The sequence below is a fragment of the Triticum aestivum genome, chromosome 7B (genome assembly GCF_018294505.1).
Source record: "Triticum aestivum cultivar Chinese Spring chromosome 7B, IWGSC CS RefSeq v2.1, whole genome shotgun sequence".
In the NCBI taxonomy this organism is placed as follows: Eukaryota; Viridiplantae; Streptophyta; class Magnoliopsida; order Poales; family Poaceae; genus Triticum; species Triticum aestivum.
Window position 1 is genome coordinate 105,362,772 of NC_057813.1, and position 72,089 is coordinate 105,434,860.

General features: G+C 47.3%; 1 protein-coding gene and 1 pseudogene across 1 annotated transcript; one reads left to right on the forward strand and one right to left on the reverse strand.

Annotated features, from left to right (window-relative positions):
* Window positions 1-50,017: 50,017 nt before the first annotated feature.
* LOC123162034 (uncharacterized) lies at window positions 50,018-52,655 on the reverse strand (annotated as a pseudogene).
* Window positions 52,656-56,854: 4,199 nt separating this feature from the next.
* Window positions 56,855-57,625, forward strand: LOC123155705 (U1 small nuclear ribonucleoprotein 70 kDa-like). Its single transcript, XM_044573855.1, has 2 exons — window positions 56,855-57,124; window positions 57,201-57,625. The coding sequence occupies exons 1-2, from the start codon at window positions 56,870-56,872 to the stop codon at window positions 57,507-57,509; spliced, it is 564 nt and encodes a 187-aa protein (XP_044429790.1). The 5' UTR covers window positions 56,855-56,869; the 3' UTR covers window positions 57,510-57,625.
* Window positions 57,626-72,089: the final 14,464 nt, after the last annotated feature.

A 72,089-nucleotide genomic window follows, 5' to 3' on the forward strand; every position in this document is an offset into this window, starting at 1 on the left:
CTGACCCCGTGTGGAGTGTACTGCTACACTTGCATGTCGTTTGGGTTGCGCAACGCGGGCGTGGCCTTCCAGCGGCTGATGCACATTGCCTTGGGCCGGCAGCTCGGGAAAAACGTTGAGGCTTACGTCGACAACATTGTAGTGAAATCTTGGGAGGCAAGGACCTTGATCCAGGATTTGGAGGAGACCTTTGTGAGCCTCCGCCAGTTGGACCTGCGACTTAACCCGGAGAAGTGCGTGTTTGGCATCCCTTCCGGTAAGTTACTGGGCATCCTCGTGTCCCACAAGGGGATCGAGGCCAACCCGGAGAAGGTCAAGGCAATCGAAGACATGAGTCCACCGCAAACCCTCAGAGAAATGCAGAAGCTCACCGGTCGCGTGACCGCGTTAGAACGCTTCATCTCCAAGATGGGGGAGCGTGTCCTGCCGTTCTTCAAGCTGATGAAGAAAAAAGCCCCATTTGAGTGGACACAAGAGGCCGACCAAGCATTCCAAGTGTGCTCTACCTTGCTGCCACTCCCTACTCTACCAGTGCAGCCCTGGTGGCGGTTCGGGAGGAATGCCAGGCTAAGGCCGCGTCACGCCCAGCCATGGCTTCAGCCATGGCGACACAAGACCAAGAGGGCCTCGCGAGGACCACGACCACGGCAGCCGGAGACCAACCTCAGCAGGAAGACGCCCCAGGGCTGAAGAGGCAGCACCAAGCAACCATGCGCTGGGGGCTCCATCATCTCAGGAAGCGCCTCACCCTCCGGAGAACACATGCTTCATCAACACACCCACCCTCGTCAAGCATCTGGTGTAGTTCGTTAGCACGGTGTTGCAGGATGCAAGGGCACGATACCCCATGCCTCAGAAGCTCTTACTCACGCTCTTGGTGGCCTCACATAAGTTGCGGCACTACTTTCAAGGTCACCCCATCAAGGTCGTTTTGGCCTACCCATTGGAAAGGGTACTCAGGAGCCCCAACTCCACTGGAAGGGTCGCTGAATGGAACATCGAGCTGCAAGCGTTTCAGTTGGAGTTCAGCACAACCAGGGTCGTCAAGGGAGCCGCACTTGCTGATTTTGTGGCAGAATGGACAGAGGCGCCAGGGCTCAAGGCAGGCGAGGATCAGTCTCTCTCCCCAGGAAGTGAGGCACCAGATGGCTGGGTCATGTACTTCGATGGAGCATTCTCGCGGCAGGGCGCGGGGGCTGGTGCAGTGCTTATATCCCCCACCCAGGACAAGCTCTATTACACCATACATCTCTGTTTCCAGCAGGGCGAGAAGGTCTCCAACAACATAGCAGAATATGAGGGCCTCATAGCAGGCCTGAAAGCTGCAGCGGCACTGGGAGTGAAGCGCCTCATCATCAAGGGCGATTCACAACTCCTTGTCAGCTTCTCCAACAAGGTGTACGAGCCGAAGGACGAGCACATGGAGACATATCTTGCGGAAGTACGCAAGATGGAGAAGCAATTCTGGGGGCTGAAGTTGCAGCATGTGCCGCGCGGTACGAACCAAGAGGCTGATGACATCGCCAAGAGGGCATCGAGGCGACTGCCTCAGGAACCTGGCATTTTCGAGGAGTGACTCTTCAAGCCGTCGGCGGCACAATCACTTTCAAGCATGGCGCAGCCTCGGGAAGAGCTCCCTCAGCCACCTGCCACAGGAGCCCCGGCCTGTGGCCCGATCTCGGGAGTGCGCCTACTCTTGGCGCTGGAGCCTCAGAAGGGATGCTGGAGCATGGAATTCAAGGACTACCTGATGCAAGGGACGCTGCCAGAGAAAGAGGAGGATGTGGAACGCGTGGCCCGGTAGGCCACGACCTGCTGCATCCAAGACGGTGAGTTATACCAGAAGCAGCCAAATGACGTTTCCCTACGTTGCATCTCCAGGGAACAGGGGAAGGAGCTGCTGGCCGACATACATGGTAGAGATTGCGGACACCACTCATCATCACGGACCCTCGTCGGCAAGGCATTTCGCAGTGGGTTCTACTGGCCTACAGCACTCAACGACGCGACCGAGCTGGTGAAGTCCTGCGAAGCCTACCAATTCCACGCCAAGCAGATCCATCAGCCAGCTCAGGGCCTACAGACCATCCCACTCTCGTGGCCGTTTGCGGTCAGGGGGCTGGATATCTTGGGCCCGTTCCCTCGAGTGCCTGGGGGCTACCGCTACCTCTACGTCGCCATCGACAAGTTCACCAAGTGGGTAGAGGTGGAAGCCGTCCGCACCATCCCAGTCGGTTCTGCGGTCAAGTTCATCAAGGGCCTCGTGAGCCGGTTTGGGGTCCCTAACCGCATCATCACCGACAACGGTTCGTAGTTCACTAGCAACCTCTTCAAGACATATTGTGCTAACCTTGGAACGCAGATCTGCTATGCTTCGGTGGCGCACCCCCGGAGCAACGGCCAGGCCGAACGTGCCAACGCGGAGGTCTTGAGGGGACTCAAGGCCAGGACCTTCAAGAAGAAGCTGGAGACCTGCGGCAGGGGCTGGTACGACGAGCTCCAGTCCGTGCAGTGGTCCATCCGCACTACTGTCACCAAGCCAACAGGCGAGACCCCGTTATTCCTCATCTACCGAGCAGAAGCGGTTCTCCCTCACGAGGTCAGGCGTCGCTCTGCGCGGGTCCTGGCGTTTGATGAGACGCAACAGGATGCCATGCATGGGATGGACCTCGTGCTGGGGGAGGAACACCGCCGTGAAGCTACGCTACGGGCAGCAAGATACCAGTAGTTGCTGCAGTGGTATCACTATCGCAACATCCGCCCCTGGACCCCCGAGGTAGGTGACCTCGTACTCAGGCGGGTGCTCTCTAGGGAAGGGCTGCATAAGCTCTCGCCCATGTGGGACCCGTTCAAGGTTGTCCATGTTTCCAGGCCTGGCGCCGTGCGCCTGGAGACCCAGGAAGGGGTGCCCATCCCGAACGCCTGGAACATCCAGCACCTCTGGAAGTTTTACCCCTGAAGAAAGGCCCAGTGCCTATGAAGCTCACAGACCGAAGAAAGGCCCGGTGCCTGTGAAGAAAGCCCAGTGCCTATGAAGCTCGCTGCCCGAAGAAAGGCTCGGTGCTTGTGAAGAAGGCCCAGTGCCTGTGAAGCTCGCCACCCGTGACACTCTCACATAATAATGAGTGGGGTTGTACACGCCCCGGAGTCTCCAGAGTTCCGCCCTTGGGCCTCGAGGGCTCCCTCCCATGCCCAGTGGCAGCACTTAGCTCCGCACTGGTGAGAAGACGTCGAACACTAGACTATGTGTCGGACGTGGCTTTTCATTTGCTTTCCGCAGTTGGCTTGTTCTCCCTTGTTTGAACCTTGCTTAAAGTTGCTTCTGGTGTTCTTTGCCAGTTTCGCCCGTCGTCTTCTGCCCCTGTTTTCTGTTTTCAATTCTTTGTCTGACTCGCTCTCTCTCGCAAGCCTCGCGAGGGGGCTGTGCGGGTGCCCTCGTGAGCCCTCCCTCTTCTTAATTTCGCGAGGCTCTCTCGTTCAATTTTGTAGCGGGAGCACCCCTCCCAGTCCGTGCCCCTCGGGCATCGCGATACGAAGCGGCACACCACGGCCAGCAGCCCTCGCGACCAAGGTTCGGAAACGATTCTCCCAACGAATTTTTCGCAGCTCTTAAGGCGCTCGGCGAGGCCTGAAGCAGGCACCTCGCGAGGCGGAAACTACTTCAAACATGCCAAGCTAAGTCGTTCCTACGCGAAGACGCATAACAACGGCACCATAACACAGCACAGGAACAATAAATGCAGTACCATAGTTAGGGGATCATAGTTTGTTTCATGCCCCCCACGGGGCCCCATACTTCTCTCTTGATGCAGGAAAACAAAACAAAAGCGGCATGTGTGACGCCCCGAGACCGACGCTCCAGATGCCTTCCATGTTCTTCGTTGTCGCTGTGTGTTTTATTGGTTGGTTGCATTCTTCATCGCATTAGCCACATTGCATCTGCATGTTTTCTTAAAACTCGTAGTCGTTCATAGTTGCCTCTTTTCCTCATCTCTGTTGACCTTTCTCACACCAACCCTTCTTTTGTTGTCCGACCGTTTGACCCTCTCTGCACACTGCACATACCCCCTCTTGCGCGTGTCCGAAAACTCCCCCGAACTCGAACCTGGTTGTTGTGACCTTTGGGTCCGGATCATCCCCAAACATCTATAAAACATCTTTGTTCTCTTATTTGGACTCCCTACCTATTTATTTCTCGACCTTCCGATTACGATCGGAGGGACGAGATAGCCCCTAACCTAGTCCACGTGATGTATATATATCATCCAACCCTAGATCCTAGGCGCCTTGTCCCATCCTTCCATTCCCTCCGCCGCCACCCGACCAACTCCCTTCGCTCTCGGGATCCTCCCAGATCCGATCCAGCCAACCACGTGCAGCCATCTTCCTCCTCGTTTTCATCCTCGAGCCAATCCCCTTGCTCGATCCAGCAGCCGTCCAAGCCTTCCCCTTCCTAACCTTGCTGCCGCCTCCCACCTCGTGCCTGAGCCCCACTCGCTGGGCTTGTCCATCTCCCGCAGCACCCATGGTGCCGACGAGCAACAACAGCTACCAGGACCCTCCTCGGTGCCCCTCTCTTTCTTTCTTCTCCTTCCCCTTTCAGCTCTCTTTTCTCTCATGCATGTTTCTCTCTCTGTGCCTCCTCTCCACAGCACCGATGCTATGGGGACCCCGCCGCTTCCGAGCTCCGCGCGCCTGTTGATGCATCTGGAGCCCTCGACGGCGACCTGCCGGACCAGGTCCTTGCCACGCCCCGCCTTCCTCCTTCCTCTTGTTCTTCTTTTCTCTCTGCTTCCTCACCTGTCACCTAATTAGCCGCGCCGCCGCCATTTTGCAGGAGCTCCAAGTTGCTACCTCGCTGCGGTTCCCGCTAGACCTCCTCGTCGCCCACGCGACTGCCGGACCCTGCCTGCTCTGCATCCAGTCGGCAGCGTCAAAGGGATGCCCTGCATTGAACGCCTCCACAACCCTACTTCTTGACTGCGTACAAGTGCACGCACAACAGCTACGTTGACTGCTCCTCTGCTTCCCATGCGTCCTCCTGTCGAGCACTGGGATGGACAGCAGCAGCACCAGCTGTGCCTGCCTGCATTGAACCGACCTCGTGTCGCCAGCCAGCTCTAAGGCCCAGCCTGCTTCCCCTCCAGATCCGGCCTGCTCCAGATCTGCCCAAGCCGCCACCACCGACCTGGGCCTCAGCCCATGGTGAGCGCCTAGAGCCCAGCAGTTTTGGCCCGTGTCTTGTTTTTTTTCTCTGGACGAATTTAGCTTTTATCCGAGGATATACAGTTTTACACAAAAACCCTCAATGTTCATGCATTTAATAACTCATCAACCGTGATCGGATTAAAATGTTGTAAACATGTAAAATGCTTAGTTTTTCATCTAGTTTCATAATCTACTACTTTCACCCATGTTGAAAATGTTAAAAATTGCCGTTTGTATTTAATTGCATATTGCCATGTTAAAATGGTTTATTTTCATAACTAAATAACCGTAGCTCCGAATTAAATAAACTTTATATGTAAATAGGGTGGAAAATGCATAGATTAACTTGGTGCACTTTGTTTTAATGTTTAACAACATTAAAATATGGTTTAGGGCAGAACAGCACCAAACTCAAATTTATGCACATGGGATTTTCCAAAATTGTTGCTTGTTGTTTCCGGTCTCATTTAAACTTGCCTAAATAGTTAGTTTACTTATGTTTCACCTCTTGCCATGTTTACTAACATTTAATATTGTTGAGTAGCTTAAACAAGATGAACTAAAAAATTGTTGTGAAATTTCGTCAATATGCAACCTCGTTGCATATTGAGCTCCACTTAACTTGTAGTGTGGTTTGTTGCACTTTGCCATGCCATGCCTCATTAAAATGGACATGCATCATACTTGTTTGTGAATCATGCCATGTTTATGCTTGTGCATTTACCATGTTGTTTGTTTCTTTCCGGTGTTGCTTCTTAGTTCCGATAATGTTGCGATTGTGAGGATTCGTTCGACTACTCCCGTTCGTCTTCTTTATTGACCTTGTTCTTCTTCCTAGCGGGATTTCAGGCAAGATGACCATTACCCTGGATCTCACTACTATCATTGCTATGCTAGTTGCCTCGTTCTATCGCTATGCTGCGCTACCTATCACTTGTTTACCATGCCTCCCAAATTGCCATGTCAGCCTCTAACCTTTTTCACCCTTCCTAGCAAACTGTTCTTTGGTTAAGTTACCGCTTTGCTCATCCCCTCTTATTGCGTTGTTAGTTGCAGGAAGTTGAAGATTGATCCATGTTGGAACAGGATTATGTAGGGATATCACAATATCTCTTATTTAATTAATGCATCTTTATACTTGGTAAAGGGTGGAAGGCTCGGCCTTATGCCTGGTGTTTTGTTCCACTCTTGCCACCCTTTCCGTCATACCGGTGTTATGTTCCTTGATTTCGCGTCCCTAACACGGTGTGGGTTTATGGGCCCCTCTTGACAGTTCGCTTTCAGTAAAACTCTTCCAGCAAGGCCCAACATTGGTTTTACCATTTGCCCATCATAATAACTAAACTTGATATTAAATTTGACGCATAGGGAGTTAGCTCTACCCGAGGAGTATTTCTACATAAACAGGGGGGCCAGTGCTGATGGTGTTGGTCCCAAACTAGAGTACTGTGCGGGGCCGCCCCGGGGCAACCTGGGTTATTTTGGCACCTGTACGCGTAGCTCATCCGTCGCGGCCTGAGACTAGATACGCGCGACTACTATCAAGGTGTCGGCACACCGGGAGGTCTTGCTGGACTTGTTTTACCATTGTCGAAATGTCTTGTGCACCGGGATCCCGAGTTTGATCGGATGTCCCATGATGGAGGATTGTCTCTGCAGATCATGAGCTTATAATGGGCTAAGTTGGGACACCCCTACAGGGTTTAAACTTTCGAAAGCCGTGCCCACGGTTATGTGGCAGATGGGAATTTTTAATGTCCGGTTCTAGAGAACTTGACCCCAGATTCGAACTAAAATACCCAACTGCGTGTGTAATTGTGACGGTCTGTTTTCGAGAGGGTCGAGAAGAGAACACGGTGGGGTTATGTTTGAACGTAAGTAGTTCAGGATCACTTCTTGATCATTACTAGTTTGCGACCGTTTGTGTAGCTTCTTATCTTATTCTTGTACTCGTAAGTTAGCCACCATATCATGCTTAGTCGCTTGCTGCAGCCTCACCACTTATCCATTCCATACCCATTAAGCTTTGCTAGTCCTGATACCCATGGTTATGGGATTGCTGAGCCTTGTGGCTCACAGTTTACTACAACAACAGCTACAGGTATCGGTAATGTGATGATCATGACGCGAGAGTGATGTTTACTTGTTTTGGAGTTCTTCTTCTGCTTCTTCTTCGATCAGGGGATAGGTTCTAGGTCGGCAGCCTAGGCTAGCAGGGTGGATGTCGTTTGAGTTTCTGTTTGTGTTTCATCTGTAGTCGGATGTTGCTCTTATGTATGATGTTGTTGTATTCATGTGGCATGGTATTCCTTTTGTATCTATCCCCAACTATTATGTAATGGTACGATGTAATGATATCCACCTTGCAAAAGCGTCTCCAATATGCGCTTCTATCCTTGGTGGGACCTTCGAGTTCCTTTAGGATAGGATCGCATATTGGGCGTAACAACATGCGCCTTGCAACAACTCGAGAGGAGGGATCTGCGTCTTCCTCCTGAGCTTAGTCAGAGTCTGCCTCACGCTTCATCGGAGCGCGGCGACGGGACGACCCGCTGCCGCCCTCGAAGCAGGAGCGGCGGCATGGTGGCTGATCGTGATCACCGCTGGAGGAGTTGTCACCGGAGGAGGATCTGCTAACGCTCGACGAGCTGCGGTCGCCACTAGGAGTAGGTCCTCCTTCGCCCTCGTCACGGCCGTCGCAAAGTGTAACACCCTGGATTTAACTTTCCATCTTTGTAACTCCAACTCTTGCCATTTTCGGCCATGCGATATGATTATTCCCTTCGTGGTTGGGTTTTGTCTTTTGTTTTGCATTTTTATTAATGCCATGCATATCATATCATGTCATCATGTGCATCTCATTTGCATACGTGTTCGTCTCATGCATCCGAGCATTTTCCCCGTTGTCCGTTTCGCAATCCGACACTCCCACATGCACCGGCGCACCCCTCTTGTCTCTTTTCGTGCGCGGGTGTTAAACGTTCTCGGAATGGACTGAGCCTTGCCAAGTGGCCCTGGTATAGCACCGGTAGACCACATGTCAAGTTTCGGGTCATTTGGAGCTCGTTTGGTACTCCAACGGTTAACCGCACTCCCGCAAAGGCCTCTTTTGAGTTGAAGCCCAACACCCCTCCAAAACAGCCCAATAAGCCATCTAAGTCACTTCCATGCTCTCCGTCGTCGGATTACGATCATGTGGGCGAAAACCGCACCTCATTTGGACACTCCTAGCTCCTTCTACCTATAAAAACACCCCTACCCCGAAAATCTCGGATCATTTCCACCCTAACCCTAGCCCCGCTCCTCTCCGCGCCGCCGGACACGTCCGGACGGAGCCGGACGCGTCCGCCACCGCGCCCCCGGAGAATCAGGTCCTGCCACGTGGCCCGGCGCCCGCGCCGCCGCCCCCGGCCCCAGCTCGGCTCGCGCGCCCGCCGCTGCCGCGGTCCCGCGCCGCCGCCGTCCTCCGCCTCCGGCCGTAGCCCGCTGCCGACCGCCGCCGCCGTCGTCCTCCGCGCCACCGCCATCCCGCGCCTCCGCCCGCCGCCGACTGCCGCCGCCGTTGTCCTCCGCGCCACCGCCGTCCCGCGCCTCCGCCCGACGTCGCCGGCGCCGGATCCGGCCAGATCCGGCCGCCCCGGCCTCTCCTCCGCGCGTCGCCCCGACCCTCCAACTCCGGCAGCCGCGCCCCGAGCTCCGGCAGCGACCTCGGCTTCCGCGCGCCCCGGATCCGTTCTGAGCAGGGTTGACTTCTCCTTCTCCCCCGTTTTTCGTCTAAGTCATAAGCTGTGATAAATTTTGTTGCATCTTCATCGCATCACAACTTTGCACCCGTGGCACCGTTTTGGGCGTGTAGCATACCGAATTGTTCGCCTCGAAGAGTAAATCATTTCATTCCATTGCATCATTTACATTTGAGCTCATCTTGATGCCCGAAATGCTGTTGGAAGAGTGCTTCATAATGTTAGTTTCAGATTCTTATCAGAACGAGCTCTTTTGTCATTTTTGCCATGATTGATATGTGCATCCTATGAACTTGATTCCTAAATGTGTTTTGAACTAGGCTATGTATTCTTTACAGAGGTGCTTACCATGTATTTTTGTGATCAATGTGGTGACTAGCACAAGCATGCAAACTAGGCTTCGTGATAATGCTGATTTTAGTCCTTGTTCTGCTGTAATTTTGATGCCATGTAAACATGTTGCTACAGAGAGATCCATGCATAATTGGAGATACTTCAGTAAGGGTGTTTTGGAAAAATGGTTTTGCTCTATCCATCCATGCTCCTGGTTGCAATTATGGAGTAGTCTAGCATGTCATTTTCGTGTTCTACTTTTGCTTCAAAATGTTTCCTGGCAGATTGTTTACATGTTATTCAATTTGGCCAAGGTTGTTGTAGTTGATCCGCGTATGCTATGATGTTGTTTCTTGCCATGTATAGCTTCTATGACATGTCTTCTTGATGGATATATGCTTAGTTTATCATGGGATGCTCTGTAGTGAGTACATCGAGCTCACAAAGGTGCCTTCGTAATTATGTCAATGCCATGCTTTGTTTGCTGAATCTGTTAACGAAACTTGCTATGATTACGTGGGTGCCATCATATTTTCTGGTCCTTTTTGTCTTATGGTCAGTAAGGGACTTTTGACCTATGCTTTGAGTAGATTCATGCCATGTCTTATTTTGCTATTATAAGTTCCTGTAGCATGTTGATAACTTGCTCTGAACATTGCTTCGTGATGCTGTTTATGCCATGTCCAACCTGTTATTTTTTTTTTGCACTTTCTCCATGCTTGTTTGAACCTGTTATGATGTGATTTAGCCGTAGCTCAGTGTTCCTCTTTTGTAAAGCATCTCTTGTAGATCATTGCCTTATGCTTTATTTTTATGTTGGGGTGCTGTAGCATAGTTTCTTGTTGCATGCTAAGTAGCATCGTGCTGTTAATCGCAGCTTTGTGTCATTCTTGTTTTGCTTGCCATTTGCAAACCATGCATCCGTTCCCGGTGATCTTTATATCGATTTCAACCAAAATCATCTCATCTTTCCAGAGGCACACTTGGTTTGCCAAGTTTATGCCTTGTTCATCATCTTTCCTTCCGAAGCACGCATACGCATTGCATATCACATCTCGCATATCATGACATGTATTGCATCATGTTGCTTGTGCATTGCACCGTGATTTATTGTGGTTCTTTTGCTTGTGTTCTTGCCTTGGGTAGAGCCGGGAGACGAGTACATGTGCGAGGAACCTGTTGAGAACGCTTACGAGGATCAAGCCTTCGACAACTCTGAGAACCTTGCAGGCAAGATGAACATACCTTCGATATCACTTCTATCTTTGCTTGCTAGTACTCGCTCTATCGCTATGTCAGCTCTACCTGCCATTGTTTATCATGCCTCCCTATTGCCATGTCAAACCTCTAACCACCCTGTCCTAGCAACCGTTGTTTGGCTATGTCACCGCTTTTGCTCAGCCCCTCTTATAGTGTTAGTTGCAGGTGAAGATGAAGTTTGTTCCTGGTCGGAACATGGATATTTTTGGGATATCACAATATCTCCTGTTTAAATTCATGCACCTTATATATTTGGTAAAGGGTGGAAGGCTCGGCCTTATGCCTGGTGACTTGTTCCACTCTTGTCGCCCTAGTTTCCGTCATACCGGTGTTATGTTCCTTGATTTTGCGTTCCTTACACGGTTGGGTGATTTATGGTACCCCCTTAACAGTTCGCTTTGAATAAAACTCCTCCAGCAAGGCCCAAACTTGGTTTTACCATTTGCCACCTAAGCCCTTTTCCCTTGGGTTTTCGCGAGCCCAAGGGTCATCTTTATTTAACCCCCCTGGGTCGGTGCTCCTCCGAGTGTTGGTCCAAACTAGAGCACCGTGCGGGACCATTCCTTGGCAACTTGGATTCGTCGGTACCTGTACGCTTAGCTTATCTGGTGTGCCCTGAGAACGAGATATGTGCAACTCCTATCGGGATTTGTCGGCACAGCGGGTGGTCTTGCTGGTCTTGTTTTACCATTTTCGAAATGTTTTGCGAACCGGGATTCCGAGACTGATCGGGTCTTCCCGGGAGAAGGTATATCCTTCGTTGACCGTGAGAGCTTGTGATGGGCTGAGTTGGGACACCCCTGCAGGGTATATAATCTTTCGAAAGCCGTGCCCGCGGTTATGAGGCAGATGGGAATTTGTTAATGTCCGGTTGTAGATAACTTGACACTTGACTTCTTTAAAATGCATCAACCGCGTGTGTAGCCGTGATGGTCTCTTCTCGGCGGAGTCCGGGAAGTGAACACAGTTTGTGTTATGCTTGACGTAAGTAGTTTCAGGATCACTTCTTGATCGCTTCTAGCTTCTCGACCGACGCGTTGCTTCTCTTCTCGCTCTCACTTGCGTATGTTAGCCACCATATATGCTTAGTGCTTGCCATAGCTCCACCATATCACACCTTTTCCTACCTATGAGCTTAAATAGTCTTGCTCTCACGGGTGTGAGATTGCTGAGTCCCCGTGGCTCACAGATTCTACCAAAACAGATGCAGGTGCCGAGGATACTGGCGCAGATGGCGCAACTGAGCTGAAGTGGGAATTTGATGAGGCCCTTGGTCGTTACTATGTATCGTTTCCAGATGATCAGTAGAGGAGCCCAGTCGGGGTGATCGGGGATCTAGCATTTGGGGTTGTCTTCTTTTCATTTGAACTTGACCGTAGTCGGTCTATGAGTGTATTTTGAATGATGTATGATCTTAAATTATGTATTGTGTGAAGTGGCGATTGTAATCCAACTCTCTTTATCCCATTCTTGTTCATTACATGGGATTGTGTGAAGATGACCCTTCTTGCGACAAAACCACCATGCGGTTATGCCTCTAAGTCGTGCTTCGACACGTGGGAGATATAGCCGCATCGTGGGTGTTACAAGTTGGTAATCAGAGCCATCCCCGACTTAGGAGCCTCCTGCGTGATTGTTTGCTAGTGAAGTTGAGTCTAGAACAAAAATGTTTTGAGTGTTAGGATTATATATATCGGAGAGTAGGATTCTTTTTACTCCTCAGTCCCTTCGTCGCTCTGGTGAGGTCTCCTGACGTAGACGTTTTGACTTTCCTCTTCTCATATTTCACTAAAAAAAATTTAGGTTCACGCGGGTATCTTGGAATCGTTTCGATGGTTTTGTGACGAGAACATTGTTCTTGGTGCCTCCTGTCTATTTATGTGGCTTTGACCCCGGGAGTCGAGCTCTGAGGTGTTGTCGTCACAATTTTATCATTGCAGTTCTGGAATACCTGAGATTTGCCGACATCGAAAATCTCTTTTATGCAGTTGTTGGTGAGATAACCCCGATAACCCAGTACTGGGGCGATCTCGGGAGTATTGCCATAACTCGTATAACGGATGCTTTTCGAAGGTTGAGGTACACGATTTCCGAAGGTTTCTTGGTTATGTGTTGACAGATGGATACAGCTGGATGTAGGGATTGATAGTTTGGGTGAGATATATTGCTTCCCCTGTATCCCCAACACCAGATTGCATAACCAGAAAGTTTCGGGAGTTTATAGGTGGGATTCAAGTAGCTCTAGCATTTCTTCCCGCAGATATTTATTCGTGATTGGGTAATCCTTACCACTTATTTGTTCCAGTTGTACCTTGTTTATTTCATTCATCAATCCCTATTCAAGTGGCTTCTCACCTTAATGGACGTGTGATGTTTACTTTGGAATTCATGCGTTCATCTTTGTTCGAATGTTTATTGTGAAGATTATATGTTGCAATTTCTATCCGTTGATTCAACTTGTCTATCTGTCTATCAAGATGCTAACGGATGTCACCCTCTTCAGGATGGCTCCGCCAACGCGTCAGAATCCGGAACGCAATGATGGGAGTCAGGCGAACCCTCCACCTCCACCTCCGCCTCCGGAGGCATGGCAAGCTTTGATGGCAGCCACAAACGCCAATGCTCAGATGATGATTCAGCTCATGCAAGAGCGCAACCAAGGCCAAGGCAACCAAGGGAATCAAGGTCAAGGGTAGTTCAATCATCAGCCTCTATTTCCTAGCCTCAACCAGTTCCTGGCAAATCAGCCGAAGTCTTTCAGCTACTGTGTCGAGGCCACAGACGCCGATGATTGGCTCGTGGATATCAACAAGCATTTTGAATGCAGCAATGTCAGGCCTGAGGACTATGTCAAGTTCGCTTCTTTTCAGCTCAAGGATCAGGCAGCTGATTGGTTCCAGCAATACAAGGATTCCAGACGTGGTCGAGTGATTACTTGGACTGATTTCTGTCGGGACTTTAAAGCTCACCATATTCCTACCAGTGTTGTTGAGAGCAAGCGTGAGGAGTTCCGCAATCTCAAGCAAGGCAACATGTTAGTGTACGAATACAACAAGCAGTTTCAGAAACTTGCTCGCTTTGCTAAGCAAGATGTTCTAGATGAGAAAAGTATGATCTATCAGTTCAGAGGTGGCCTTAGAGAGGATCTGCAGTTAGCTCTCATTCTTCTTGAGCCTACTCAGTTTGATCAATTCTACAATATGGCACTCAAGCAAGAAGGTGCTCAGCTCAAGTGTGAGGCTTCTAAGAAGAGAATCAGGGATGCAGTGCAATCTTCTTCTTCCTCACAAGTGGTAGCTAAGCAGCAGAAGTTTTATCTTCCTCCTCCTTCGTTTCGTCAGCCTTACCAGCAGAAGAACTCAGGTGGTCGTGGATCTTCCCACCCACCCAACCCAAGCTATCAGAACAAGTCTCAGCCTCAAGCTTCAAAGTCGAATGCTCCTTATCATCGTCCGCTCTCAGAAGTGACTTCCAACAAGTGCCAGCAGAAAGGTCACTACGCGAACAAATGCTTCAATCAAAGGCGCCTTCCTCCTCCCCCTCCTGTGAGATCTTCAAGCAATGCAGTGCTCAAGCATAATCCAAAGTCTGCAAAGGTGAACATGATGAATGCAGCTCAGGCAGAGGATTCTTCAGATGTGATAATGGGTAATCTTCCTGTTAATGATATTCCTGCAAAAGTCTTATTTGATACCGGTGCTTCGCATTATTTCATGTCTAGATCATTTGTTGCAAAGCATGATTTCATTTCGAAAATGTTGGAAAAACCCATGGGAGTTGTTTCTCCGGGCTCTTCTATGAGGGCTACCACAATGATTCCGGATGTTTCTATCAAGATGGGCGACTACAAATTTCTTTCTAAACCATTTGTTCTTGGCGACTCTGATATTGATCTAATTCTCGGGATGGACTGGCTTTCTAAGCACGAGGCTCAGCTTGATTGTGCTGCCAGGCAAATTCAATTGACACACCCTTCTGAGGATGTTATCATCTATGCTGCTCGCGATAAAACCATTCGGTTGTTTTCTCTCAATGAGAAGGGCGAGTTGGATGCTATTTCTCAAATTCCAGTCGTTTGCGAGTACCAAGATGTCTTTCCAGAAGAGCTTCCGGGTATGCCTCCTCATCGGCCAGTCGAGTTCCTTATTGATCTTGAGCCTGGAACGGAACCCGTTTGCAAGCGTCCATACAAGCTTGGACCCAAGGAGCTGAAGGAATTGAAGAAGCAGCTCGATGAACAAGAGCGTCTGGGTTTGATCAGACCGAGTTCATACCCTTGGGGTTGTGGAGTTCTTTTTGTCCAGAAGAAGGATGGCACGGACCGACTTTGCGTCGATTACCGTCCATTGAACAAGAAGACAATCAAGAACAAGTATCCACTTCCCAACATCAATGAGCTTTTCGGGCAACTCAAAGGTGCTAAAGTCTTCTCCAAGCTTGACCTTCGTATGGGTTATCATCAGATTCGCATTCGTGAACAAGATATTCCCAAGACAGCATTCAGAACAAGCTATGGTTCTTATGAATATACTGTCATGTCTTTCGGCCTTGTCAATGCTCCTCCAACGTTCTCTCGCATGATGAACTTTATCTTCAACCCCTACACCAATGAATTTGTTCTGGTGTATCTCGATGATATTTTGGTCTTCTCCAAGAATAAGCAGGATCATGCCAAACATTTGCGATTGGTGCTCGACAAGCTCTGAGAGCATCAATTCTATGCGAAGTTTTCCAAATGTGAGTTCTGGCTTGATGAAGTTCTTTATCTTGGTCATATCATCTCTTCCAAGGGCATTGCTGTTAATCCCGCGAAGGTTTCTGCAGTTCTGAATTGGGAACCTCCTCAGAATGTCAAACAGCTCCGCAGTTTTCTTGGTCTTGCAAGCTATTGCCGAAGATTCGTTGAGAACTTCTCTAAGATTGCAAAGCCTCTTTCCAACCTCCTCCATAAGCATGTCAAGTATGTCTGGACGCCTGAGTGCGACGTCGCTTTCAACACCCTCAAAGAGAAGCTAGTCACAGCTCCTGTTTTGACTCCTCCTGATGAATCCAAGCCATTCGAAGTATTCTGTGATGCTTCCCTTCAAGGTCTCGGTGCTGTGTTGATGCAAGAGAAAAAATTTGTGGCCTATACCTCTCGTTAGTTGAAGCCCAACGAAAAGAACTACCCCACTCACGATCTTGAGTTGGCGGCAGTTGTCCATGCATTGATAACATGGAGACATCTCTTATTGGGAAGGCAAGTGGACATTCTCACCGATCACAAGAGCCTCAAGTATATCTTCAGTCAACCCAACCTTAACCTCAGGCAAACTCGATGGGTCGAAATGATTCAAGAGTACAATTCGAGTATTGAATATACTCCTGGCAAGGCGAATGTGATTGCAGATGCTCTGAGCAGAAAGGCTTATTGCAACAGTCTAATTCTCAAGCCGTTTCAATCGGATCTTTGTGAGGCTTTCCGCAAGCTGAATCTTCAAGTTGTTCCTCAAGGCTTTCTCGCCAACCTCATAGTCTCTCCTACTTTGGAAGATCAAATTCGTGAGGCACAACTCCTGGATGCCATGGTGAAGAAGGTGAAACGTGGTATTGACAAGGGCATTCCCAAATACAAGTGCTATCGCTTGGATGACAAAGATACTCTTTTCTTCGAGGATCGAATTGTGGTTCCAAAAGGTGATCTGAGAAAAGTCATCATGAATGAGGCACACAATTCCCTCCTATCCATTCATCTTGGAAGTACAAAGATGTACCATGACCTCAAGCAGTCATATTGGTGGACTCGAATGAAGCGAGAGATTGCTCAATTCGTGAATGAATGTGATGTCTGCAGAAGAGTGAAAGCAGAACACCAACGACCAGCTGGTCCCCTCCAACCTCTTGCTATTCTGGAATGGAAGTTTGACCATATCGAGATGGACTTCGTGACTGGTTTTCCTAAGTCCAAGCATGGAAATGATGCTATCTTCGTTGTCATTGACAAGCTTACTAAAGTGGCTCATTTTCTTCCTATCAAAGAATCTATCACAGCAGCTCAACTGGCAGAGCTATACACCTCCAGAATTGTCTCCTTGCACGGTATTCCACAATTGATATCTTCAGATCGTGGAAGCATCTTCACTTCTAAGTTCTGGGACTCCTTCCAGACGGCCATGGGCACCAACATTCGTTTCAGCACAGCTTTCCATCCTCAAACAAGTGGCCAAGTCGAGCGAGTCAATCAAATCCTTGAAGATATGCTCAGGGCTTGTGTCATCTCTTTCGGTATGAAGTGGGAAGATTGTCTTCCATATGCTGAGTTCTCCTACAACAACAGCTTCCAAGCGAGTTCGGGCAAGGCCCCATTCGAAATTCTCTATGGCAGAAAGTGTCGTACACCTCTCAACTGGTCTGAGACAGGTGAACGCCAACTTCTTGGCAACGACTTGATCACAGAAGCCGAAGAAATGTGCAAAGTCATTCGTGAGAATCTCAAAGCCGCGCAATCGCGCCAAAAGAGTTACTATGATAGCAAGCACCGTGACTTGGCTTTTGAAATCGAAGACCATGTCTACCTCCGCGTCTCTCCAATGAAAGGCACTCGTCGCTTCGATATCAAAGGGAAGCTTGCCCCTAGATACGTGGGTCCTTTCAAGATCATTGGCAAAAGAGGCGACCTCGCCTATCAACTTGAGCTTCCATCCAACTTTGCAAATGTGCACGATGTGTTTCACGTGTCACAGCTTCGCAAGTGCTTCAAGACTCCTGAGCGCACTATCAACTTCGAAGAGATCGACCTCCAAGAAGATCTTTCTTATCATGAGCACCCCGTTGCTATTCTTGAAGAAACCGAGCGCAAGACTCGCAACAAGTCAATCAAATTCCTGAAAGTGAAGTGGTCACACCATTCCGACCGAGAAGCCACCTGGGAGCGCGAGGATCACCTCCGTTCCGAATATCCGGAGTTCTTTCAGTCCTAGATCTCGGGACGAGATCCTCTTGTAGTGGTGGAGTGTTGTAACACCCCGGATGTAACTTTCCATCTTTGTAACTCCAACTCTTGCCATTTTTGGCCATGCGATATGACTATTCCCTCCGTGGTTGGGTTTTGTCTTTTGTTTTGCATTTTTATTAATGTCATGCATATCATATCATGTCATCATGTGCATCTCATTTGCATACGTGTTCGTCTCATGCATCCGAGCATTTTCCCCGGTGTCCATTTCGCAATCCGACACTCCCACATGCACCGGCGCACCCCTCTTGTCTCTTTTCGTGTGCGGGTGTTAAACGTTCTCGGAATGGACCGAGCCTTGCCAAGTGGCCCTGGTATAGCACCGGTAGACCACATGTCATGTTTCGAGTCATTTGGAGCTCGTTTGGTACTCCAACGGTTAACCGCACTCCCGCAAAGGCCTCTTTTGAGTTGCAGCTCAACACCCCTCCAAAACAGCCCAATAACCCATCTAAGTCACTTCCATGCTCTCCGTCGTCGGATTACGATCGTGTGGGCGAAAACCGCACCTCATTTGGACACTCCTAGCTCCTTCTACCTATAAAAACACCCCCTACCCCGAAAATCCCGGATCATTTCCAACCTAACCCTAGCCCCGCTCCTCTCCGCGCCGCCGGACACGTCCGGACAGAGCCGGACGCGTCCGCCGCCGCGCCCCCGGCGAATCAGGTCCTGCCACGTGGCCCGGCGCCCGTGCCGCCGCCCCCGGCCCGCCGAGCCCGCCTCCGGCCCCCGCTAGACCCGCGCGCCCGCCGCCGCCCTGGTTCCGCGCTGCCGCCGTCCTCCGCCTCCGGCCGTAGCCCGCCGCCGACCGTCGCCGCCGTCGTCCTCTGCGCCGCCGCCATCCCGTGCCTCCGCCCGCCGCCGACCGCCGCCTCCGTCGTCCTCCGCGCCACCGCCGTCCCGCGCCTTCGCCCGACGCCGCCAGCGCCGGATCCGGCCAGATCCGGCCGCCCCGGCCTCTCCTCCGCGCGTCGCCCCGGCCCTCCGACTCCGGCAGCCGCGCCCCGAGCTCCGGCAATGACCTCGGCTTCTGCGCGCCCCGGATCCGTTCTGAGCAGGGTTGACTTCTCCCCCCGTTTTTCGTCTGTCACAAGCTGTGATAAATTTTGTTGCATCTTCATCGCATCACAACTTCGCACCCGTGGCTCCGTTTTGGGCGTGTAGCACACCGAATTGTTCGCCTCGAAGAGTACATCATTTCATTCCATTGCATCATTTACATTTGAGATCATCTTTATGCCTGAAATGCTGATGGAAGAGTGCTTCATAATGTTAGTTTCAGATTCTTATCAGAACGAGCTCTTTTGTCATTTTTGTCATGATTGATGTGTGCATCCTATGAACTTGATCCCTAAATGTGTTTTGAACTAGGCTATGTATTCTTTCCAGAGGTGCTTACCATGTATTTTTGTGATCAATGTGGTGACTAGCACAAGCATGCAAACTAGGCTTCATGATAATGCTGATTTTAGTCCTTGTTCTGCTGTAATTTTGATGCCATGTAAACATGTTGCTACAGAGAGATCCATGCATAATTGGAGATACTTCAGTAAGGGTGTTTTGGAAAAATGGTTTTGCTCTATCCATCCATGCTCCTGGTTGCAATTATGGAGTAGTCTAGCATGTCATTTTCGTGCTCTACTTTTGCTTCAAAATGTTTCCTGGCAGATTGTTTACATGTTATTCAATTTGGCCAAGGTTGTTGTAGTTGATCCGTGTATGCTATGATGTTGTTTCTTGCCATGTATAGCTTCTATGACATGTCTTCTTGATGGATGTATGCTTAGTTTATCATGGGATGCTCTGTAGTGAGTACATCGAGCTCACGAAGGTGCCTTCATAATTATGTCAATGCCATGCTTTGTTTGCTGAATCTGTTAACGAAACTTGCTATGTTTACGTGGGTGCCATCATATTTTCTGGTCCTTTTTGGCTTATGGTCAATAAGGGACTTTTGATCTATGCTTTGAGTAGATTCATGCCATGTCTTATTTTGCTATTATAAGTTCCTGTAGCATGTTGATAACTTGCTTTGAACATTGCTTCATGATGCTGTTTATGCCATGTCCAACCTGTTATTTTTTTGCACTTTCTCCATGCTTGTTTGAACCTGTTATGATGTGATTTAGCCGTAGCTCAGTGTTCCTCTTTTGTAAAGCATCTCCTATATATCATTGCCTTATGCTTTATTTTTATGTTGGGGTGCTGTAGCATAGTTTCTTGTTGCATGCTAAGTAGCATCGTGCTGTTAATCGCAGCTTTGTGTCATTCTTGTTTTGCTTGCCATTTGCAAACCGTGCATCCGTTCCCGGTGATCCTTATATCGATTTCAACCGAAATCATCTCATCTTTCCAGCGGCACACTTGGTTTGCCAAGTTTATGCCTTGTTCATCATCTTTCCTTCCGAAGCACGCATACGCATTGCATATCACATCTCGCATATCATGGCATGTATTGCATCATGTTGCTTGTGCATTGCACCGTGATTTATTGTGATTCTTTTGCTTGTGTTCTTGCCTTGGGTAGAGCCGGGAGACGAGTACGTGCGCGAGGAACCTGTTGAGAACGCTTACGAGGATCAAGCCTTCGACAACTCTGAGAACCTTGCAGGCAAGATGAACATACCTTCGATATCACTTCTATCTTTGCTTGCTAGTACTCGCTCGATCGCTATGTCAGCTCTACCTGCCATTGTTTATCATGCCTCCCTATTGCCATGTCAAACCTCTAACCAGCCTGTCCTAGCAACCGTTGTTTGGCTATGTCAGCGCTTTTGCTCAGCCCCTCTTATAGCGTTGTTAGTTGCAGGTGAAGATGAAGTTTGTTCCTGGTCGGAACATGGATATTTTTGGGATATCACAATATCTCCTGTTTAAATTAATGCACCTTATATATTTAGTAAAGGGTGGAAGGCTCGGCCTTATGCCTGGTGACTTGTTCCACTCTTGCCTCCCTAGTTTCCATCATACCGGTGTTATGTTCCTTGATTTTGCGTTCCTTACACGGTTGGGTGATTTATGGGACCCCCTTAACAGTTCGCTTTGAATAAAACTCCTCCAGCAAGGCCCAAACTTGGTTTTACCATTTGCCACCTAAGCCCTTTTCCCTTGGGTTTTCGCGAGCCCAAGGGTCATCTTTATTTAACCCCCCCCCCCCCCCCCCGGGCCAGTGCTCCTCCGAGTGTTGGTCCAAACCAGAGCACCGTGCGGGACCATTCCTTGGCAACTTGGATTCGTCGGTACCTGTACGCTTAGCTTATCTGGTGTGCCCTGAGAACGCGATATGTGCAGCTCCTATCGGGATTTGTCGGCACAGCGGGTGGTCTTGCTGGTCTTGTTTTACCATTGTCGAAATGTTTTGCGAACCGGGATTCCGAGACTGATCGGGTCTTCCCGGGAGAAGGTATATCCTTTGTTGACCGTGAGAGCTTGTGATGGGCTGAATTGGGACACCCCTGCAGGGTATATAATCTTTCGAAAGCCGTGCCCGCGGTTATGAGGCAGATGGGAATTTGTTAATGTCCAGTTGTAGATAACTTGACACTTGACTTCTTTAAAATGCATCAACCGCGTGTGTAGCCGTGATGGTCTCTTCCCGGCGGAGTCCGGGAAGTGAACATGGTTTGTGTTATGCTTGACATAAGTAGTTTCAGGATCACTTCTTGATCGCTTCTAGCTTCTCGACCGACGCGTTGCTTCTCTTCTCGCTCTCACTTGCATATGTTAGCCACCATATATGCTTAGTGCTTGCCGCAGCTCCACCATATCACACCTTTTCCTACCTATGAGCTTAAATAGTCTTGATCTCGCGGGTGTGAGATTGCTGAGTCCCCGTGGCTCACAGATTCTACCAAAACAGATGCAGGTGCCGAGGATACTGGCGCAGATGGCGCAACTGAGCTGAAGTGGGAATTTGATGAGGCCCTTGGTCGTTACTATGTATCGTTTCCAGATGATCAGTAGAGGAGCCCAGTCGGGGTGATCGGGGATCTAGCATTTGGGGTTGTCTTCTTTTCATTTGAACTTGACCGTAGTCGGTCTATGAGTGTATTTTGAATGATGTATGATCTTAAATTATGTATTGTGTGAAGTGGCAATTGTAAGCCAACTCTCTTTATCCCATTCTTGTTCATTACATGGGATTGTGTGAAGATGACCCTTCTTGTGACAAAACCACCATGCGGTTATGCCTCTAAGTCATGCTTCGACACGTGGGAGATATAGCCGCATCGTGGGTGTTACACCAAGGCCGAGCACCTCGTCGCCATCGTCGTCTTCAGGGCAGCACCCAACACGGTGGCCATCTTCTCTGAACACCCTCACGTAGAGGGTCGCGTTTCCGTCATACTTGAAGTGGAGGGTGCATCGCCTACCCAGACCACGAGCACGGGCAAACGTCTGCCAGTCCCAGGCCAGGGCTGCTTTGTCGGCGACAGAGATCTCCACTGCGACCCAGAAGGCCCTGCTGCAGCAGCCATCCGCCTACAGCCAGAGCCCCCCTGGGCCAGCAGCCAACAGCTCGCCGAGGAAGGAACGAGGGAGCTGAAGTCAGTTGCTGGCCGGGTCATCCGACCACACGACGAAATGCAGCAGCAACTCCGCCGAGTGGAAGCGCGGCCCGGGAGGCCGTGCAGCCACGGCACGCCTCCCCCCACCAACCGGGTTGCCTCGACATGGGCGACCACCACCGTGTGAAGGGCCACCACCGCGACCATGGGAAGCCATGGCAGGGGTCGCGGGATGCTTGCGAGGACGACCGCGGCCGTGCTTGGGCGGAGGAGAGCCATTCCCTTCCTGATGAGCCTTGCCCTTCTCCGTGGTCGAAAACCTCTTCACGGGCACCATGGGGGCGCTGCAAACAACAGGAGCGAGGGAGAAGAAGCAGGTGAAGCAAGAAGATATGGGCAACAGGGGCTTTCACCCCTCCTCATTTATAGCCCAGGGGAGGCCAACCGTCGACCTCCACGATCGCAGGTAATGATGACTCTTTTTGCATGCAGCAGGGACTCGTCAAATCGGGCAGTTGCCGAGGCAGCGTGGGGAAGCAGAGACGCCAACGTCCAATCAGTCTCCACGCATCAACCAAGGCCGTAGGCTATTGGGGCCCGTGGAGCTCCGCACTTGCCCTTTGGCTAAGCTGCTAAGCCAAGTCCAAGCGCGCCTTGGGACCGGGGGCTACTGTCAGCATTCTGGAACGGGGGTCCCCAGACTTGCCTGCCTGCGGCCTACTGCGTGGCTCAACCGGTGGCCAAGTACGGCCCGTCTTCGTCAACCAACACTCAAGACCCTCGCGTGGGGCCAAGCCTCGCAGGGCGGATGACACAAGGCTTCCTCAAGAGTGGCCTCACTAGGAAGGCTCGCGAGGAGGCGGAGAGATCAAGGCAAGGGGTACCTCGCGAGGTCCCCGTGACGCAAGCCATGATGATCAAGACCATGCGGGCATCAACCCGTGCAGTGTCCTCGTTTCCTCTAAGGTGCAAAGGGGGAAAGCACAGACGCGGAGTACCGAGGCATCACGCAAAGGTTTCCATATCGGTGCAACAAGACCAAGACCAGCAGGACGGAGGTCACCATGGAGCCCAAGATGGCAGCATCACCAGCACATTTGGCAGGAGAAGACCACCTTTAGTCAGGATAGCTTGTACTAGTTGTCCTCTTTCAAAATGGCTGTTGTTGGATCCCTTCCGGCTCAATATTTGGGAAGAGGACCAGGGCCTTTATAAGTAGAGCTAGCCACTACAGTAGGAGGGCATCTCATCTAGAGACAGATCGAATCCTTCCCAAGCAGGACACCACCACAAGAACACCTCTCCTCGCGAGGCTGTTCTTCCCCTGTACTGTTCATCATCAGCCCAAGAGGCAATCCACCACCACACACACGAGTAGGGTATTACACAACAACAGTGGCCCGAACCTGTATAAATCTTGTGTCTCTTGTGCTATGAGTTCATCAATCTAGCTTAGGGATCGCGGCGAGGCTGAGGACGTGTTTCGGTAGGGAGAGATCTTCGTGCGCACCCTAGAGTTCGAACCTTAAGGTTTTTGCCGGAACCCGATATCCGACACCATCGAGGATAAAAAGATGGGGTTTATATCATATTGCTTGAATTTATCCCTCTACATCATGTCATCTTGCTTAATGTGTTACTCTCTTCTTATGAACTTAATACTCTAGATGTAGGCAGGACTCGGTCGATGTGTGGAGTAATAGTAGTAGATGCAGAATCGTTTCGATCTACTTGTTGCGGACGTGATGCCTATATACATGATCATGCCTAGATAATCTCATAACTATGCACCTTTCTATCAATTGCTTGACAGTAATTTGTTCACCCACCGTAATACTTATGCTATCTTGAGAGAAGCCACTAGTGAAACCTATGGCCCCCGGGTCTATCTTTTATCATATAAGTTTTCCATCTACTTTTATTTGCATCTTTTACTTTCCAATCTATATCATAAAAATACCAAAAATATTTATCTTATCTTATTATCTCTATCAGATCTCACTTTTGCAAGTTACCGTGAAGGGATTGACAACCCCTTTATCGTGTTGGTTGCGAGGTTCTTGTTTATTTGTGTAGGTCCATGGGACTTTTGAGGAGCCTCCTACTGGATTCATACCTTGGTTCTCAAGAACTGAGGGAAATACTTACGCTACTTTGCTGCATCACCCTTTCCTCTTCAAGGGAAAACCAACACAGTGCTCAAGAGGTAGCAAGAAGGATTTCTGGCGCCGTTGCCGGGGAGGTCTTCGGTCAAGTCAAGACATACCAAGTACCCATCACAAACTCATCTCCCTCGCATTACATTATTTTCCATTTGCCTCTCGTTTTCCTCTCCCCCACTTCATCCTTGTCGTTTTATTCGCCCTCTATTTTCCGTTCTCCTCTCTTTTGCTCCTCTCTTGTTTGTTCGCTGCTATGGCTAGTCCTCCTATCCTCGTTATTACTCCCGAACATGAAATTCTTAATTTTAAGCAAAGGGAGGGAGAAAATCTAAAAGATGTTTGGCATAGAATTTGCAATGCTCAAAATAGATCTACTAGGATGATTTCTACTTCCGTTCTTCTTCGCAATTTTTATGTAGGCATTACTCCGTGGCATAGATGCATTCTTGATACCATTACCGGAGGGAATATTTTGGATAGCCATACCTTTCATGCTTATAATGCTATGTTGGATTTGTTTGGTGCACCTCCTCTCTTGGTTAATGGGACTATTTTAACTCTAGAACATGTGATGCAAAGGCTTGAAATTATTGAAAATAAAGTTGCCTCTATTGAGTTGATTGAAAATTTGGATAAAAAGATCCACAACCAAATTACCCAATATGGGTAATAGGGTTGGAGTTACTTTGAAAAATCTTAAGGAGAAAGAACCCATAGTTAACGAAAGAATAAATCTAGATTCTTCAAGAATCGATAAACTTGAAGATATTATTACTAACTTAGGTTCTGCCTTTTCCTCCGTGAAAAATACTCCAACTCCTCCTACCAAAACTGCCAAATTTATTTATGTTCCTAAAAATAAGGGTGAATCTTCTAGTAAGGAAAATGCGGACCTCAAATCAATAAGTGTTCACCCCAATTGTCTCTCTATCATAAAGGAACCTTTTGCCTCAAATGAATTTCTTGATTTCTTGCCTAGGAGTTTAAAAGAAACTCCTAAAAGTTATAAGTGCTCTATTGATGAATTGAATGCCAAAGATGACAATACTTAGATCTATTCTCGCTTCTATGCCTAGCTAGGGGCGTTAAACGATAGCGCTTGTTGGGAGGCAACCCAATTTTATTTTTGTTCCTTGATTTTTGATTCTGTTTAGTAATAAATATTTCATCTAGCTTCTATTTAGATGTGGTTTTATGTTTTAATTAGTGTTTGTGCCAAGTAGAACCTATAGGATAACATACGGTGATAGTTAATTTGGTTATGCTGAAAAATAGAAACTTTAGCGCGCACGAAAATAATTTTAGTAAATCACAGAAACATGATTTTGCGTTGATTCTTTTGGAAGTAGATAAATAGACAAATTTCCCAGGACTTACTATTTTGGTAGGACTTTTAGAGTTCCAGAAGTATTCGGAAGTTAGAGATTGCTACAGACTGTTCTGTTTTTGACAGATTCTGTTTTTCATGTGTTGTTTGCTTATTTTGATGCATCTATGGCTACTATCAGGGGGTATGAACCATAGAGAAGTTGGAATACAGTAGGTTTAACACCAATATAAATAAATAATGAGTTCATTACAGTATCTTATGTGGTGGTTTTTCTTTCTTGCACTAACGGAGCTTATGAGATTTCCTGGTGAGTTTTGTGTTGTGAAGTTTTCATGTTTTGAGTAAAGATTTGATGGACTATGGAATAAGGAGTGGCAAGAGCCTAAGCTTGGGGATGCCCATGGCACCCCAAGATATTCAAGGATAGCCAAAAGCCTAAGCTTGGGGATGCCCTGGAAGGCATCCCCTCTTTCGTCTTCGTTTATCGGTAACTTTACTTGGAGCTCTATTTTTATTCACCACATGATATGTGTTTTGCTTGGAGCGTCTTGTATGATATGAGTCTTTGCTTTCTAGTTTACACAATCATCCTTGCTGTACACACCTTTTGGGAGAGACCTATTTGATTTGGAATTTATTAGAACACTCTATGTGCTTCACTTATATCTTTTGAGCTAGATAATTTTTGCTCTAGTGCTTCACTTATATCTTTTAGAGCACGGTGGTGGCTTTATTTTGTAGAAATTGTTAATCTCTAATGATTCACTTATATTATTTTGAGAGTCTTATGGAACAGCATGGTATTTTCTATGGTTATAAAATTGGTCCTAGAATGATGGGCATCCAAGTTGGGTATAATAAAAACTATCATAGAAAGTGAATTGGATGCTATGATCAATTTGATGCTTGATAATTGTTTTGAGATATGAGGATGGTGATATTAGAGTCATGCTAGTGGAGTAATTGTGAATTTAAAGAATACTTGAGTTGAAGTTTGTGATTCCCGTAGCATGCACGTATGGTGAACCGCTTTCTGATGAAGTTGGAGCATAATTTATTTATTGATTGTCTTCCTTATGAATGGCGGTCGGGGACGAGCGATGGTCTTTTCCTACCAATCTATCCCCCTAGGAGCATGTGCATAGTACCTTGTTTTCAATGACTTGTAGATTTTTTCAATAAGTATATGAGTTCTTTATGACTAATGTTGAGTCCATGGATTATATGCACTCTCACCCTTCCACCATTGCTAGCCTCTCTTGTGACGCGCAACTTTCGCCGGTACCGTACACCCACCATATGCCTTCCTCAAAACAGCAACCATACCTACCTATTATGGCATCTCCATATCCATTCCGAGATATATTGCCATGCAACTTCCCACCGTTCCGTTTATTATGACATGCATCATCTTTGTCATATTGCTCTTTGCATGATCATGTAGTTGACATCGTATTTGTGGCAAGGCCACCTTCATAATTATTTCATACATGCCACTCTTGTTTCATTGCATATCTCGGTACACCACCGGAGGCATTCATATAGAGTCATATTTTGTTCTAAGTATTGAGTTGTAATCTTGAGTTGTAAGTAAATAAAAGTGTGATGATCTTCATTATTAGAGCATTATCCCAAGTGAGGAAAGGATGATGGAGACTATGATTCCCCCACAAGTCGGGATGAGACTTCAGACTTTACAAAAAAAAGGAGAAAGGCCAAAGAAAAAAAGAAAAAAAGAAAAAAAAAGGGGGAAAGAAGAAAAAAAGAAAAAAAAGAAGAAAAAATGAGAGAAAAAGAGAGAAGGGACAATGCTACTATCTTTTTTCACACTTGTGCTTCAAAGTAGCACCATGATCTTCATGATAGAGAGTCACCTATGTTGTCACTTTCATATACTAGTGGGAATTTTTCATTATAGAACTTGGATTTTATTTTCCAATGATGGGCTTCCTCAAAATTGCCCTAGGTCTTCGTGAGCAAGCAAGTTGGATGCACACCCACTTAGTTTCTTTTGTTGAGCTTTCATACATTTATAGCTCTAGTGCATCCGTTGCATGGCAATCCCTACTCACTCACATTGATATCTATTAATGGGCATCTCCATAGCCCGTTGATACGCCTAGTTGATGTGAGACTATCTTATCCCTTTTTGTCTTCTCCACAACCACCATTCTATTCTACATATAGTGTTATGTCCATGGCTCACGCTCATGTATTGCGTGAAAGTTGAAAAAGTTTGAGAATACTAAAGTATGAAACAATTGCTCGGCTTGTCATCGGGGTTGTGCATGATTAAATACTTTGTGCGATGAAGACAGAGCATAGCCAGACTATATGATTTTGTAGGGATAGCTTTCTTTAGCCATGTTATTTTGAGAAGACATGATTGCTTTGTTAGTATGCTTGAAGTATTATTGTTTTTATGTCAATATGAAGTTTTATTTTGAATCATTTGGATCTGAACATTCATGCCACAAGAAAGAAAATTACATTAAGAAATATGCTAGGTAGCATTCCACATCAAAAATTCGGTTTTTATCATTTACCTAGTCGAGGACGAGCAGGAATTAAGCTTGGCGATGCTTGATACGTCTCCAACGTAGCTATAATTTTTGATTGTTCCATGCTATTATATTACCCGTTTTGGATGTTTATGGTCTTTACTTTACACTTTTATATCATTTTTGGGACTAACCTACTAATCGGAGGCCCAACCCGAATTGTTGTTTTTTTGCCTATTTCAGTGTTTCGAAGAAAAGGAATATCAAATGGAGTCCAAATGGAATGAAACCTTCGGGAGCGATCTTTTCGGAACAAACGCAATCTAGGAGACTTGGAGTGGACGTCAAGCTGCAAACGAGGCGGCCACGAGGGTGCCTGGCGCGCCCTAAGGGGGTGGGCGCACCCCCCACCCTTGTGGGCCCCTCGTGGCTCCACCGGCGTACTTCCTTCGCCTATATATACTCCCGTACCCTGAAAACATCCAGGAGCACCACAAAAAGCTATTTCCACCGCCGCAACGTTCTGTATCCGCGAGATCCCGCCTTGGAGCCTTCGTCGGCGCTCCGCCTGAGGGGGAATCGACCACGGAGGGCCTCTACATCATCTCCAAGGCCTCTCCGATGAGTTGTGAGTAGTTTACCACAGACCTTCGGGTCCATAGTTATTAGATAGATGGCTTCTTCTCTCTCTTTGAATCTCAATACAAAGTTCTCCTCGATCTTCTTGGAGATCTATTTGATGTAACTCTTTTGCAGTGTGTTTGTCGAGATCCGATGAATTGTGGGTTTATGATCAAGTTTATCTATGGGAAATAATTGAATCTCCTCTAAATTATTTTATGTGTGATTAGTTATCTTTGCAAGTCTATTTGAATTATCAGTTTGGTTTGGCGTACTAGATTGATCTTTCTTGCAATGGGAGAAGTGCTTAGCTTTGGGTTCAATCTTGCGGTGTCCTTTCCCAGTGACAGCAAGGCATGTATGGTATTGTTTCCATCGAGGATAAAAGGATGGGGTTTATATCATATTGCTTGAGTTTATCCCTCTACATCATGTCATCTTTCTTAATGCGCTACTCTGTTCTTATGAACTTAATACTCTAGATACAAGCATGAGTCGGCCGATGTGTGGAGTAATAGTAGTAGATGCAGAATCGTTTCGATCTACTTGTTGCGGACGTGATGCCTATATACATGATCATGCCTAGATAATCTCATAACTATGCACTTTTCTATCAATTGCTCGACAATAATTTGTTCACCCACCGTAATACTTATGCTATCTTGAGAGAAGCCACTAGTGAAACCTATGGCCCCCCGGGTCTATCTTTTATCATATAAGTTTTCCATCTACTTTTATTTGCATCTTTTACTTTCCAATCTGTATCATACAAATACCAAAAATATTTATCTTATCTTATTATCTCTATCAGATCTCACTTTCGCAAGTTACCGTGAAGGGATTGACAACCCCTTTATCGCGTTGGTTGCGAGGTTCTTGTTTGTTTGTGTAGGTGCATGGGACTTTTGAGGAGCCTCCTACTGGATTGATACCTTGATTCCCAAAAACTGAGGGAAATACTTACGCTACTTTGCTGCATCACCCTTTCCTCTTCAAGGGAAAACCAACGCAGTGCTCAAGAGGTAGCACCCACGCCGCCGCCCTGCCTCCTGTCCCGCGCTGCCGCCCCGCCTCCCACCCCGTTCCTTCACCCTGCCGCCCCGCCTCCCGTCCCGCGCCGCCGCCCCGCCTCCCACCCCGTGCCTTCGCACTGCCGCCCCACCTCCCGCCCCGCACCGTCGCTCCGCCTCCCGCCGCGCGCCGCCTACCTTCCTCACCGCCGCACTGCCTCCCTGGGTCGCCTACCTTCCTCGCCGCCCCACCACATCCCACCGGCCGCCTAGAATCACCATGCTGTCGGCCGCTCCACGCCATTGCGGATCCAACCAGGCCCGAGGGAGGAGACCAGCCGGCTCTCTTCCTCCTCTCCGGCGAGGCGTGGGTTCCCCCTCCTCCGACGCGGACCAGCCACCCTGGATCCCAACCCGCACCGCCACCACCTCCGCTCTACACCGCGGGTGGATCCAGGCCGCCACTGCCGGCGCCGCGCCCCTAGGTTCCCCACCGAACTGCATCACCCATCCCCTGCTCACCTTCGTCCTTGTTTCATTTGCAGGCCACCCGTCGAGGGCATCTTTTGTCCCCGCCTTCCTCTCTCTTGATGGCCACGACCAGCCTCCATCTCCATCCTCTCTCGATTCAGCGCACTACGGGGGGCAAGGATGCAGTTTGCTGGCTTGTAGCGGCCCCTGCGTGTAGTTATCCGGCGGGCAGTGGCCCTGCGTGCAGTTCTCCGGGGGTAGAGGCCCGTGCTCATTGTCTCCAGTCTGCTTCGCCCTGGATCCACCCACTCGCAATGCATTGCTTCAAGTGAGCTCGCCTCCGTGCGGCCGGGCGGCGCGTCTGTGCTTTGCGGCATGTGCCAGTGTGTAGTTGGTGTGTAGTTGGGCGGGGAGTGCCATATCGTTCAGGATTGCATGTCCGACGCCTCTCTGTTGTACTCCTCTCTTCCCTACCCTGAGCGCAACGCAATTTGCTCGCCATTTTTGTTCCACTGAGATGCAGCACAGTTCAGTGCTCTGTGCAATTTTGTTCATGTTCAGAATTTGCATGTGCAGTATAGTTCAGAAGACATTTATTTCTGTTTTGTCAATTCAGTGCAAAAATCGGTGTCTTTGCTGCAGTTCAATTCACAAAAACTAACCCTCTCATTGCAGTAAGTGTGTTGCTGCATTAAAAATTAAATTTATTTTATGTAGTGCACTTTGTTGCCATGTGCAGAAAAATAACAATGAAAGAACAAATTTGATGCAGTATGCTTGCATTACTTAGTTTGTAAAATCTTTTCTTTATAAAAGCAGTGCACTCGGTGAACCGAAGAAGTACATTTTTTCAAACTATTGTAGCCCATTGTTAAAATCTTTGTGGTTTGCTTTATAAATCTGTGTGGTTCACTATGCAAAATAAAAAATGTTGCAGTACACTTGACCCGTTCGTGCAGGAAGTTATCACTAGTATTTAAAAAATTTGGAACAAAGATGCAGCAAAAAGGTTGAAGTTTCTTCATAAGGTTCACTATGTTTCCATTGTGCAGTAAAAAATTAGGAAGAAAATGCGGTGCACTTTGCATATTAAAAAAGTCCACTACAAAGGACTCTTCAATACAGTCCATTTCAAACAAAATGCAATTAAAAACATGACAAATGCAGTGCACTTTAGTCTAAAAAAACACTATGAAGGACTTTTCAGTACACACATTTTAAAACAAAAAATGCACTAAAAATCATGTAAATGTGGTGCACTTTGGTCCTGAAAAAAGTCCACTACGAATGACTCTTCAGTACAGTACATTTCAAATAAAAAGAATTTACAAAACATGCAAAAATGCAGTGCATTTTGTTCTAAAAAAAGTCCAACAGGAACGACTTTTTACTACACTCCATTTAAAAACAAAATGCATTTAAAATCACAGGCAAATGCGGTACACTTTGGTCTTGAAAAAAGTCTACTACGAATGACTTATCGTGCAATCCATTTAAAAACAAATTGTATTTAAAAATAATATGAAGTTCACTTGACCGTCTGATGCAGTGCGGTTTTCAGTCGGAAGGCGTGCGCTCTTCTTTTTTATGCAGTACACACGTTGATTTTGGCATCGCGAAAAACAGAGTGTCCGCTTTTTGGTAAAAATCAAAACTGCTCATAAACCATAAGGAAGTAGAGAGAGTGTTCTATATGAAAAAGTTGTGTTTCCTTGATATTTTTCTAACGGCATATAATTTGAATCATTCCGACAAATGGTTTGTAAAAATTACGCGACAAACGGCCGCTGCCACTCATCGCCAGCCGCACCATTTTCAAAATTAACTATAAACCATAAGGAATCTCAAAAACATTTCAACATATGAAAGTTGCGCCTCTTTCGTAGCTTTCCAACGGAGTATCAGACGCCTCGTTTCGACAAACAGTACAAAAAATGGAGTGAAAACAGTATGAAAATTGCTAAAAATTCAAAAAAAATAATTTCGTGATTTACTAAATTTAAAACTGCTCTTAAACCATAACGAATTAGAGAAAATAATAGATATGAAAAATACGCACCTCGATGATATCTTGCCAACGGCGTATCACTTGCTTCATTCTAACAAGCGCTTTAGAAAAAAACACGAAAATACGCTCGCTGCCACTCGTCGTGCGCCGCACCATTTTCAAAACTGCTCATAAGCCGTGAAGAATCGTGAAAAGTGTTCAATATGGTGAAGTTGCGCCTAATCCATAGCTTCTCAACAGTATATTACACGTCTCGCTCCGATAAACGGTTAAAAAACTAGAGCGAAAAAGGTATCAAAAAACACCGCGTGCGGATTTTTCGACACGAAGTTTAGTACTCCCTCCATCTCAGTTTACAAGTCCTATGTGTATACCTAGGTTGCCAATTTTATCATCTTAATATAAACTATATAACAAAAAATTATACCTTTTGAAAATAGAACATCTGAAGTTTATCTTGGTATGTTTTTTGTAATATATGACTTGTATTAGGTTGGTCAAATTGACGACCTAGGGGTATACGCACGCCCTGTAAACTGAGAGAGAGGGAGTAGTCTCTGTATTGCAGCACCCCTGCTACTGAAAGTGCGGTGCATTTACGTTAAGCGTGCAGTGTGAAAGTGTTATCAGAATAGTTATTTTGCTAATATTAGCATAATAGACCGGCTGTGTGTGTGTGTGTGTGTGTGTCCGTAATAATTATGTCCCATCCCTCCTTTAGTTAATTGAGCTCTTAATACAGGATCATTTAAGTCTGGTTTCTTTGTTATTGGGATAGGTGAACTCTTTAGGATCCATCCCCCAAAGGAACCGGACATGAGAATTTATCATCATTCGGCTCGAGCAAGAGTGAAAGAAATAAGACCGCGGAAGATCCTTAATAGAATTAAGGTTTATAATGACTCAATGACTCTAGGCAAGATAAGTTTTATCAGATTCTCTTTTCCGAAGTTGCACCTACAACTACTCATTGAAAATAGTCCTATTCTTATGGGTAAATGCTCAATATCCAAGTGGGCTTACAAATTTGATCATGATCAATTGCTTTGTGGATTGTCTCATGTTTCTTGATTAGTTGGTATTTATCCCCTCAATATCGCAAGTTTCTTACCTCCAAACAAAATATTTACTTGTTACTAATAAAAAATCAAAAAGTTTAGCCTACATTCTTCCTTAGATCCCTTCTTTTACTCCGATAGTATTGCGGATCACAATCGATGCAAAGAAAATGAATGCATTTCCATACTATAATAAAAAGGTAAGTGTAATAAATAGAGAACTGGTTCATGTCACATGACTTATTCCATTTTTACTCTATGGGATCTTACGGAGCCTGTTCATGGATGACATGGTTGCGGTATGATCATAGAATATGTTCTCCTCAAGTGAACCAGCCTATCCTTCCTAGGTAGGGGACTTACATGTTGATTGGATGCGGAGACACCTTTGGTTGTGAATTCTAATGTGGCAGATCCAATTCTTTATCTGCATGGCCAAATCAATAATTCAAGTCACACACTCCCATAATCCGCCTTTTTTCTTTCATAAAATTAACTTCAACTATTTGTATTGTATAAAAATACTTTGGAGTTGAAGAGAATTATCCAAATGACATGTGTTATTTTACAATAACCCATGCTTGTAGCAATGAAATACCAAAACCTACCCAATATGATATATGATAATTATAATTCTCTATGATATGCCTTCCCTATAAAGGACCCGAAATACCTTGCTTATGTATCATTGGAAAGTGCATTAACATAAATACTGCAGTAAGCAGAGGCAGTACAAAGGTATGTAAACTATAAAAAGGAGTCAAAGTGGATTGGCCCACACTAGCACTTCCATGTAATAACTCCACTAAGGCGATCCTATTACCGAAATGGCGTCAGGTACACCTATCACAATTTTGACTGCCCAATAGCCAATTTGATCCCAATGCAAAGAATAACCAATTACACCAAATGATGTAGTCAAAATAGCCAAAACCACACCTGTGACCCAAGTTAATTCACGGGGTTTTTTAAATACCCCTGTGAGATACACACGAAATACATGCATGATCATCATTAAAACCATCATACTTGCTGACCATCGATGAACTGATCGGATTAACCAACCAAAGTTGGCCTCAGTCATTATGTATTGAACCGAGGAAAAAGCCTCTGTAATGGTTGGTCGGTAGTAAAAAGTCATAGCAAAACTGGTAGCGACTTGTACTAGAAAACAAGTAAGTGTAATTCCCCCTAAACAATAAAATATGTTGACATGGGGAGGAACATATTTACTAGTTATATCATCTGCAATTGCCTGAATCTCAAGACGTTCCTCAAACCAATCATATACTTTATTGAGATAGGTAACTAACCCGAGTCCCCCTCTAAGAGCCGTATATGAAAATTTCATCTTACGGCTCAAGCAGAAACACAAAACATTTAAAAAAGGTTCAAAACTTCATCAGCCACTGAATTGGGTCGATTTGCCTTGAAGATATCAAATAAGAAAAATCCGGAATATCTTCTTTGTGATGATAATGCCAAAAAATCTCAAGTTGGTGCCTCTTTCTTTCTTCCTTTCCCTTATGTTGGTCATTAGAGGCTTCTTGACTTTTCTCTTCCCTATAAAGGATTTGTTTTTTATGCATAATATAGAAATTATCTTGTTGAGATCCTGTGAATCAGTTCAATTAAAAACTTAGATTCATACTAGAGCCACGATGATTTAGTCTCAAGCTAAACAAAAGGCAAGGGTACTTCGAATAAGAACCACTTGATAATCATTTATTGAATCAGTGTAATGACTCGACAAAATCGAGAGAGAAAAAGTTGTCTTTTGGGCAAACAAAATTGGAAGGAAGAAAATTTCTTTTTTATTTTTATTTAAGAACTACTTGAATTTTTCAGTCTGGTTGCGAGGCCATAATAGTGAGTATGAATCATAGTTCCATTTTTTTTACACACTCTATCTATTTCGTGTTCCGGATACTAGAATAAATAATATCTGATGAATTAGAATCATCTTGATAGAGATAACAGGCCCTTTCTATGTATTATCAATAGGATCAATTCTAGCAAGTCACACACTCATCTTTGAGAGATACTGAAACAAAAAAATTCCGTGGTCGAACTACCACAATATCTAGAAATGTAGATCTTAAACTAGAAAGGCTTTTTTGGATGGAAAAATTCTGACTTCTTAGTTTTAGTTAGTAGAAACCCGCATAACCAACTAAGAAGAGTTGTAGCCTAAGCCACCATGTTTGAGTATACATAACTTGGTATACCAAAGATTTGAACTTTGGACCCAAGATTACTACTCCATCATTTTAAAGTATTGTGGACACAAAATAAGTGTCACAGTGACTTTGAGAGTGTTGGTTTTATTTGTGCATTACATAGGGGGAAGAGGATTCATGGATTGAAGTTCTCCCCCTAAATATATGCCTACATCAAGACAAGACATGAAGTACATGCATGGATGGGTACTAGATTTCAGATGATGTTGTCAAGCTCCAAGATACCAAGTTCACGCCTAAGTTGACAAAATCTTGCTTCATCCAATGGCTTGGTGAAAATGTCTGCAAGTTGCATATCTGTACCAACATGAGAAATATCAACGTCACCCATTTCCACATGATCTCTCAAGAAATGATACCTAATATCAATGTGCATGGTGCGGGTATGATCTTTGGGATTCTCAGCAATATTGATGGCACTTTCATTGTCACATAGAAGAGGCACATGTCTATAGGTGATACCGTAATCCTTCAAAGTTTGCCTCATCCATAGTAATTGAGTTGCACAACTGGCGGTTGCAATGTATTCGGCTTCGGCAGTGGAGAGGGCAACACAATTTTGTTTCTTCAAGGACCAACTTACCAAGGAGCGTCCAAGAAATTGACATGCACCAAAGGTGGACTTACGTTCCACTTTGTCTCCATCCCAATCCGCATCCGTGTACCCAATGAGATCAAATGTAGCATCCTTGGGGGTACCATAGACCCAACTTTGGGGTGTGAACAAGGTATCTAATAATATGCTTAAGCGCCTTATGATGACTTTCCATAGGGGAAGCTTGAAATCTAGCACACATGCATACGCTGAACATGATGTCTGGTCTAGATGCACAAAGATAAAGCAATGAACCAATCATAGAGCGGTAAATAGATGGGTTGAAAGGGATATCGTTTGTGTCTTCGGTGAGTACATTTTTTGTTGCCATGGGTGTCTTACATGGACTAGCATCAGACATGCCAAACTTCTCTAGAATATCCTTGAGGTATTTTGCTTGAGGCAAGAAAATTCATTCTTAAAATTGTTGAATTTGGAATCCGAGAAAGAACTTCAAGTCCGCATTGAGTGACATTTCAAAATTCTTGGTCATGGAGGCCGCAAACTTCTTGCACAAATGAATGTTAGGAGAACCAGAAATGATGTCTTCTACATAGATTTGGCATAGGATCAAATAACCCTTGTCCCTCTTAGTAAAAAGAGTGGGATCAATCATCCCTCTCACAAAACCATCATCCAGTAGAAACTTCTTAAGATGGTCATACCAAGCAGAAGGTGCTTGTTTGAGGCCATGCAAAGCCTTGTGAAGTTTATACACATAGTCTTTGTGATCGGGATCAACGAACCCAGGTGGTTGTGGTACATATACTTCTTCTTGTAGAGGACCATTAAGGAAAGCACTCTTCACATCCATTTGATGTAATGTAAAACCATTGAAAGCAGCATAGGCAAGTAAGATGCGAATAGATTCAAGACAGGCAATGGGAGCAAATTTCTCATCAAAGTCCAAACCTTTAACTTGTGAGTACCCTTGAGCCACTAACCTTGCCTTGTTGCGGATGATTACACCATTCTCATCTTGCTTGTTCTTGAAAATCCATTTTGTTCCAATGACATTGTGTTCCGTAGTTGGTCTCTTGATTAATGACCACACTTGGTTGCGTTCAAAATTGTTCAACTCTTCTTGCATAGCAACGAGCCAATCATTGTCCACCAATGCATCTTGTACCTTAAGCAGCTCAAAACTAGAGACAAACGAGAAGTGAGCACAAAAGTTTGTCAAATGTTTACGAGTGACTCTACCTTCCGATATGCCGGTAAGAATTTGATCGACATCAACACGGCCGGCCACTCGGGGCATGATGGAGGTTAGAGTTTCACGAGGTTCAACTTCATGTCCATCATCCACATCTTCAACATATGGAACATTAATGTGTGGTGGAAGATCTTCTTCTTCATATTGCATTTGAGGTTCATCATCAAAGATTGTACTTTCTTGTTCTTGCTCTTGGTGATGAACTTGCTCTTGAAGAATTTGATCATGGTGAGGTACTTGATCTTCTTGTTGTACTTGAACTATGGGCACGGGTTGAGCAATAGGAGCTTGTGGTGGTATGGATGTTGAAGTGGTTTGATGATGTGTGAAACTTCCCTCTTCTTCTTCATCATCATGAGGTTCTTGTTCCATAGGAAGAAGAGCACCAACACCCATGGAAAAAATATCTTGAGAAGAATCTTCTTCACCTACATCACTTAGATCAACTTGCTCCCCGTGGGAGCCATTAAATTCATCAAACGCCATGTCACAAGTTTCTACAACACATCCGTTGGATTTGTTGTAGACTCTATAGGCATGATAGTTTGATCCATAGACAACAAATACGCCCTTAGTGGTTTTGGATTGAAATTTTCCTAACTGTTCTCTTTTGTTGAGGTTGAAACATTTGCACCAAAATACACGAAAGTACTTGACATTTGGCTTGTTCCCGGTTAGGAGCTCATATGGAGTCTTTTCCAATATTGTGCGGAGGAAGAGCCGGTTTGATGCATGGAATGCGGTGTTGACAGCCTCGGCCCAAAAACTATGTGGCGACTTGTATCCATCCAACATGGACCTTGCCATCTCCACAAGTGTACGGTTCTTCCTTTCGGCAACACCATTTTGTTGATGTGTGTATGGTGTGGAATATTGATGCTCAATCCCTTCATCACTGAGAAATCCTTCCAAGGTGTAGTTCTTGAACTCGGAGCCATTATCACTTCTTATTGCCAAGATTTCTTTGTCAAACTTGCGTTGTGCTTTCTTGGCAAAATAAATGAAGGTGATCTTCGTCTTGTCCTTGGACTTGAGGAAAACACCCATGTATATCTTGAGTAATCATCAACAATGACAAGTCCATACTTTTTCCCACCAAGACTATCCCATGAAGGAGGCCCAAAGAGATCCACATGAAGGAGCTCAAAAGGCCTTGAAGTAGACACGATATTCTTGGGTGGGTGCTTTGATTGACGTTGCTTCCCAGCTATGCATGCACTACACACACGATCTTTCTCAAAAGAGACATTTGTTAGCCCGAGGATGTGATTACCCTTTAAAAGATCTTGAAGATTTCTCATGCAGACATGGGCTAGCCGGCGATGCCATAGCCACCCCTTGTCGGCCTTGGCCATTAGACGAGGTGCATGGAATGTGCTCTCTTTCGAGAAATCAACCGTGTAAAGGTTGCCATCCAACTCTCCAACAAAGGCCACTTCGAGAGTATCTCTCTTAAAGACTATCACGTCCCTTAGTCCAAAGAGTGTATCATAACCAACAGAAGCCAATTGGCGAATAGAAAGCAAATGGTATTTAAGGGGTTGGACAAGCATGACATTTGCAAGAGACATGTCATTTGTGATAGCCACCTTGCCCAACCCGAGTACCTATCCTTTTGATCCTCCACCAAACATAATGCTCATAAATGGTTGAATAGCTTCCATGAAATCGTAGAGCAACTTGTTATCTCTGGTAATATGATTGGTATATCCACTATCGATTACCCATTTTACTCAACCAGAGAAAGCAACCTACACACAATTATGACTTGGTTAGAGGCACCGATTTTGCAATGGGACCTCTCAAGTTAGTCACAAGGGTCTTAGGGATCCAAATAGCATAAAACTAGAATGCATTTCAAGGACCAACAAATTTTGCATAAACTTCTCCATCCTTAGTTTTACGAAGTACATAGGATGGAGGCATGAACTCTTTTGGCTTGTTGAGAGTGGGCATGCCCCTTGTGGCCTTCCCACTCACAACCTTAGCCTTCTCCTTGTGTCCTTCTCGTACAAACATTTCTTTCAGAGGAGTGGTGCACTTTTGATAAGACGTCTTCTTCTTGCTTGTGCTTGGGTCAAACCAGAGCCCCTCTTTGGCAAACACTTCATTGTGTTGGCTCAATACCTCATCAAGGTTCTTTTGTCCTTGAGCATATGTCACGAGTCATTCCTCGAGTTTATCCTTGAGAAAGTGATTCTCCTCAAGAATAGATGCTAGGTCACCACTAGAGTTAGTAGTACAAGCATCAACATTGATAATAGGAGACAAATAAGCCTTGGCTAGAGTTTCAAGATACGTAAGCTTGAGCTTCTCAAAACTCTTTGTAAGAAGAGTGATCTCTTCTTCCTTAGTCTTGAGGGACACGGATAGAAGCTCACAATCCTTAGAGAGAGAAGCATGAGACTTCACAAGCGTACTTTTATCATTCATCAACTCTTCACAAGAGTTCTTAGCCTTTTTCAAGGAGGCAAGTTCTTTAGCATGAACATCAATGTTTGTACCAATTTTTAAGCATAGTTCATCATTTTCTGCTTCCTCATATTGGACTTTCAGCTCAAGGGTTTCGAGTTTCTTAATGGTGATGGTGTACTTACTCACCATCTCCATAAGCATATGAAACATAGTGAGCTTCTTTCCTTTGAGGGAGCACATGAACTTATTTTGTTTAGCAAGCATAGGATCATCTATATCATCATCATCATAATTATCTCTGCATCAAGATAATCATCACAAGGAGTAGACAGAGTGAAAAGAGGAGGATTTGATCGTGGGGTTACCTTGACCTTGTCAGGAGAGTTTTGGTCCTATCCATCTTCTACCACAGCCTTTGCCATTAGGCACTTGTGAGCGTTGCCCTTGTAGTCTTTCATATAGTTGTAGGTGACAACATCACCACTCTTGTTGACTAGCCTCAAGGTGTTTTGAGTATCTTGAGCAACTCCGGCAACACCACTAACATCATCCGGATCAGATTCTTCATGAGCTACCATTGCTTTCCATCTGTCCTCTTGAGCATGGAGTTCAAAGGATTTGGCAACTTCTTCTTGGGAAAGGTCTTGGGAAACCTTGGTTTATCTTCTCTCTTCTCATAAGGGCAATCGTTGGAGAAGTGGTTGGTTTCATCACAGTTGTAGCATTTTCTCACTTTCTTCTTTTGGAATCTTCCCTTGAATTTTCCCGCGCTAAACTTCTTGACAAAGAGGGCAATGTCTTCATATGAAGGGCTCTCATCGGAGTCAAACTCATCATCATCTTCTTCTTCTTCACTTTGCTCTTATTCACATACATGTTTGGCCTTCAATGCAAGATTTATCTTTGATGTTGAGGTACCATGCATGGCAAGATATTTTGTAGCATTTGCCTTTGACACTTCAAATAGTTGGAAAGTGGATATGATGTCATCCGGAGTCATTTCTTTGAATCCATGGTGTTGTCTTATGTCCCACACCATTTGGTGATGATATGGAGCAAGATCATGAAGTACCTTGTCCACGAGAAATCGCTTAGTCAAGTTGAATCCATCTTGTGTCTTGTCACACTCACAGGACTCGATGTCAGCGGTCAGAGTCATGAGATGCTCAAGGAGCTGCTTGGGAGATTCACCTTTCTCCATACAATTTTTTTGCAATTGACCCTTGGCAATTTCATATTGAACAAGACGGAGAGTAGAGGTACTGGTCTTTGTCCTCACAATGCTATCCCATAATTCCTTGGCACTTGTGATGTGAATGTATGGTCTCCTTTGCTTGTCAGTCATACCTCTCCTTATGCACATGGTTGATGTGTCATTGAGATTCTTGTCATATATCTCTCTTGGTGTAAGATTCTTTGGGTCAACAGCTTGGTACCCATACTCCAAGATCTCCAACATCTCATCATTCCCTTGAAGATGATCCTGCATAGCAACTCTCCATAAAGCAAAATCGGTAGTGTCATCTAGTTAAGGAGGTTTGCCTTGAGTATTATACTTTGCTTTCACTATTTGAGGTCTTGCATAAATCCAAGGAACACTAGAGTGTTCATTGCTAGGAGGTTGTTGGCCAAGTGAAGGAGTAGGCACAGTTGGCCTCGAGGCCGCACCACCAGAAAGTGGTGCAAGCATCGTGGTTAATGTGGCTAGCCTCATTTGGACCAAGGCCTCAAGAGAAGCATCATGCTCCTCCTTTTGCTTAGCAATGGCCCGTTCCAGATCCTCAGAAGTAAAAGAATTGACTTCCGTAGAAGCCTCACCCTTATCCTTCGCATCCACAACAGTGGGAGTCCCATCGGGGTTCATATCGCTCTAGGGCAGTTAATCCACAAGAATAGAGCACGAGGCTCTGATACCAACTGAAAGGATCGAGATGGATCTAGGGGGGGTGAATATGTACAATTACAAATTTTAATTGTTACTTAGAAATTTTAGGCAATAATGCGGAATATGAAAGTGAGCCTAACAATTGCAAGTATGATGCTAAGAGCTAAGCAAGGTAAACAAGTAACACTAGTAGGTGAGTAAGCAAGCACAATATGATATAAGTAAAGACTAAGAGACAAGTAACCACAAGTAGGAAGTTAGGGTTAGGGATAACTGCAACTTCGAGAGACGAGGATATATGCCGATGTTCACTTCCTTGGAGGGAAGCTACGTCACCGTTAGAGAGGTGGATGTTACCACGAAGGCACACCAACGCAATGAAGGCTCACCCTATTCTCCCTTTGGGACAACACCACGAAGGCATTTCTTAACCACTAGTAGTAGACCTTGGGGTGGTCTCCAAACCCTCACAAACTTTCCGAGGGTAATCACAATGATCGATTCCTCGCCAAAAAACTCCTACCGCCTAGGAGTCTCCAACCTCCAAGAGTAACAAGATCCAAGGGGAAAACTCAAGACTTGCTCAAATCACGATTTGCTTCGGTCACAAGGAGAGGGAGAAGATATTTATTTTGATTGGAACAACTCTTTCAAACTCTTAAGAATCGAACCGGGATCTAGGATTTTGCGTGTGAGCAAGATAGAGGGGGCACTAGTGTTCTTGGGCATGTTGGAGTGAAGTGTTCGACCTTATCTCGAAGAGGTAAGGAGCTATTTATACCCACAATAGATTCGAGCCGTTTGGTGCAGAGGTTGACTTGCCCGGATGATCTGGAGTACCATCCGGATGATCTGGACAACGTACGGATGATATGACTATAGGCCCGGATGTAAGAGGTAGCAGCAGAGCTGTGAAGAGGTCGGGCGGTCCGGAGGACAGCCCGGATGATCTGGACAAAGCCTGGATGATCTAGATGAACATCCGGATGATCCAGCTTCAGCCACCAGGGTTCTGTGAAAATAGGAGCTATATTACCCGGACGATCAGGGACAAGGTCCGGACGATCCGGGCACAACCCGGATGATCCGGATGAATGTCCGGACGATCCGGCTTCATCCACCAGGGTTTCTGTGATAAGAGGAGCAATATTACCCGGATGATCCGGGACAAGTTCCGGACGATCCGGGCATCGTCCGGATGATCCGGCTAAGAGTATGTATGTGGAGAGAATGGAGAGTAGGTTTTGGCTAAGTAGTTGCTAGGAATTTTTGGTCTTTGTGAAAACTACTTGTGAGGTAGATTGTGAGCAAGCCTTGAACCTACACCTCGGATTCCCTCTTAATAGTGCGGGATCCTTATTACTCAAGAAATGTATAAAAGAGCAAGATGTTTTGTCTTTGTTTGCTTCTTTACTCATTGGTAATTTGCTTGAGCAATATCCCATTTGATGTGTTCATAATGCACATTAAAACCAAGTGAACTAATGACCTGTGTATATACTCAGCAAACATAGTTAGTCCCCTATATGTAATTTGTCATCAACATCAAAAATACACTTCAAAGCAAGATTGCACTTTCAGATACAACCATAAAAGATTATAACTCGATCCATGTTGAAGATACAAACGGCCAAATCACATAAATTATACAACTCAGATGGAAACACTGACACAATGAGTTCCCACAAGATGCACACGTGGTCATCGTGTCATGGAACATAACCGACGCCCTTTTCACCAGTAGAGTCACCCCTTGTCAGAAAGCTATTTTTAGTTTAACATATCAAACCCATCAAGCTACGCATGAAGGGCGGTTAACCAGCTATGCCACGTGGCGCAAGCTGGTTGGCCGTGGTGAGAAATCTTTTGGAATTTTTTTAGATGAAGGTGTGGATTATTTTTTATGTGTTATTTTTTCTTTTTAGATGGAGGTGAGGACCTCTAGTATTTTTTAAATGGAGGGTTATGCAAAGTGGCACTCGCTGGTAGGCCGCGGTGGTATTTTTTTCTTTTTTAATTTTTTAGATGAAGGTGAGAATTTTTTTCTGAGAGGTTTTCTTAGACAGAGGCGAGGACTCTGTATTTTTTTAAATAGAAATGGCACATAACTTTCTTTTAAGCGGCACCCCAACTACTAGTTTCCATTATACGCTTGCCATCTCACCTCTTGAAGGCTGCTTTTGTTGAACAGGAACCAATGTGGCAAAGGAGCAAAGATGATGTAAATTAGAGACTCATTGTCGTTCAAATTATCAAGCAACTAGTTGCGTTATCAAACAATTAATTTGCATTTCTTCGATAAAATATTAAATTTTAATTATTTTTAACCCCTCCGAGGCTACGCCGAAACACGTAAAGATATCCAACACACAAATTACCACTACTTACAAGACTGGATAAAAAAATTGATGCACCCGCAACCTTCATTTTCCATAAGTTTGTTTTTAAGTCATGCATGGTAATATAACTCAAGATCTTATTTAGGAAGTTAAGACATATTTTGAGACGGAGATAACATAAGTTTGTTGCTAGTTAGCAATTATTATTATGTTGGCGATTAGATTCTTAAGAGTATGTCAAGTCTTTTGTATAAAAGAGACATCATGTAGTGATCCATAATTAATCCGTGAATTAGTTCAAAGACACAAATTAAAGCCTCAGAGTCTACAATCACGCCAGAGCTAGGCCCTCACAGCAGCTAAACGAGGGTGAGTGTCAATCCCCTGTGGCAAGATCTTTACGAATTGTAGCACATGGCATTCGACGTGCCATTGTATCAAATGCATGTGAGCCACAAGTATGACACATGAGAAAAAATGATTCTTCCATAAAAGAGAAGATAGCAAATCAGAATCGACTATAGTAGTTGTATTTGCTGAAGAAGCAGGTATCCAATCAAGTTAATAAATGCAGTGCACTGGATCACTTTCACTACAACAATGTCCAACATATAAGCATATGCCCTTTCGAAGCCTCTCTCAGTTCTAGTGATGGTAATCTAGCAATGGTGAATAGAGACCGTCCATATACCCAGAGAGTAGATATTGTGTTGTATAGGCTTGGGAGGCACCAGAAGTCATTTTATAGCTAGGCAACGAGTGTATGCGACAAGATAGGTCCCTTAAACATTATTAACTGGTTCCAGATGAGCGTCATTTGCAAACTTGCCATGTCAGAAAGCATGACCATGTACCAAGGGACGCCATGTCACTCTAGAATGGTAGCAGTGCCATGCAATCTAACCCCCAGCTTGAGCACTAAAAGTTCACATAGATGTTACTATCAACGCTACTGCTGCCCCGAGTTGCTCGTGGTGTACATGTGTGATCACCTAGCTAGGTGCAGGATGCTCTCAAAGTCTCAATAAGCTTTGGCATACATGAGCTGAGCAAGAGTTTCATGAGTATCTTTGTTAGTCTATCTATTATTCATCGCTAATGGCAAGGGAATCTTCAACATCTAGTCCATGTTAAAATAATCTAAGTCGGGCACACAAATAAATCCCAGGAGAGCACTCTATGGAGTGGCATATACATATGCTCGATATAACCTTGGATGTATTTTTGTGCTTCCATGTCCAAGATTCCCCTAAAAGCTGCTATCGTCAGGGATCCTAAAGCTTCATACAAAACTGAGACATAGAACAAAATCATTGAACTAGCGAGACTTCGCCCATGAAATGCTACATGTGCAAAACAAACAACCCGAGTAGTACATAGAGCTGAAACCAGAGTCCGAGAGGAACACAAGAGATTGCTGAAAAACAAAGCAAGTGATTAGCCAGCCGTTGATCATACAACAAAGACTATTTTTACAGACCATAAGCCTTACAAATTTATATACGCATACACAAATATATGATCTATAAAATGCAGATGTGGTAGTTAACTTCAAAAGTTTATTCTTAATATTTACTGAGATGGTACAGACTATAATTTTCATGTTTTGGCAAATTAGGACTGAAGTATCCCCGACCTCATATCTCTACAATAAAGACCAAGATAGCATATCATAACTCACTAGAAGAGAGTACCACATGAGCTAAAACTGAAAACAAGGGTCCGTTCATATAAATAAATAAACGCAACGAGGCACCTTCACAGCAACAACACCCAAGAAACAAACATGCATACGTTGCAAGCCTCTTAGCTCCAGTTACTCCAGTTCAAGCCTCTTAGCTCCAGTTGCTCCAGCAATGATGCATGGAGCTCGTTCGTATATCCAAAGAGTGGAGATCGACGTTTTATGTAAATGAGTCGTGTATGCTTGAAAGGCACCAGGAAACATTTTACTGCAACTTTGTTCACAATCGGAATCATTTTACGCTGCTGGGTAGCCCGCCCACATGTACGAGTAATTTAGTCCATTCGCAATCATGGTATGATCAACGTTGCATCAAAATGATGCCTTGGACTCCATATTGCTAGTGATCATGTCACAACTTTGATCTTTGGGAGCGTAATCTGCCAGGGAGGACGGATTAGGATCAACATGGGAGTACTTGAGAGAAGTGGGAGGGCAGATGCAGCTAGAGCTGGAGAGGCAGGGGGCCTTGGTCGGAGCGCAGTCCTTGGTCGAGTCGGCGACGAAGATGCCGATGTCATAGTCGGCTACACCGGTGAAGAGGAGTCCTTGTCTTTATCACCAAGTCTTGTGGAATATTCCTCGTTTATGTCATGGGCTGCCCGAAGTGGCCCATTAGTGAACCGCCATGGGGGTCCTCGGCCCGACCAATTGGTCGGGAGATGACGTGATGAGTACCCCCTAGCCCAGGACACCGTCACTTTGGCCCATTTGGCATCTTCCTCAATCTTCTCCATCGACGCAATTTGCACATTTGCTATTTTTATGAACTCAATCCGAACATGTCATCATCTTATAGGTAAACTAAAAAAATATAGTTTGTTGAACTACTTTGACGCCCTCCAACCTGCCATGGTGAAGCCCAACAACATACAAAAGGAAAGGCACCCAGAGGGCGTGAGGGTATTTTACCACTGGATTTTATCAGCGAGCAAGGAGTTGGTTCGGAGAATGTATGTGGACGGCAGCTGCCCGATGTGCGTTCGATCAAACTTATCCTTGATGTACCGTTTTTTCTCTGCTACAGGTCAAGCTATTGTGGATTTTATAGCTCATGATCATTTAGGGCATCTTCAACGGCAACCCGTAAATTTCCTCCCACATCTGTCTGCGGACAGGTGGGGACCAGTCAGTGGACACGGATGTGAGACGCCACTATCCAACGCTGCCCGTATACATCCGACCAACAATTTGAACTAATCGGATGAAATTCGTTCAAAACTTCAAATACAGCCGGATTTCATTACATGTACATCAACTAAGTGGTGCTAGTTCGTCTATAGAGGTATAATTAATACCTAATCTAAATGGTCTCCGGCGCCCGTTCCTCGTGTCCGGTCATGAGCTCCGGGAACTGAAACTCCGCCTTCTCCAGCTCTGCCTCGGCTTCTCTATCTTTGCCTCTGTAACCTTCGCCTCCAGAGCCCCGGGGACCGAAGCTGTCCACCTCCATGTCGTCGCCAAGCGGCTAACCGGTCGACGATGTTCAGCCCATCAAGCTTGGCTTCAATGGAAGGTGAGGAGCGGTGGCCTTCTTGGCACCCGAGCGGCGGCGACCTACAGTGCACTACTCTTCCTTGCTGCCGGCAGTGCCCGCGAATGTGTCGGCTTCATGGTCATGGCGGCGGAGGAGGAGGCTGGCACGGAGGACGAGGAAGGTGGCGGTGGCTCATTGTCGATCGCGTCCTCCATTGGGATGTCGTCGTCCTCACTCCTCCCGCTGCCTGCCTACCAGCTAGTCGGCAGCAATGGCGGCCATCTCCTTCTTCTGGTCCGGCGTCAGCCCATCCTAGAGAGCTTTGGCGGGGAAGAATCCATGGCGAGAGTGGTGTGGCGAGGGATCAGAGGTGGATGGCTGCGGCTATGGCCGAGGCAGCGGTTTATATTGCAATCACGGGTGGCAGTGGGACAAACGGGTGGCGCTGGAGGAGATGCCTCGGCAAACGCGTGCCATCAATGTGGGCGGCAGACGGACGGACGAGTGATCGTCGTGTCGTTTGAACGCTCAACAGTCGCCTGTACTGGGAAGCGGCACGGCCGGCGCACCGCTTTAATGCCGACACCAGTGAGCGGTCGCGTCGGCACTGGCCGGCCATGAATGCGGCACCAACGCTCCAAAGCGGCGCTAACCGTTTCGAGCGGGAAGCGCGCAGGAGGGGGAGGGCCTCACAACGGCTAGATGAGGATGAGTGTCGATCTCTGGTGGCAAGATCTTTACGAATTCTAGCACATTACATTCAACATGCAACTATCAAATGCATGTGAGCCACAAGGATGATAGATGAAAACAAATGATTCCTCCATAAAGGCGAAGATAAAAAATTAGAATCGACTTTAGTAGTTGTTGTATTTTCTGAAACTGAAGAAGCGTGCAGCCAATCAAGCTAATAAATGCAGTGCACTTACTCATTTCACGATAACAATGTCCAACATATAAGCATATGCCATTCGAAGTCTCTCGGTTCCCATGATGCTAATCTGGCAATGGTGAATACAGACCCTCCCACATACTTACAGTGTTGTGCGGGCTTGAGAGGCATCGAGAATCATTCTATAACGAGGCAGCCAGCATCTGCAATCAGTTCTGTCTATTCAACATTATTAACTAGATCCAGACAGGCACCATCTCCAAACGCGCCATGGCAGACAGAGTGACCGTGTACCAAACTGAGGGTTGTGACTCCAGAATGGTAGCAGCGCCATGCCATCCACCTTGTTCCTGCCGGAAATGTATGATTACCTAGGTGTTGAATGTCATCAATCAGCGTTGGCATACGGGAGTTGAGCAGGAGGTTCATGAGTATCATTGTTAGCATGTCTCTCCTTCGTCATCAATTGCAAGGGAAATTTAAACAACTAGTCCATGTTAAGATAATCTTAAGTCGAACGGACACAAAAGTAAATCCCAGGAAAGCACTCTATGGAGTGGCATATACATATGCTCAATATAACCTTGGATGTATTCTTGTGCTTCCATGTCCGAGATTCCACTAAAAGTTGTTATCATCAGGGATCCTAAAACTTCATACAAAACTGAGACATGGAACAAAATCATTGAACTAGCGAGACTTTGCCCACGTAATGCTACATGTGCAAAACCAACAACCAGAGTAATACATAAAGCTGAAACCAGAGCTAAGTCAATAGGAATATAATAGGTTGCCGATAAAGAAAGCAAGTAAACGTTCAGTTTCAAACTAGAAGACATGTACTAGCCAGCCGATGATCATATAACGAAGACTATTTTTACAACACCACAAGCCTTGGAAATTTATATACGCATACACAAATATAGATTTATAGCAGATGCTGTAGTTAACTTCAAAAGGTTTTTCTTTTGCATATTTACTGAGATGGTACAGACCAAAATATCATGTTTTGGAAAATCAGGACTGGAGTATCCCCGACCTCGGATCTCTACAAGTGTAGGACATGACAGTCAGTGCGTAATCGACCTCAGGTCTCTACAAGTTTAGGACACGACAATGAGCGCGCAAGCGTATCAAAGGCAAGTGAACCTATGACATGGGGGGAAATGGTTCTACAATAAAGGCCAAGATAGCAGATCATAACTGACTAGAACAGAGTACTACATGTGCTAAAACTGAAGAAGGGTCTGTTCATACAAGTAAAGAAATGCAACGCATGAAGCATCTTCACAGCAACAACGCCCAACAAACAAACATGTGTACAGTACGTTTCAAGCCTCTTAGTTCCAGTTACTCTAGCGATGATGCAAAAAGCTCGTCCATAGATTCAGAGTGGAGATCAACATTTTATGTAAATGAGTTATGTAGGCTTGAGAGGCACCGGGAAACGTTTTAGTGCAAGAGTGGCCTCAGTTGGAATCATTTTATGGCTGGGTAGCCAACGTGTAAGAATATTTTGGTCTATTTAGAAACAAGGTACAATCAGCGTTGGATTAAACTGATGCTTTGTACTTCAGATTGCTAGTGATCCTATCACAACTTGATTTGTGGGAGCATAATCTATAAGGGAGGATTAGACTAGGATCAACATGGGATTTCTTGAGAGCAGTGGAAGGGCAATTGTAGCTAGGGCTGGCCCTAGCTGCAGATATTGTTTGTGAGGGTCTGGGGCACAGGGCAGAGAAAGAAGCTGCATCCTCAAATCAAACAAAGACAAGGAACATTCATATTGAATATCTATATTAATTTCGATCCATACACCCATGGTCTTGGTTTTTGGACATGACATGCATATATAGCAATATACTATCAGCATTAAACCAAACCATACTACTGATCCATTTTTATTTACACCCTTCTCGAAATAGGCTTTCGCCCCGCTTTATAAACAAAGCCATCATCATGTCCATACAACAAGTTTCAAATGCAACGAAAGGGGCATCAGCACAAACACGCTCAAAGAAAGCATAAGAGAAATAAAGAAAAAAGACCACCAAGTGGACGCAGACTCAAAGGGCCTGTCAAATCCTGTTAGGCATACAACCAGCCAACAACAGTTGGAATGGGAGTGGTCCATAAGCTAAAAACAACTGACAAAGCTTAAAGAAGCAACAGTGACTAGTCAGCGACGTAAACATCAGTCGAAACTAAAACACTATGAGCAGATAAGTGAGAAAAGAAGCAGCTAATTTGTCAATACCCCGGTGATAAATCTGTAAAAGAACATTCGAATTTAAGCATAACCTTGAGACGTGTGGCAGGGATAAGTATTGGCTAGCAGGCATGAACAATAAGGCAATAAGACAATCTAGTTCCTTCTTACCACATATCCAAAATTTGAACATGGACTGTACTCGATTTCTCAAAAAAAAAAAACATGAATTGCTTTTAGCAATAAGAAACCTAGTTGTTCAATTGCTGAGACTAACTAAAAGTACCCGCAAAAAAAAAGAGTCTAACTAAAAGTGTTTGTACAATGGACAGTAACTAATGAGCAGAAGCTTCAGTGTTACCATCTGCACATGTACTACACCAAAGGATACAACAAATCTTCAATATCTTAAGATGCCAAGGCTGAACTTGGTAGGGCACCTCTTGGCACAACCGCACAAGCTGTGCCATACATATCAGCGAGCCCAGAGACACTGTCCTTCTGACAATAATGAACTTTGATTTCATAGTCTCCTCACAATGAGCAATTAATGGGTAAAACCTAAAGTTGTTCAACAATCCATTTGTCCGCAGGACCTTTCACGATGACGCCAGGGAACCAGACACAAGCCCTTTATCAATGCACAGCGTACTCTGGCTCTGAACCGATATCACAGATCAAAATATCAGTCTTGCGGAGACAAGACTCCTCAGATAATTTCAAAAGAACAGATTCAGTGTCGTGGGCGATCATCTCCTTTTGGTGGTTTCCCAAGACATGCTGGTGCATAATCATCAGCGAGGCCTGGAACAATATCCTTCTAAGAATCCACAAGCTTCTGTAGAAACTTCTTCTTGGCCAGCAATGCTGTGGTATAGTAGTCCAACTCCACATCCAGTAACCCGTTCTGACTGAGAAGCTTGAACAAGGAGTACCAGGGCAACAACCGCTTCTCAAGGCTATACATGATTAACACTGGCCTTGGAGCAATGTACAATGCCTGCAAACCGACATCCCTCATCTAGAACTCCACAACTCGCTTAATCTTTTTGTCAGATAAAGCCAGGATAAGCGCCGCCTTCTTAGTGATCATGAACAAATCATCCTGTCAAAACCTCAGTTTATATAAAAGTTGTATTTTTCCTGGCGAGAACGCAAGAAGGCGTGTGTCAAGGTTGGAGGTGAGGGGGTATTTTCCCTGCGCGAGCCGCGGCATACACATCAGGGAGCTCAGGAACACTCTCCTTGTAATACTCAATAAATCTTGACCTGAAGTACCTCTCACTCTCAACAACCAATGAGCAATAGTCAGAACTCAGAAGTCCCTTGCCCTGCAGTATCTTCATGACAATATATCGAGGCTCAAGCCTCGCCTTCAGGCTGTAAGTGATCAGCGCAGGCCTGCGCACGATGTACTCTGGCTCAAGACCAACCTTGTTGATCAGGAACTCTACCGTGTTGCGCAGGTTGTCCTCAGATGATCTTAGGAGGCTTGGGTGCTTGACGACTGCAATTTTCAGCATGTCGTCGGAGCAGCAAGGGTCTTCTTCAGTAACTCCATTCTTGCAACAAGCTTCTCTTGGGTTACCCAGAAGACGGTTGCGAGCGCATATATGAATAGGCCTGAGCCACGTGGTACCCCGAGCTCATCTGCGCGTGCGACCAATGCCTGGAGTTTTTCTGGGCTGCAGACGATCACCTGCGTCCCACTGAGGCCGGTCTTGGCGAGATCAGGGATATTAAAGCCGCAGCGCAGAAGTAGCTCGACGTTGGGCTTAACCACTGTGTCAATGTCACACGTTAGGAGGGCACCACCTCCCACAGCCCCCCTCGACACGGCCTTGATGAACTCGTCGAAGGAGCCGAACAATGGGATCCAGAACTGAAGCCTGCTGGCGACGTCGCAGGAGCGCAACGCGGGGGCGCCGGTCAAGACGAGGCTCGCGATCTTGGAAGGGGATAGCCCGAGATCGCGTAGCTTGGCGATACGGGGGGCGAGGGTCCCGTCCACATTGGAGCAGAGGAACTTAGGGTCGGCGGCGACGACGGCGGCGATGTCGGAGCTGGAGAGGCCGAGGCCCGAGAGGAAGGTGCGGACGGCGTCGGGGTTGGAGGGGGACCTGAGATGGGAGGTGGACCTGGACGCCTTGAGTGATTGCGCCCGGGTGAGGCCGCAGGTGTTGACGACGTAGTCCTGGACGGAGAAAGGGGAATCGGCGGAGGGGGTCGCGGTGGCGGTGGCGGTAGTGGTAGCGCAGAGGTGGCGGTGGAGGGAGGTGAGGGGGGAGGTGGGGAGAGGGGACGCGCCGCCGTCGCGGAGGAGAGAGAGCAGCCGCTTTTGGAGCCGGAGCATGGCGGCGGCGGCGGCGGCGGAATGCTCGCTGTCGGGGGGTTTGTGGTAGGGTTGGCGATGGTAGGGAGCCAGTTCGGTGTGGGTACGAGGAGTTTAATTGGGGAATTTGATTATTTGCGCCTTATTACTTTGCACTTTGATAATTTGCCACAGCTTACATTGGATTTGATATTTTTCCACATCTTACTTTGGACTTTGATTATTTGCCCTTGCCCACGAGAAAAGACGAGATTATCCCTGCTCCACCCCATTGACCACGCACCGCGTGGACAAAATTACTGTTCTGACCCTTAAGGCAAACTAAATCCCGATTTGACCTCGTTCCGAAAAAAATTTCGTTTCTGACCTTTTTCGGTGACGCCAAGGTCCCTGGCGTCTGGGTTACGAAGCAGACGCCGGGGTCCCTGGCGTCTGGCCCCTGGCCCGCACTGCCCGCCTGCCCGTTGACCTGCTGACGTGGCAAAGGGGCCAGACGCCAGGGACCGTGGCGTCTGGCCCCGGTAAGTGGATAACCCCACCGGGAGAGTGTGTGGGTCCCACCCCACACACTTTCCCCAATCCAGCCCGAGCTTGAAGAAGAGCTGCTGCCTCCCCACTCTCTCTCACCCCTCAAGCTCCCCCCTCAAATCCTCTCCAAAAGGTACATCCCTTAGGTGGATCTTTCCATCACTTTGTTGCTCTTGTTAATCTCTCCCAAATCATCCAATTATTTTTTGTTAAGTCTTGTCCTTTTGGTTGCATTTTATACATGTTGGTGGAACCCTAGTTCATGTTTTCTCCCCCTTATGTTAGTGTGAATGGCTTGGTTAACTTTGATAATATAGTGCTATGCATGGTGTGTAGTAGGAATATATGTTTGTTGAGTAGAAAGATTGGGGGTTAGGGTTAGTTAGTGATTAGGGTTAACTTTGCTTAGTGTGTTAATTAGTGATTAGTGATACTTTTGTGGACATCGCCAATAATTTAGTGTTGATATGATTTGGATATAATAAGATGTATTTGGATAAACACCAATTCTCATTGAGGTCTTAAATGCATTCATGTAATTTTTAGATGGAGAGACTTGTTAATGTTCATTACATTGACAAGGAGGCATTCTTGAGTAACAATGCCGACACGGGTGAGGAACCATTGGTTTTTGATAGAAGCCCTAGCTATGAGGATGTTGTTGCAAAAGTGAGACAAGTCTTGAAGTGGATGGACACCAATGTTGATGTTAAGTTAATAGGAAGGTATGATGTTGGAGTTGGAGCCAAATCTCGCTTGAAAAGTATGCCTATCACCTCGGATTTGCATTGGGATGTATACAAGGAAAAAGTATCCCAATCGGAAGACAAGTCACTTGAATTGTTTGCCACCACTGAATCTCCTCGGTTTACCTTTGATTTGAACCGGCATGTCTCTTCCCCAATGGATGACATGAGCGAGAGGACAATGGTGCCACTTGTTGAGCATAGGGTTGTGGTTGATGCCCCCAATGTTTATCCCCCACCATGTCCCCGTGTACCAACTATCAAAGCAAATGAGGTTGAGTTGTATGCCCCCAATGCTTCTAGCCAACCACCAACTAGCCAAGCAAATGAGGTTGAGTTGTATGCCCCCAATGCTTCTAGCCAACCACCAACTAGCCAAGCAAATGAAGTTGAGGTGATTGCTAGTGACGGAGTAATTCAAGAGGATGAAGATGCTTATGATGACGACGAAGAGCAAGAGGAAGGGTTTCATGGCAATGATGTTGGTGACTTGGATGTGTACATAGCGCAAAAGGACATGGATCGTGACTTGCCTTTTAGGCGTCAATATGCGTATGACTCGGATGACGAGGGTCCAGTTGAACAGTTGGACGAGGATGGATTCACAAAGGAGGAGAACCAAATCCACTTTGAGCTGACGGGCTTACAAAAAAGAACTCACTTATTTAAAGATCTCGGCCTTGCCCATAAAGCTGTTGTTGATGGTGGAATGAGAATGACGGCGATTGAGCCAACACCATGCCCGGATCCAGGAGAACCAAGGGTGGAGAATGAGGACGAGAATGCTTATTTGAAGAAAGGATTGAAGTTTCTGAGCTTGCCTATGCTGAAGTTTTGGTTGGCTGACTATGCCATTCGAAACCATAGGCCAATTTATGTTGAGCACTCCGACATGAAATTGCGTTACACCGTGGTGTGTGAGCAAAAGGAATGCACATGGAAGGTTCGTGCAAGAAAGCTTAAAGAAACCGAAGAATGGGTGTTAACAAGTTGTGATACCACTCATAGATGCAAACCGCCATCGAAACGACTTAGAAAGACACACCGTCAACTCACATCTGAGTATCTTGGATACAAATGGATGAAAGACATAGCCTTTGATCCCACTGTGAAAGTGAGGTTTCTCATGCGGACGGTGAAAAAACAATTTGGTTATGAAGTCAAGTATGGGAAGGCATGGAAGGCAAAGGCAAATGCTATTAGGATGTTGTACGGTGGTTATGAAGAAGCATACAACCAGCTCCCAAGGTTGTTGGCCGCCATTGCACATAGGAACCTGGGCATGTTTCATGTGGTCGAGGATCACGAGGGAGTGTTCCACCGTGCCTTCTGGAGTTATGGACAATGTGTGGAGGCGTTTCAGCATTGTCGTCCGGTCTTGTCTATAGATGGCACGTTCTTGACCGGTAGATATAAGGGCACACTAATGGTAGCAATGGCGCACTCATCAAACGACAACGTGTTGCCATGTGCATTTGCTTTGGTGCCTTCCGAGCACCAAGACAACTGGGAGTGGTTCATGGGTCATGTTAGGCACAACGTGATTGGGGCTAGGGAGGTATGCATCATATCGGACCGACATCATGGCATACTCAAGGCAATGGACATTGTTATTCCAGGATTTCCAAAGCTTCACCACAGATGGTGCATGAGGCATTTCGTGGCCAACTTTTACCGGGCATGTAAGAGCAAGGAGCTCAGCAAAGACCTTACCCATGTATGTGTGGCCTTCACCACCCAAGGTTTCGATGCTCGGTACAACAAACTCTTTGCAGCGGTGAACGAAGGGGGAAAAGACTTCTTAACTAGGAATTTAAGTGAGAAGCACAAGTGGGCACGCGCTCATGACGATGGTGGTTGGCGATATGGCGACATGACGAGCAATCTCGTAGAATGTTTCAACAATGTGTTGAAGGGTGCTCGTGCTTTGCCGGTGACTGCAATAGTGGAGTACACCTTCTTCAAGCTTAATGAGTACTTTCAGAGGCATTCTGAAGAGACTGCAAAATGGATAGGTGAAAAAAAGGATTATCCGGAAAAGGTTGATGAATGGTTGCAGTTACAAGCAAGCAAGTCTTCACGACAACAAGTTATCGTATTCGATAGACTTGAAATGATCTATCAAATTGATGAGCCAGGTGGCACAACACGAGATGGTAGACAATATGGTGGTGCTGCATTTGAGGTGAAACTGAAGACTCGGTGGTGCCAGTGCGAGAGGCCTAGTAAGTATCATTGGCCATGCTCGCATTTGATAACGGCGGCGAAGGCGAGAAACATACATGTTAATGATGGAAAAACCGTGAGGATGCAAGAGTTCCATGTGGAAGCTACTAGGTTGACATGGGCGCCAAGATTTCACCCTTTCTTGGACCAATCACAGTGGCCTGAGTACCATGGCCCTCATATTAGGCCAGACCCTCTTCTGAAGGTGGAGACGAAGGGTAGAAGGAGAACTAAGAGGTTCAGGGGTGATATGGATGACCTGGCTGGATACACTGGCATGAAACAATTTGGTAGCGGTCATTTCATGGAGGCTCCTGACATTATCAACTGTGGGGTGTGCGGTGAAGGGGGACACAATGAGCGGACATGCAAAAAAAAGAAAACCAAAAAAAGAAAAACAAGTCGTGGAGGCGGCACCGATGGTGAAAGAGGTGGAAGAGGTGACGGTGGTGGTGGTCGAGGAAGAACGAGCGTCAGAGGTGGTAGTGGTGGTCGTAGAGGGAGCACAAGTGCTAGAGGTGCTAGTGTTCGTAGAGGGAGCACAAGTGCTAGAGGTGGTGGTCGAGCTAGCACAAGTGCTAGAGGTGGTGGTCGAGCAGCCACAAGTGCTAGAGGTGGTCGTGGTCGAAGAGGAAGCACAAGTGCTAGAGGTGGTCGTAGAGGAATGGTTGATAATGGATCGGCCTTCGGTTATTTGTTTAATCCAGATGGTTGATCTAATAATAATGGTATATTATTTGTTCATACAATTCCTAGCATTTATGCATTTGCTCTCTTAATGTCTTGTGCTAACAATTGTTCTTTTTGTAGGCATGGCTTCATCCGGTTCCAGGACGAGGCCACCGTGCGCGGACCAAGAGGACATGCCGAAGACGTGGTTGGAGGCCAGTTTGGACAAGAAGAAGGAGAAGGATGTGCCCACACCACCATGTTGGTGTGGTGATGTTTGCAAGCTGAAGGTGTCCACTGACCGCAACAAGTCATGGACAGAAGGTAGAAGGTTTTTCGTGTGTCCCAACTATGCACATGATCGTCGAAGGCCAACTAACGCATATGACATACCACCGGTATGTTAGGTGTACATATAAAAAACATCAACAAGTTGTCACTCATATGTCTAACAAAATCATGGTTTATATGTAGTCCCCTCCTCCACTTTGCAAGTACTTCACTTGGATAGATCACGAGGTACCAAAAGATATCCAAGAGGACCAACGTGCAGATTGGTTACGGAGGCAGCGCCTATTCGAGGAGTCCTATGCACGGGGATTGGAGCGGGAGCGTCGTGAGAAGGAGGCTCGTGAGCGCAAGAAGCGTGAGCAAGAGAGGGCACGCAAAGAGAAGGCGGCTCGTCAAGAAGAGAGGGCAAGCAAACTTGCAAGGGCTCGCGATGCACGAGAGGAGGACGAGGCACGTGACAAGAAGGGAAAGTGGCCCCGGACTACTCAGTAGACAAATGGAAAGGCACCGGCGTCGATGATGAACTGTCGAGACTTTGTTTAATGTATGAACTTATTATTCGAGACCTTGTGTGGTCATGAACTATTTCTGTCATTCGAGACTATTTGAGATTATGTGCAAACTATGTTCGTCATTCGAGACTAGTTGTTATGCTTTGTTCATATTTTTGGTTGAGAGTAGCATGCTTTGTTCATATTTAACAGTGTTTGCTAGTTGTTGCTAAGCAAAAACTTTAACAAGCTGTGTGCAAAAACACCAGGCCCACACCCAGACGCCAGGGTGCATGGCGTCTGCCTCCCAGATCCAGACGCCAGGGTCCCTGGCGTCTGGCTTGCTTTGCTCACGCAGGTGACCAGACAGGCCGTCTGGTGTGTCTGATGGACACCCAGACGCCAAGGTCCCTGGCGTCTGCCTCCCAGATCCAGACGCCAGGAACCCTGGCGTCTGGCGTGCTTTGCTCACGCAGGTGACCAGACAGGCCATCTGGTGTGTCTGATGGACACCCAGACGCCAAGGTCCCTGGCGTCTGCCTCCCAGATCCAGACGCCAGGAACCCTGGCGTCTGGCGTGCTTTGCTCACGCAGGTGACCAGACAGGCCGTCTGGTGTGTCTGATGGACACCCAGACGCCAAGGACCCTGGCATCTGGTGTTCAGAAAGCATTCTTGTCTAATGGATAAGATTCGAGTGGATAAGATTTTGGGCCCACCTCTACCCCTCTCATCCATTCATCTCCACCTCTACCCCTCTCATTTCACTCATATCCACCCACTCTCACCTCTAGCCCTGCCAACGTCACTCCCTCGTCCAGCACCCTAACCCCCCCCCTCAGATCTCTCACAAATCGGTCCGGTTTCACCGTTGGATCTTCAGGATTTCGAGACTAGAAGGTAAATCAACTCCACCCCCATTTTTTGGTTGGTTTAATTTATCATACTTTTGTGAAAACCCTAGTTTGTTTTCCTCGTGGTTTAATGTATCATAGGTTAGCTACTAAGAGATTTGTGTGCTGTAGATGGCTAACGAAACTCAGTGGGTGCTTAGCCCTGTTGTTCATGTGCATGGCTTGTCTCCATGTATTGTGCAAGTTAGTCAAGTGGACCTCACTTTCGATTGGTTGAAGACTAAATTCATGTTGAAGCAAGGGTTGAAGGAAGAGGATTTTGTGTACTACGTCAGCAGGAGGAAGTCAGATGGCCCCGGGGAAAGAAAATTGGTTGACATAACTGATGATGACAAGATTCAAGAAATGCTGGAAGAATGGAAATGGAAAAGGGTTGTTGACTTGCATTGCTACAGGAAACCGAGTTATATGTGATGTTCATGTCGTTTCAACCATCGTGGTCATGAACTACTTATGTCATTCGAGACTATTTGTGTAATTTGAACTATGTTTGTAATTTGCTATGTCATTCGAGACATTGTATCGTAGACCATCGTGGTCATGAACTAAGTTTGTAATTTGAACTATGTTTGTCATTTGTCAACTATAGTGTTATGAAAAGACTATGCAATGCTTATGTATGTATGTTATTCGAAACTACAAGTGAAAAGACAAAACTACAAGTGAAAAAGCAAGTATTGTCTGCACCAGGACCAGACGCCAAGGACCCTGGCGTCTGGCTCCCCTGTTGCAAATATCTCTTACCTGACGATACAAGTATGCTAGTGCGGCCGAACCCCAGCTATACTGGGTATCCCAGTTATTAAGTGGCTCCAAGAACATCCAGAGGGCTGAGTTCCCGGTTGCATCTGAGAAGACTACCTTGGTTAGTACATACCAAAGATAGGCCCGCGCGTACTGCTGCACAACCACGTCATTGGCATCCTGAGGGCACGGGTTGGTGTTTCCTCTGACCAGTTTTAGCCAAGAATGCCTCACTTTCGCTGTATCGGCCTTGCCTTCCTGAGGGCCCTCGGGCTGAACGCCAATTAAATCGGCAGTCCGTTCTCGCCAATTACCCATGCTGACATGACCGGTAACAGCTTGTCCATTGATAGGAAGGCCGCTTATATAGCCATGTCCTGTAGGGTCATCGTCATCTCCCCACATGGAAGGTGGAAGGAGTGAGTCTCCGGCCTCCAACGATCCACAAGTGCGGTCAGCGCCGCGTGGTTCACCGGCGGAGCGCGTCGCTTAAACTGCAACACGAATGGGAGAAGACCCAATCTCCGAATGTAAGGCTCATACCGCGGGTCGTAATCAAAGTCATCAGCGGAATGACCCCTCATGCGCATAGCAACTACAACCTGCAAATAAAGTGATGTTTTAATAATCAATACAAGAACACAAATGAGAAACAACGAAAATTGACCCAGTCTTGCTTCTTACCTGTCCATTTTCAATGGCACGAGCACGATGCTCCTTATCCCACTCATCGATTAATCCGTCATACCAAGGTCCATCACCATCCGCCATCCTACAAAAAAATTTCACAAACATCTATGAATACATGAACAATATCAAACAATTTCCTTCTCCAAGTTTATTCCATATGAAAACACCATTCTTCTCAAACATAACCACATCATTTCTTTCTTCTACATATGCACACATATCATCTAGAGTACCAAATTTCACCATCAAATATATTTCATTATCATCATCCGCCATTCTATTGAACAAATCATGTCACACACAATAAGAAAATTTCATCATCTCTTTTGCATAAATTTTTTTGCCAACAATAGGATTATCTACACATACACACATCATCTATCAAACCAAATATAGTATGCCAAAGTCTATTTTACATACACAAATCATATATTCATCACCCCTCTTAATTCAAAAAAAAAATCCTATGGACAACATATACACAAAACCGAATTGATTTTACCTACATGTTCAACTACACATCATCTACTGCATACCTAATCATCTATCAACTACACAAAATTTTCTAAAAATAAGAAACCATCTACTCATCTAACATCACCTAGTGTTGAATAATGCATCCAACCAAAGAGGGGAAAACAAAAAAAATTGGAGGGAATGGGGGAGAATACCTCAAAGAAGCTTGGGGGGGTCCGATCTGTGAGTTTGAGGGGTTGATGGAGTAGATCAAGGGGGGTGGTGGTGGGAGGGAGAGAAGGGGCGAAGAACAGAGCCCTCTGTTCGTCGTGCGCCGCCAGGAGAAAGATGGGGATGGGTGGGCTGGCCCGCGCGGTTATCCACTTACCGGGGCCAGACGCCAGGGACCCTGGCGTCTGGCCCCTTTGCCACGTCAGCAGGTCAACGGGCAGGCGGGCAGTGCGGGCCAGGGGCCAGATGCCAGGGACCGTGGCGTTTGCTTCGTAACCCAGACGCCAGGGACCTTGGCGTCACCGAAAAAGGTCAGAAATGAAATTTTTTTTAGAACGAGGTCAAATCGGGATTTAGTTTGCCTTAAGGGTCAGAACAGTAATTTTGTCCGCACAGCGTCTCTCCCCGTTCCCCAACTATCTCTCTCTCGCCCGTTCCAAAGAGACAGTGTTGACGGCGGCGTATACTCCCGGCAACGCAGGGGCCGGCACGACAGCATGGGCAAGCAAGCAAGCAGCAGCACGGGCAAGCACACGGACAAGCAAGCAAGCAGCAGCATCACCGTTGCTAGCAAGGCTAATTAGCACGGCAACCAAGCAGCAGCAGCACGGGCAAGCACACGGACAAGCAAGCAAGCAGCGGCATCACTGTTGCTAGCAAGGCTAATTAGCACGGCAACCAAGCAGCAGCAGCACGGGCTGCACAAGCGCACGAGCACGAACAGGGTAGATAGTGAATTCGTCGCATCGTTGTCGCCGTCGCCGTCGTCCGGCAGGCCTTGGCTCTTGCACGTACATCGTGGGCGCCAACGGGGGAGAGAGAAGCCTGCGCCGCGTACGCCCGGAGCTCGAGGAGCGATTCATGGAACGCGACATGCGCACCGGCGAGGAGCAGAAATCCGGAGCGACGGCGAGGCGGCTCGACTTGCTGCCGCTCGTGGAGGAGCACCGGCAGGTAGGCTGCACCCGACTGCAGCTAACCATGGCCGGCACGGTCATCACTCGCCATGGTCGGGACCGCGCCGCTCGTTCATTTGCGAGGACGCGCCGCCCAGGACCACGGGGGCGTCGCCATCGAGGACCACCGGGTGTCGGTGTCAAAACCGGCAGATCTCGGGTAGGGGTTCCCGATCTGTGCGTCTTAGGCTGATGGTAACAGGAAGCAAGGGACACAATGTTTACCCAGGTTCGGGCCCTCTCGATGGAGGTAAAACCCTACTTCTTGCTTGATTAATATTGAAGATATGTGGAATACAAGAGTAGATCTACCACGAGATCGTAGAGGCTAAACCCTAAGAGCTAGCCTATGATGGTATGATTGTAAATGTGATCAGTCTTCTAAGGACCATCCTCTCCGGTTTATATAGACACCGGAGAGATAGGGTTTACATGGAGTCGGTTACAAGGAAGGAAACATAATATCCGGATCGCCAAGCTTGTCTACCACGCAAAGGAGAGTCCCATCTGGACACGAGCCGAAATCTTGAGTCTTGTATCTTGACGCTTCTATAGTCCGGCTGTCCGGATACCCCCTTATCCAGGACTCCCTCAGTAGCCCCTGAACCAGACTTCAATGACGATAAGTCCGGCGCGCAGTCTTGTCTTCGGCATTGCAACGCGGGTTCCTCCTTCGAATACTCCAAGGTTATTATCGAACACGTAGGTCGTGTCCGGATCTGCAAAATGATCCTCACATACCACCGTAGAGAAAATGATACTTCAGATGACAATTTTTGGACGACGTGACATGCCACTAGACCTAGGTCATTATTCGAACCGTTTTTCACAACCAGCCACAATGCGTATTGCGAGGCGGTTTCCTTGACACATCTTGTCAAAACAGAGATCATGTCCCCTTATCACGGGATTCTCATTAATAGGGGTATGGGTAATCCCCCAGTGCCATCAATCGTGGCGCTTGGGAAGTAAGCGATTCTCAAGAGGCTAGTGGGGAGGCGCACCGCTTTCGTCGCCTCTATAAAGGGATAAGAGTTCCCCATTCTTACCCACGTCTTCTTCCTCCCTCGCATACTCTTGCCCCCTCGAGCTCCAGCACCCTAGCCCAGGTTTTCTCCGCACAGTTAGTCATGTCCGGAGCAGGAGGCAAGTGGGTGGCTTCCACCGTGACGGAGAAGAAGATCACGAATCTCCGGGCGGCTGGATACTTGGCCGCAGATATAGCGCACCGGCTACCGGACAAGGGCAGGTCATTCCAACTCCAGGACCCCACGAGAGGGTCGTGTTCCTGGCCCACTTCGTCTGTGGACTGGGGTTTCCACTCCACCCCTTTGTCCGCGGGCTCATGTTCTACTACAGGCTAGACTTTCATGATCTAGCTCCGAACTTCGTCCTCAACATCTCGGTGTTCATCGTCATATGCGAGGCTTTCCTCCGCATCAAGCCTCATTTCGGCTTGTGGCTGCAAATCTTCTGCGTGAAGCCGAAGATCATGAGTGGCCAACAAGCGGAGTGCGGAGGAGCCATGGTGGGCAAAATGCCTAATGTCACCTGGCCTGAAGGCTCCTTTGCGGAAACCGTGAAGGGGTGGCAATCGGGGTGGTTCTACATCACCGAGCCGCGCGACGCCAGCTGGGTGGCGGCCCCCGAGTTCCGATCTGGAACCCCTATGCGGCTCACCTCCTGGGAACAAAAGGGCTTGCTATGGGGCGAATCTACAGAGCTGACCGGACTCATCAACTGCATCAAAGGGCATGAAGGACAAGAACATCAAGCTTGTCAACGTGATCCAAGTTATGCTCATTCGCCGGATTCTGCCGTGCCAAAGGCGGGCATTTAATCTGTGGGAGTTCGTCCCGGCCGAACACCAGACGCTTCAGAGGCTCTACGGCATGAAGCACAAGGACGCGTGGAAGGTGCTATTCAAGGCCTCCGAAGTACCTCCCCTTATAATCGAGGACCACAGGCTCCACGCCGCACGGCGCCCCACCCAGGTGAGTTCTCAGGCCGCCACCTGGTCCGGTTCTTCCCAATGCATTTATGGAAAATTCCTAAGTGATTGTGTATATTTGTTTTAGGAGTATGTGGAGACAGCGGAGCGGATCGACAGTCTGGCTCCACTGCCAGAAAGCCCGGCCAATGATCTTCTGACGAAGATGCTCGTCCTGGCACCCTATAAGGGGCCGGAGAAGAAGGCTGATAAGAAGGCCCCGAGGACCCAAAAGGGTCTCCGAAATAAGGTTGCGCAAGCCTCGTCCGAAGACGACAAGGTGCATTCCTCCCCCGAAGGGGAAGAAGAAGAAGAAGAAGAAGAAGAGGCCGCCCCATCCGGAAAGGGTGGGGGCCTAAGACGGCGAACCAGGGGGCCAGGAGAGGCCCCCGGCGTAAGGCCGTCATACCCTTGTCGTCCGACGACGAAGAGGCAGATTCCTCCCTCGAAGGCGAGGAGGAACAAGGAGAAACACCACCTCCCCGCACTGGGGGAGGGAAGAAGAGGAAGGTCGCCCTGGTGGGAGAGACTGGGACGTCCAAGAAGGGAAAGGCATCCCTTCCGGACTACTCCGCCACTGCCGCTGATAGTGAGGAAGGGTGGTTGCCCAGGAAGAAGGCCCTTGTGCGATCGTACGTGTCCGCACTCAATCGTAATTTTGCTTCATAGTATTGTTTATAATGCTGAACTTGTATGCAGTCCGGCCAGGGTCCATCCCGAAGTGTCATCTTCGGACGGGTCCTTGAGTGAGTCAGCAATGAACTCACTCCCGACGGCCACGTCTCCTCGACCTGCGGACGACACGGAGGTGTTGTCCCGAAGGCTCTCGACGATGGCGGAGGTGGCCCTGGAGGCGCCTCAAGGCGGCGTCCCAGACGTCGGACTCGCGGTGTTCAAGGTCCCCGCGGATCGTGTTGAGGAGAGCCACGATAAGCCGGGCTCTCAGCCGAACACTGTTCTGGAGCCTTCAGTGGTTCCAGATTTAGGCGGGCATCCCCTCGTTATGGAGGGAGGGCCGTCTGTATCAAGGACTTCCGTTGCGCCCCAGGCGCCGGATTGTTTGCTGGAAGCGCTTCACGGCGCTTCCCTAGGTGAAGAGCACCGTACTCTCATGAGTGCGGTGATTCAGAAGGTTTCATCCGCCAAGAGCGGACTAACCGAAGCCTGCACCAGCCTCCTAACAGGCTTTGAGGTAAGCAGTAAAAATATGTGAAGTTACCACCCGATAGGCAGTAGCCCCTGATACTCCGTTTGGTGTTCGGAAAGAAAAACCAAACGGAGGGTCAATTATAATCCGCAGGAGTCTGACAATAATTTTGAATGTAAATAAACATGCTGTGTTGCTGGCCGTTGCTGCTCGCACGGCCGAAATCGCCGGCCTAACGCAGGATTTAGAGCGGGCACAGGGAGACCTCGGCCTCGCGAGGAGGCAGCTCAAGGAGAGCAAAGGCAAGTAATTTCCCTATCGCCTATAATGAATAGTAAATAGAATTTGATTATGCTAACGATGAGACGTCGTGATATGGTAACAGAGGCCACCACCGAAGTGGCGTCTCTCAAGAAGGTGTTGTCCGAGGTCGAACACAAAGCGGCCTTGGAACTCAAGGAGCGCGAAGAGCAAGAGGCCCGAGTGGGCGAGGTACAAGAAGAGCTCCGGGAGCTCGGCAAGAAGCTCGAGTCTGCGGAGCGGGAGCTTAAAGCAAAAGAGGCCGAGCTTGCGAAGGCCCTTACAAATACAAAAGACGCCAAGGCCGAAGCCGAGAGGGCTCAGCAAGAGATCCAGGAGGCCAAGAAAATAGCGGCGGGTAAGAAATTTTTTATGCAAAACAAACATGTGGAGGAGGCGTTTCTTTTACTTACTCGAGTCCGGAGCTCTCCAGGGGCATTCGCAGACCTGCCACACAACGTATCAGATGCCGCGGAGTTCTACCGTGCCTAGGAGGGGAGCTCAACGGAGAAGTTGTTATGGTCCCAGTATGCTGGGGCCGAACATGCAACGCCTCTGAGTGACCAACTGAAGCAGTTGGTCGAACTCCACAAGGCGGCCGAAGTGGCTATGAAAGATCTCATAGTCCGGATATGGCCTGGCGAGCTTCTGCCCACCAGCTACTTCGGCCTGATCAAGCGGATGGTGGATTCCTGTCCGCGACTGGAAGTCATCAAGTGATCCGTTTGTATTGAGGGTGCCCACCGGGCCCTTGCCCGTGCCAAGGTGCATTGGGGCAAGATGGATGCGGAGAAGCTGGTGAAGGACGGGCCACCGGAGGGCAAGCCGCATCGCGTCCCCGAGAAGTATTATAATGGCGTTATGAAGGGTGCTTGCCTCGTGGCCGATGAATGTAGCAAAGACATAATTTTTGAATGAATTCACTTCTGTCATGTTTGTAATTTAAAGACAAAGTTACTTGCGCTATGCAGCGCTTTTGTGATTTAAAATATTACCTTCTGTGCGGCTGTTTATCAAAATCTGAAAGTAGGCCAGTCGTCGGCTTCCGCCCCCGTGTAACTAATACTGGGGTGTTCGTGGAAAACCCGGACACTCTTTGTCCAAATGTTTGGTCCCTTAAGGAGGTGTCCAGCGCAGCGAACCAGGCAATCGGACTATACGACTTTATAACCTTCACTTAGCCATAGAAGTCTATGATTTTAAATTTCGGCGAAGCCCCTAGTATCCGGAAGGCCAAATTGGGGCGCTATACACGCCTATATCGGACAAAGCCGAATTATCGCCTAAGGCGTAAAAATCTTTAAGGATTTTAAGACCTCTCGAACAGCGACCAGCTCTCGCCACATCATGCCAGACAGTTTTGTGCTTTCTCTACTGAGGTGCTCGTCCGGAAAAACCAGGGCACAATGGTAGTAGTTCTCCCTGCGCTACCTTAGCTGAATTAACGGAACGTAAGGTACCAAAGCAAGGGAGCCGGGCTGTCCCAACTGTAACCCAAGACATGATTCGGAGCTGATGCATATAATGCTATAAGTTCGGGGTGCCGCACTATTGAAAGTGTTCGGGCTTGTGTTGCCGTAATATGGGGCGCTATAAGAAGCCCCTGGCAAACTCCACGTACCAAAATGTACGGATGCAAAATCAAATAAACATTTATAAAAAATGCCAAAAAATAAAAAAGGAAAATAATAAGCTGACGCTGTATATTGTCTCCCATTGATAAATAATATGTTTAAGCGTATGTTTACAATAAATGCATTACGCGGAGATAAATAGGATTATTTGACATATCCTATCCAGGAGGAGGTTGCGTAGAGATAGATAAAGCAGGTGCAGCGATCGTGAATAGATTCCACCTGAATGTTTCCTGGTGTGCCTGAAGCCTGTTACCTCCTAGGTGTCCTCTCCTTTGTAAGTCCGACAATCCGGCTCTTCTGGAGAAGCTGCACTAAAGCGATGTCCTTAAGGATAAAAGGAAAGGTTATGAAGCAATACCGTACTGTTGACTAGGCCACTGATACACCTCCGCCTGTGCCCATGGTATTTTGAGTGCGTAATTGTGTACGCGTGGCACGAATGCTGCTTGGGTGGGACTTGGGCAGAGGCCGGACTGCTAGTCATGCTCTTGACGTGCCTGCTGATCCTGTTGCGGGGTGTTCCGCCCTCGCTTGACGGAGCTTGAGGTTGTCGTTGCCGGATTCGTGGTTTGCCGGAGGAGGCCGCATTGTACTTCAGTCGCAAGGGCCGCAGTGTGTTCCTCTGTACGGAGAGAGCGGTCCATATTCCCGTTGACTGTTATGACCCCGCGCGGGCCTGGCATCTTGAGCTTGAGGTATGCATAGTGCGGTACCGCATTGAATCTAGCAAATGCAGTTCGCCCGAGCAGTGCGTGGTAACCACTGCGGAAAGGGACGATATCGAAGATTAGCTCTTCGCTTCGGAAGTTATCCGGAGATCCGAAGACCACTTCCAATGTTATAGAGCCCGTACAGCGGGCCTCTACTCCAGGAATGACACCATTAAAGGTGGTTTTGGTGGGCTTAATCCTTGAAGGATCGATGCCCATTTTGTGCACTGTGTCCTGATAAAGCAGGTTCAGGCTGCTGCCTCCATCCATAAGGACTCTTGTGAGGTGAAATCTGTCTATAAATGGGTCTAAAACCAATGCGGCTGAGCCGTCGTGACGGATGCTAGTAGGATGGTCGCTACGATCAAAGGTGATCGGACACGATGACCATGGGTTGAGTTTGGGGACGACTGGCTCCATGGCATATACGTCCCGTAGTGCTCGCTTCTATTCCAGCTTGGGGATGTGGGTGGCGTAGATCATGTTGACATTTTCACCTATGGGGGAAATTTCTTTTGCCCCCCCATGTTCGGACGCCAGGGCTCATCGTCATCGTCGCTGTGCATCCCCTTGTCCTTGTTTTCGGCGTTTATTTTGCCGGCCTGTTTGAATACCCAGCAGTCTCTATTGGTGTGGTTGGCTGGCTTGTCCGGGGTGCCATGAATTTGGCACGAGCGCTCCAGTATACGGTCCAGACTGGATGGTCCTTGATTGTTACGCTTGAATGGATTCTTCCGCTGACCGGATTTGGATCCGCTGAATCCGGCATTGACCGTCGTATCCTTGGTGTTGTTGCCGTTGTTCTGTCGCTTGTGTCTATTGCGCTGTGGCTTGCCGCTGTTGTCCCGGACATCTGAAGTTCCAGAGTGTGGCGTAGTGCTACTACGATCCAACCAGCTGTCCTCGCCCGCGCAAAAGCGGATCATTAGTGTCGTAAGAGCTGCCATGGACTTGGGTTTCTCCTGACCGAGGTGTCTGGTGAGCCACTCGTCACGGATATTATGCTTGAAAGCCGCCAGGGCTTCGGCGTCCGGACAGTCAACTATTTAGTTCTTTTTAGTTAGGAACCGAGTCCAGAATTTCCTGGCTGATTCTCCGGGCTGTTGAGTAATGTGGCTCAAGCCATCGGCATCCGGAGGTCGCACATATGTGCCCTGGAAGTTGTCAAGAAATGCGTCTTCCAGATTTTCCCAACTGCCAATGGAATTTGCGGGCAGGCTGTTTAGCCAATGCCGGGCAGGTCCTTTGAGCTTAAGGGGAAGATACTTGATGGCATGTAGATCATCTCTGCGGGCCATGTGAATGTGGAGAAGGAAATCCTCGATCCATACCGCGGGGTCTGTGGTGCCATCGTATGATTCGATGTTTACGGATTTAAACCCTTCTGGGAATTCATGATCCATCACTTCATCGGTGAAGCAGAGGGGGTGTGCGGCGCCTCTATGTCGGGCTATGTCACAGCGCAGTCCAGCTGCATCTGACTGATTGTATTCGGCCCGGCCGGATTTGCTGTTAGTGTATCCGGTATGACAGTCATCGTCATGTGCTCCGGCGCGCCCCCGTGATCCGTAGATCGATCTTGGTTGTCCTGCGGCGTTATCCAGTTTATCGCGCAGGTCCTGAGTATTGCCTCGGCCCGTAGTAAACCAGCGCGGGGGTACAGGCTGGTATTTCGGCTGATATGCCATTTTGTCCCGACCTCGAGGTGGTCGGTCAGCCGTGGGGTGCTCGAGTCCGTATTCCTCGGCTACTAGGACTTCTCTTCATCTATCTGCGAGCAAATCTTGATCAGCTTAGAGCTGCTGCTGCTTCTTCTTCAGGCTTCTCGCAGTGGCAATAAGCCGACGCTTGAAGCGCTCCTGCTCTACAGGGTCTTCGAGTATGCTGAACTCGTCGTCGCCGAGGCTAATCTCGTCTTCGGAGAGGGGCATGTAGTTTTCCTCCTCCGAATACCCGTGCGCTGCCTGTTCATCTGGGTTGTCATGCCCGTCTTCCTATTCGGCCTGCTCGAAGGCGGGCTGTTCGGGGTTGTATTCATCATCGGCACCGTCCGGATTGTTATCGTCTCCAGTGCCGGTATTGCCTTGGCGGGGCTTGGAGCGGCGTTGGCGACGCCCATGCTTTGCTTTCTTCTTGGAGGGGTTATCCTCCGTTGCCTCATCGCCATTGGTTTCTTTCGGAGTGTCCACCATATATATATCATATGAAGAGGTGGCTGTCCACTGCCCTGTGAGCGGTGGCCCCTGTATGTCTCCTGCATCGTCGTCCATACCGTCAATGTCTTCGAAGTCAAAGTCGACTACGTCGGTTAAATTATCGATTGTGGCGACAAAGTGGGTGGTGGGTGGGCAGCGAATTCCTTCGTCACCTGCTTCCCACTCAGGCCGGACATAGTTCAGCCCAGAGCCTCCTAACAAAGAGAGAAACTTCAATGAGATCAGCATGTCACCGAAGGGCGAGTGCTGAAAGATGTCCGAAGCGGTAAACTCCATTACCGGAGCCCAGCCTGGCTCGGCTGGCTCGAGAGTGAGCGGACCAGGGCCGTCAGCCGGATATGAGTCCGAGGCCCCAGGGTTACAGGCCTCCACAGAGGTGGGACCCGTGTTCGGCTCCACCACCGATAAGTGTGCGGCCTGCGGGGCGGGGTCCAGCCTCCGTCCATGGGCAACGCAACCTGCCCTAGATTTAGATCCGGGGCTGCTTCGGGGATGATGTCCCGGGCACTGTCCGATAGTAGGTCTAGGCCATGCTCGTCGTGGCTGTTCGGTGCTCCTGGCGTAGGCCCAAGCCCGTCGAAGATCAAGTCTCCGCGGATATATGCAGTGTAGTTCAAGTTTCCGAACCTGATCTGGTGGCCAGGGGCGAAGCTGTCGATCTGCTCCAACTAGCCAAGCGAGTTGGCCCGCAGTGCGAAGCCGCCGAACACAAAGATCTGTCCGGGGAGAAAAGTCTCACCCTGGATCCCGTTGTTGACGATTGAAGACGCCATCAAGCCTCGAAGCGACGACATAGAGGAACTCTCAATGAAAGCACCAATGTCGGTGTCAAAACCGGCGGATCTCGGGTAGGGGGTCCCGATCTGTGCGTCTTAGGCTGATGGTAACAGGAAGCAAGGGACACAATGTTTACCCAGGTTTGGGCCCTCTCGATGGAGGTAAAACCCTACTTCCTGCTTGATTAATATTGAAGATATGTGGAATACAAGAGTAGATCTACCACGAGATCGTAGAGGCTAAACCCTAAGAGCTAGCCTCTGATGGTATGATTGTAAATGTGATCGGCCTTCTAAGGACCATCCTCTCCGGTTTATATAGACACCGGAGAGCTAGGTTTTACATGGAGTCGGTTACAAGGAAGGAAACATAATATCCGGATGGCCAAGCTTGTCTACCGCGCAAAGGAGAGTCCCATCTGGACACGAGCCGAAGTCTTGAGTCTTGTATCTTGACGCTTCTATAGTCCGGACGATGAATATAGTCCGGCTGTCCGGATACCCCCTTATCCAGGACTCCCTCACCGGGGATGGGGAACGAGGCAACGAGCTCCTCTCCCGTGGGACACGCGTCATGGAGCTACTGCTAACTCTTGCCAGCAGGGCCCCGCGTGGTCATTGGGTGGTGGCAGGGAGGAGCAAGGGGCGGCGCCAGAGAGCTGCAAGTGCGGCGGTGGGGAGCAGCAAGGGCCGGTGCCAAAGAGCAGCAAGGCCATCTGCAAGGAGTGCGTCTTGCTCCCAAGGCCAGCTGTGGAAGGGCAGACCTCAAGACAACGACGGGAGCGGAAGCTATATGGTTCATCGGGCAAATTTGGACAATTTCACGTGAAGCGCTCAATCTTCAGGCAAACATGTACAAAGGGCAATATGGTCACTGGCTTTGGGTATATATCAAACATATACCATCAAATACATTTGAACGGATTGTTTTTAGGGGGAAAAGGGCAAACAATTAAAGTTCAAAGTAAGATGTGGCAAAAAATCAAATGCAATGTAAGGAGTGGCAAATTGTCAAAGTGCAAAGTAATAAGTGGCAAATAATCAAATCCCCCAGTTTAATTTGATGCCATAGTCTTGGGCACTTTCGTCATTTCATATGAGCACTTCAACGTTACTAGTAGGGAATTTTTATTGATCTGGTATATTCAAGACGCGTCTCATAACTCTTAGAAGGACCGATCTCGCACACAGACGAAAGAAGGCGATTGCGTTCCCTTCGGGTGTCGTCGATGTCACCGCTAGTTCCCTCTCCCTCCGTCGGCCCCTCCGGTAGCGGGAGGGTGGGGGAACCTCAAAGTTGTGCGTCAGGTGGGTTCTCATTAGGCTTAGGGTTGAGAGAGACAATGTCAGAATAAGTTTCCTTGGGCTCCGTTTGCAGTTAGGCGAGTCTCTTGCCTTCGTCTTGGAGGATCCCTGGATAGCGTCAAGGTCGTAGGCTGTGGTGTCTGAAGGTTGATCGACACCAACCAGTTACGTCCTCGGATGGGTGGTGGTTGTGTGGAGATGGAGCCCTTCCCTCTCGTTGATATGATTTTTCTGTTGTTGCTCTTTCTCTTTCTTTGTGATGCAGATGCATGAATGTTCTGCTATGCCCAGGCGGTTGACCCAACCGCAGTGCCGAAACCGAATCTCTCTTCCACCTAGAAGGGTCACATATAGCGATACTCAAAGCCACAGATGGCGAAGGTTGGCGCAAGTGAGTTGGACGCATATGTGTCTTCTTGTTTTTTTGGCGTCGGAGCGAAGAAAAGGGGGAGCAGCATGGCGGTGATTATGCCATGGTTGAATATAATGACCTGGTTGGTCTGATTGCAT

Coding starts and splice junctions, on each gene's coding strand:
- LOC123155705 (XM_044573855.1), top strand. CDS start 56,870: ATGGCTTCATCCGGTTCCAGGACGAGGCCACCGTGCGCGGACCAAGAG. Junction 57,125..57,200: donor ACGCATATGACATACCACCG/GTATGTTAGGTG, acceptor GTTTATATGTAG/TCCCCTCCTCCACTTTGCAA.